At 54.8% G+C, this 69,939-nt stretch overlaps 2 protein-coding genes across 2 annotated transcripts; both read right to left on the reverse strand.

Moving 5' to 3' along the window:
- Window positions 1-2,038: 2,038 nt before the first annotated feature.
- KLHDC7A (kelch domain containing 7A) lies at window positions 2,039-4,582 on the reverse strand. The gene has a single exon (XM_053963190.1). It carries the CDS (start codon window positions 4,580-4,582, stop codon window positions 2,039-2,041), a length of 2,544 nt encoding a protein of 847 aa, XP_053819165.1.
- Window positions 4,583-9,407: 4,825 nt separating this feature from the next.
- Window positions 9,408-48,959, reverse strand: IGSF21 (immunoglobin superfamily member 21). Its single transcript, XM_053962866.1, has 10 exons — window positions 48,654-48,959; window positions 27,941-28,053; window positions 21,577-21,698; window positions 15,563-15,681; window positions 14,948-15,063; window positions 13,794-14,241; window positions 11,122-11,207; window positions 10,303-10,495; window positions 10,170-10,208; window positions 9,408-9,659 (listed from the first exon to the last, which is right to left on the reverse strand). Exons 1-10 carry the CDS (start codon window positions 48,715-48,717, stop codon window positions 9,586-9,588), a joined length of 1,374 nt encoding a protein of 457 aa, XP_053818841.1. The 5' UTR covers window positions 48,718-48,959; the 3' UTR covers window positions 9,408-9,585.
- Window positions 48,960-69,939: the final 20,980 nt, after the last annotated feature.

Raw genomic sequence — 69,939 nt, forward strand, 5'->3', positions numbered from 1 at the left:
GGGAGAGAATGAACCAAACCTTCGGGATGTGGGAGCAGGGAAAGGACCAAACCTTCAGGATTTGGGAGCAGGGAGCAAAACCTCCAGGTCTGAGCGTGGGTTTGGATTTGTCCTTTTCCCTTTATTTTCCCTCTCCCTCATCCCAGTCCTTCCTTCACCACCCCGGGGCCATTCCAGAGGGATCATCCCGCTGCTGCCGGGCTGGAATTGCCGCCTGGCACATCCCAGAGCCTCTTTTTTGGGATGTTTCAGCTGGGCAATTCGTGAATCCCAAAAAATCCTCGTGCTCCAACATATTCCTGCTTTTCCCATGACAGGGAGGGGGTCCCTTACCTACCCCCCGCACCCCCGCCGGCAGAGGCAGCCTGGGGAGGTTTGTTAATTAACGCAGCCCCGGGTTAATTAATTACCGCGGCCCCAGGTTCATTAATTAACGCAGCCTCCCAAGGTTCCCTGCCCTCCATCCCGAGGCTCCAGGCAGTGCCAGGAATCCTTCCGGGAGCGTTTTGGGAGAAAACGTTAACCCAGGCTCTCCTAAACCGCCCCGAGCAGCACCAAAATTCCCCCAAAAACTGGGAATTCCCATCCCTGGAAGTGTCCAAAGCCAGGCTGCAGCAGCCTGGGGTAGCGGGAGGTGGAACTGGGGGGGATTTAAGCTCCTTTCCCCCAGCCCGTCTGGAATTGTGGGATAAACAGCATCTTCCCGGAAAAGCTGGGAAAAGGGGATGAGGTAGTATCTGAGTTAGGAAAAACCTAGGAAAAGGGGATGAGGGGATGTCTGAGCTGGGAAAAACTGGGAGAAGGGGATGAGGGAATGTCTGAGCTGGGAAAAACTGGAAGAAGGGGATGAGGGGATGTCTGAGCTGGGAAAAACTGGAAGAAGGGGATGAGGGGATGTCTGAGCTGGGAAAAACTGGGAGAAGGGGATGAGGGAATGTCTGAGCTGGGAAAAGGGGATGAGGGAGCGCTGCTCCCGTGCTCGCCTCCCCGGAGCGCCGGCCGTGCCTAATTAGCGATGTCGAACATGCAGCGCGCTCTTGCCTCCAATTAGGCTCGGCTTAAAACGAGGCACGGGGTTCATTTCACCGAATGTTCGCTTTAATTTAGGCCCAGCTGTGCCTAAACCCCCGGCGCCGCTTTACACAGAGATTAAATACAGACAAGTGCGCTCTGAGGAGGAGGAGCAGGTGTGAAATAACGAGATAAGAGATAACGAGGCCAGCCCCGAACTCTGTCCCTGAAAGGGGGTGAAGTGTCCGAGCGATGCTGGTGGAGCTTTGGCGACCTCCACCCTAAACCACTCCCCATCCGTGTCCGGGTCAATGTTCCCCGCCTGGAGCCTAAATCAGGTCTAAATCAGGTCCTAAGTCAGGTCCCGAAGGGCGCCCGGACAGCTGGAGCCCGCGGAGATCCGGGATTTGCTGCTGCCCGAGCAAACACGGCCCTGTTTAAACTCCCCCGAGCAAACGAGTCCGCCCAGCTCCTCCCGGCTCTTCCGGGAGCCTCCGGGCTGCGATCCCGGCAGCGTCCGAGGGTTTGATCCCTTCCTGATCCAGGGAGTGGGAAGGGGTCGAATCCAAGGGTTTGATCCCTTCCTGATCCAGGGAGTGGGAAGAGGCCGGATCCAAGGGTTTGATCCCTTCCTGATCCTGGGGAGTGGGAAGAGGCCGGATCCAAGGGTTTGATCCCTTCCTGATCCAGGGAGTGGGAAGAGGTCGAATCCAAGGGTTTGATCCCTTCCTGATCCTGGGGAGTGGGAAGGGGTCGAATCCAAGGGTTTGATCCCTTCCTGATCCTGGGGAGTGGGAAGAGGCCGGATCCAAGGGTTTGATCCCTTCCTGATCCAGGGAGTGGGAAGAGGCCGGATCCAAGGGTTTGATCCCTTCCTGATCCAGGGAGTGGGAAGAGGCCGGATCCAAGGGTTTGATCCCTTCCTGCATCCCGGGCAGTGGGAAGAAGCCGGGTCCATGGAGGGCTTGGATTGCACAGCTCGGGCTGAGGGCTCCTTCTCCGGCTGCCACCACTCCCTGGGGACCCCTCAGGGCCGCGGTGGCTCCGTGCCCCCCTCGGGCAGCGCCAGGACCGCGGGCAGGAGGCTCCCGTGGGGCGCCGGGAAGGGCCGCAGCTCCTTGGCCCCAAAGCGCGGCGAGACGGGGTCGGCCAGGAAGCGGAGATGGAACCCGCGGCCGAGGCAGTGGACGAGGCCGCCCAGGGCGGCGCAGCGCAGCCCGGCCGGCTCGGGCAGGGGGTGGCTGCCGCAGCGGTACCACAGCCTGGCGCTGGCGCTGCACCGCGACACGGCGACCTCGGTGCCGCCGGCGCCGCGCCGCAGCTGGAAGCGGTACAGGAACCCGTGGGCGCTCACCAGCTCGGCCGTCCTGTCCTTGTCGCCGACGGCCGGGCTGGTGGCCCAGCTGTCCCCGCGGGCGTCGTAGCGCAGCAGCAGCGAGCGCAGGGTGCCCCCGGTGACGTAAATGTCCCCGTGGCACGCGGCGGCCGCGTGGGCCACGGCGAAGGTGTCCCCGGGCAGGGCGGCGGCGAAGGCCCAGCGGTCCCGCCGGGGGTCGTAGCGCTCCACGGTGGCCAAGCACTCGCCCCCGATGGCGTAGAGGTGGCCGTCCAGGGCCAGCAGCTGGCAGTGCGGCCGCGCCTGGCGCAGGGGACAGATGTCGCGCCAGCTGTCGCCCAGGGGGTCGTAGCAGAGCACGCGGCGGGAGGGGCTCCGCGCCCGGCCCGCGCCCTCCCAGCCGGGGACCACGAACAGGTAATTGAACATGGAGCACACGGCACAGCCCCGCCCGGCCACCTCGGCCGGCAGCTGGCACAGCTGGCACCAGCGGTCCCCGTCCTCGTCGTAGTAGCAGAGGCGGCCGCGGCGGTGGCCGGGCTCGGCCGGGGGGACATCGGCCACCACGAGGCGCGGCCGCCCGCGGCTCCGGAGCGCCGGGAGCAGCTCCCGCTCGCCGGCGTTGAGGCGGCCGTAGATGGCCGGGGAGCGCAGCACCTGCAGGAGGTGGGCGCTCATCACCTGGAGCGCCGCGTCCCGCAGGGCCCGCAGCTGCCGCGCCTTGGCCTCGCGCAGAACCTCGGCGCAGTTCCCCAGGTGCACCTGGCCGGGAGGTGACACCTGGCGCGGCTCAGGAGCCGTAGATGGAACTCCACCGGGCGGCGGGAGCCGGGGGGCGATCCCCGGGGTGCTGCCTTTCCAGCCGGGAGAAGGTGGCTCTGGAGGGCTCTCCGTGCCCTCCTGTGGAGCTGAGGAGGTGTCGGGATCAGGAATTTCCAAAGCTGGATTGTCCCGCCGGGTTCCGGAGCTCTGCGGCTCGAACTGGCCCCGCTCCCCGCAGTGCTGGGATGTCCCCGCAGGGACGAAGGGCAGGGACGTCCGCCTGGACACCGACTCGGAGGTGGACTGCACGAAGTAGTCGTAGACTTTGCCCCGCAGGCCAGGCCTGGGCGGGCTGTGCTTGTCCCGGCGCTCTGGGATGAAGTTCTCCTCCACCTGGATCTTGGCCACCGAGGAGAAGCAGTGGGAGGTGTCCGAGCCCGCCTCGCTCGCCGTCAGCAGCAGCCCCAGGCTGGAGGTGACGCTGAGGGTCCGGACTGTCCCCGCGCTGCTCCTCCCGGCTCCAGCCGGATCCTGCTCCGTGCTCTGGGCACATCCATCCCCCTCTGTCCGGGCATCGCCAATCCCTGGGGAACGCCCGGAGCTCGGGGCAGCTGCGTCCGTCCCCGCGGGGCTGCTCCGGGCTCCGGCCACGGCCCCGGGGTCGTGAGAGCCCAGCTCGCTTCCCAGCAAAATTCCCGGCTCACTTCCCACCTCGACTCCTGCCTTGCTTCCAAGATCACTTCCCAGCAGAATTCCCAGCTCACTTCCCACTTCAATTCCTGCCTTGTTTCCCAGCTTGCTTTCTGGTTCGCTCCCCTGCTCACTTCCCAGCTCGATTCCTGACTTAATTCCCAATTTATTTCCCAGCTCGTTTGCCTGCTCACTTCCCGACTCATTTCCTGGCTTCGTTATCAATTTACTTCTTGGTTCGCTTCCTGGATTATTTCCCAGCTTGATTCCCAGCCTGTTTCCCGACTTGCTTCCAGGCTGACTTCCCGGCTCTTTTCCCAGCTCACTTCCCAGCTCTCCCGTCCTGCTCCCAGGATCACTCCCAGCTTCGCTTTCTGATTTAATTCCCAACTTCCTTCCCAGTTTCCTTCCCAACTCCCTTTCCATCCTGGCCGGACCGAGCGGGGCTTCCCTGGGAATCAGCCCCAGCTCCAAACCCACCTCCTCTCCTTCCTCCTCCTCCTCCTCATTTCTTGGAAAGCTCTGCTCCCCCCGGAGAGCCGCGTGCCGCATCCCGGGGCCGTTCCCAGATTTGTCCCCCCCATCCCTCCTCCTCCTCCTCAGAGCCCCATCCCCATCCCGGTTTTCCCGCTGCTCTCCCGGCGGGATTTTTCCCGGGGGAGGCGAGCGGTTCCTATAAAACCTGAAGGCCAGGGACAGGAGCAGCAGCGCGGCCGCCGACAGGAGCAGCTTCCCGGGCAGCTGCATGTCCGAGTGCCAGGCCGAGGGCACCCGCTGGGGCATTTTTCCATGCGGGAATGCCGAGGAGCCGATTAATGATTTGCCGGGAGAGGCCGGAGCGCGGCGGGCTGGGACAAGGTGACTTTGAGCGGGCAGAGCTGGCTGGAGGCTTCCGGAGGAGCCGCGAATGTTTGGGATGGGCTGGGCTCCAGGGAAAGGTGCAGCCCAGGGCCGGCTCTGTTGGCCCGGGAAACGGAGCGAGAGGCTCGGGGAAGGGCACAAAGGCAGGAAAAATATCCCCGGGGAGCGGCTTCTCCGCTGTGGTGCTTTAAAAAGGGCCATGCAACGAAAAAAGGGGGAAAAGAAAAAAGTTCTTGTGCCCAGCGAAGGCTCCTCATCCCTCGGTGCTCCCGGAAAAGGGAGGGAGCAGCAGCCGGGAGCCCTTTGGGCTGATGCCGAGCGGCTGCTCCGCGGCACGGCCGGGCGACGAATTCAGCGGCTGATTCACTGATTAATTAATTCAGTGATTAATTAATTCAGCGGCCCTCGTTTGCCGCGCGCTGCCTAACGAGGGCTGACGGGAAAGAGCCCCGGAGCTTGCGGGGTCTCTCGGAGGCCCCCGTGGAAGGAGGAGCTGGTGGAAAAGGAGCTGGGGGTGTCGGGAAGGGGGAAAATCCCGGAGGTGGGCAGGAAATCGAGGCTCGAGTTCAGCTGCGGGCACGAGGAGAGGAGTGAAGGAAGGAATAAAAGCAGGGAGAAATTCGGGATGGGAAGAGTTGGGAGTTGTCATTCCTGAGGGACGCCGCACGGATCGGAGTCACCGTGAGGAAACTGAGGCACGGCAGGGCTGCGTTCTCCCCCTGGGAAGGTGCTGGCGGTGGATCTGCTCCTGGCCTGAATTCCAAAGATTTCGGGGAATTCTTGTCCCCGCGACAACAAAGCTGGGACCACGGTGGGGGGGAAGGCGGGAGCCTGGGGAATGGCGCCGCTTCCACCGCGGCCACGGGAGCGGAACTCGAAGGGATCCGACCCGCGGGAACACCCGAGAGAGGCGGAAAAAAGCGAGGGAAGAAAGAACCAAACCGGGGGTGGGTGGAAGCTCCTGTTTTCACTCAGGGATTCGCTCCCTGCTGGCTCCATCCCAGTCCGCTGGGATTTTCCCCAGGGATGGACCCAGGGGATGTGGGGGCGTGCGGGTGACGTGTCCCAGCCCGTGGGTGGCTGCGGTGGGAGGGGGCCTTGCCAGGGGTCTCCAGTGGGAGGTGGGAGCTCAGGAATTCATTCCCGGTGTCCTCAACTTCCCAAAGCTCATCCCAACGGAGCGGCCGATCCCCACCAGCCGCTTCCCGAGATTTTGGGATGGGGAGGAGCCTCGGAACCCCCTCGGGGCAGGTTCTCCACCATCCCTGAGTGCTGAGGTGTCCCCCTGCCCAGGCTGGGATGCTGAAATTCCCGGGAAAGCTGAAATTCCTGTGGTGGGGAGGATGGGGCTGGGTCCCCAGACCTTCCAGGGCTGCTCTCAGCTGGAGGATCCCATCCTAAACACCGAAAATGTTTTTGTATCCCTGAAAAGGATGGAAAGGGAGCACAGGAATGACCTCCCCAGGCTGGTTCGGCACTCAGGGATCCCTGTGCTCATCCCTGCTGGGAACACGGATCCACCAGTGGAGGATATTTTATTTAGGATTAATTTAGGATATTTAGGAATTTAGGATATTTAGGGGAATATTTGGGATGCTGCCCCCTCGTGTGGGGAAACACAGCATAGAAGAGCTTGGGGGAATTAAGATATTTCGCTTCAAAGCTGGGTTTTGGAGCACGGGCAGTGTCGTGCGTCCAAACCAGCGCCAGCCAAGCCCACCCAGCCTCTCTCCTCCGTCCTGCCGGGGTCAGAGCCCCAAAATCCATCCCTGAGGGGCTCGGTTTGGCCAAAACCTTGGGAAAAGGAGAACTTCTCCTGCCTGGAAAGCCGGGCGGTGCCGGAGCTGAGGGAGGACGGCCGCGTGTGGAGTCTGGGCACGCGTTCCAGGGCTCGGCTAATTGGGAAGGGGTCTGGCAGCCGCGACCTCCCGGGCCCTTCACCGCTGCTGCCGGGGCTTTCATCCCGCGGCTGGATCGACAAAGATCCCGGCGCTTGAGAGCCGGGGAGGAGGAGGATGAATTATTCATGGGCTCGGCAGCCCCGTGAACCCAGCCGGCAATGAGGGGGGAGGCGGGGGAGGCGCCGAGCGGAGCTCCCGCTGACTTTCCTGCAGGGCCGGAGCACCCCCGGTTCCTGCTATCCCAAAGAATCCATGGATTCCGCTGGATAAATCCCCGTTTATCCCTGCCTGCGGTGTGAGGGGAGCGGGAGAAGCAGCGCTGACGTCTCGGCGCTTGTGACTCTAATTGAGCGTAATTACCTCTTCCAAATCCGCTAGAACCTTTTTCAAAGTCCCCTGGAATTCGGGAAGGTCGATCACGCCGCTCCTTTGGGGCTTTCAGCTGCCGTCAGCCCCTCGCGAAGGCGCTGCGGTTTCGGTGGTTTTTTTTTTTCCGAGCTAATCAGATCTCCTCGGAAGGTTGTCAGGAGCGGATCTGTCAGCTCTCATCAATAATGGAACAACCTGCGCCGCTCCTTTCCCCTCCAGCCTCCTCCTGCATTATTCACTGCCGGCGCCTCCAACAGCGGGATCGGGAAAGGGGGATAAACTGGGGTCCTCTGCGATCACCTGGAGGGAGAGGATGGGGAGGGGGCGGGAGGTGAAGGTGGGTCCAGCACAGCGTGGATGGTTCCCTTTGGTGGGGCTGTGGGATGGAATCCCTTTGTTTTGGCAGGAATTCAGGAAAACAGGCAGCAGCTCTGCCCCAAAATGGGGAGAAATTCCCAAATCCCCTCGCTCCTCTGTCTGTGCTGGTACTCGGAAGGTCCCAGCCTCTGGTCGATCCATCCACGCCAGGAGATCCATCCCTTTTCCCGGGGATTTTTTCCCAGAGCATCCCAAATCGGGGTGGGTTTGGGATGCAGGCCCACCGAGCCCGGCGTTCCCGTCCCAGCCGCTGGCTGGGGACATCCCGGCGCTCCTGGGGTGGCACCGAGCGGAGCCGGTGGTGACCCCGCCACTGGAATTGCTCCTCGTTTCCACGGGAATGCTCCTCATTTCCACGGTCCTGGGCTAAACCCGCCACATTTGCATTTAAATGGAGCTTCGGGCGGCTGGAAATGCTCGTTTTTCCAAGCGGGGAGGCCTAATGGCTGTTTTATGCTGGCGGTTGTTTAATTAGGGCGGGATGAGGCCCCTGGAGCAGCTCCGATCCATGAGGAAGGCCAGAAAGATCCATGGGAGGGGCTCTCCAGAGCATGGGGGGAAACTGAGGCAGGGAGAATTCCTGAAGAAACGACACTTCTTTTGAAAAAATGAAGATTTTCTTCTCATCCGTGGAGTGGAAGCACAGATGTGATGGGATTGGGATGCTTGGGTGCCATTCCTTCGGGATGGAATCGGAGCTGCTGATCCTCCCACACATCCCAGCCAGTCCCGATCCAACGGCTCCCAGTCCAAAGGGTAAAACTCTGGGATTTTGTATGGGAAGGAGCTCCAGAGCTGCTGTGGGTTCGTTCAACTCCTCCGAGGCTGGGAAAGCAGCGAAGCTGCCAAAGGAGCGGGGAAGGGCTGGAATCTGCTTAATAATAATTAATCATCGCGGTGATAATGATGTTCAGCGCTCGTGCGGGGCTTTGGGAAGATGAGGCACCACACGGCTGCTGAATAATCCTCCAGGATTACCGGTTCCCAGAGGAAAAGGCTTGGGAGCACCCCCTCCTTGGGATCCTTTCCCCACGGGACATCCCGACCCACAGCCGGGTGCTCCACAAGGAGGAAAAGCAGCCTGGAAAACCTCCAGGACCGGGGCAAAGCCACCTGGATTTTGCCAGGAGCCGTCGTGCTGCGGGATTGCCGCCGTCCCGGGATGGGGCACCGCGGGAATGGCCGGATCCGGCCCGTTTCCATGGGGACAGCTGGCACGAGGGGCCGGGCGCCGACGGGACACGCTGCCCGCTCAAGTGTGAGCGCTGACATTTGGGGTCGGGAGCCGCCTGTCACTTGTCATTCCTCAGCCAGCCCGGGACGAGTGGCACGCACGGGCCCTGGCTCCCAGCGCTGCCGAAATCCCACCGGATGAACCCAGTGATCCACGACTTTCGGGCTCCCGGTGCCGCCTCCGCAGCCTCGGGAGGGCTGGGGACGTGTGCGGGTCCTCACCCTGGGGAGACGAAGCCTGGAGCATCACGGGGCCCTGGGAATGCTGCACTTGGGTTTTTCCAGGGAAAATTTGGTCCTTGAATCCTCAAATCCTCCTGCTCCCCCTTCCAAGACCTTGCAAAGCCCCCGAGACGGAGCTGGGAACCCCGAGACGGAGCTGGGAACCCCGAGATGGAGCTGGGAACCTCAACACGGAGCTGGGAACCTCAACACGGAGCTGGGAACCCCAAGATGGATTTGGGAACCTCAAAATGAAGCTGGGAACCCTGAGATGGGGCTGGGAACCTCAACATGGAGCTGGGAATCCCGGGATGGGGCTGGGAACCTCAACACGGAGCTGGGAACCCAAGATGGATTTGGGAACCTCAAAATGAAGCTGGGAACCCTGAGATGGGGCTGGGAACCTCAACATGGAGCTGGGAATCCCGGGATGGGGCTGGGAACCTCAACACGGAGCTGGGAACCCAAGATGGATTTGGGAACCTCAAAATGAAGCTGGGAACCCTGAGATGGGGCTGGGAACCTCAACATGGAGCTGGGAATCCCGAGATGGGGCTGGGAACCTCAAGATGGAGCTGAGAACCCTGAGATGGAGCTGGGAATCCCATCACAGGTAAAACATGAATTACGACCTTCTCCCAGAAGAGGTTTTCCTTTTTCCCTTTAATTCAATCGTCTGAGGAAGCCAAGACACGGAAAGAGACCGAGACTGTCAAGAGTATAGAAAAAAAAAAGAGCGGGAGACCCGATGGCTGGAGGCAGGAATGCCGGGAGGAGCCGGACGGAGGCGGAGAAGGAGGAGGAGGAAGAGGAGATGAAGCTTCACGTGAGCTCCAGGATCACTGTCAGGGTGAGCGCCAAAACGAATCTGAAGCCGCGGTGGCCGGGAAGTGAACCTGGAGAGGAGGAAAAAGGGACCAGGAGTTCACGGAGCCACATCCCGACACTGGGGTTCAGAGCAGGACGGGGGCACCACTGGTTAGGAGGGGTTCCCCCCCACAAAACTTGGCCTGGGCGTTGGGTGGGGTCAGGTGGAGATGGGGAATGCGGTGGGAGCGTCTTTGGTGTGAGGATGTTCCTGAGGACACGGGAGAGGGCTGGGAATGAGGCCAGGAGATGGGAAAGGGCCTGGAATAAGGTAAGGAGAGATGGGAAAGGGCCTGGGATGAGGTGAGGAGAGATGGGAAAGGGCCTAAAATGAAACAAGGAGATGGGAAAGGGCCTGGGATGAGGCGAGGAGAGATGGGAAAAGGCCTGGGATGAGGAGAGGAGATGGGAAAGGGCTTGAAGTGAGACAAGGAGAGGTGGCCCAGGGTCGGGGCCAAGGCAAGGCCAGGCCCTCTCCTCACAGCCCTTCCCTCCCCAGGCATCTCCATGGAAATCCCGGCGCCACCAGCACCACTCACCGTTGGAGTCTTCTGGTCCTCTGGGAATATTCGGATTTTCTAACGGGAAACAAAGAGCAGAGAGACAGTTTTAGGGGGGAGGAGCCACACGAGGACCCGCAGAGGGCACGGCGGGGCCGCGGTGCGGCCGTACCGAAGACGATGAGGCGCGTGTGGGTGTCGGTGGAGCCCAGCGGGTTCTGGGCGGTGCAGCGGTACATGGAGCCGTTGAGCTCGGCCGGGACCCGCTCCAGCACCAGCTCCTTCCCGTCGTGCTCCGCGCTGCCGTCCAGGAGCCGGCTGCCCACCCGCGTCCACGTGAACAGCGGCTCTGGGAACACCTCGTTCTGCAGGGACAGGGGAGAGGCAACGAGCAAAGCTGGAGATGAAATCATCATATCTGGCTTGAGTTAGGCTTGGGGTTGAGGTTGGGGTTGGGGTTGAATCTGAGCTTGAGTCTGGGTCTGGGTCTGGATTTGGGTTTGAGTGTGGGTTTGAGCTTGAGTTTAGGTCTGAGTTTGGGTCTGGGTTTGAGTCTGGGAATGAGTCTGAGTTTGGGTCTGGGTTTGACTTGGGGTTTGAGTTTGGGTTTGAGTCTGAGTTTGGGTCTGAGCTTGAGTTTAGGTCTGTGTTTGGGCTTGGGTCTGAGTCTAAGTCTGGGTCTGAGTTTGGGTTAGGATTTGGGTTTGGGTTTGAATATGGTCTGGGTTTAGGTTTGAGTTTGGGTTAGAAAGGACCTTTAAGCTCCTCCTATCCCACCCTGTGCCATGGGCAGGGACACCTTCCACTATCCCAGATTGCTCCAAGCCCCACCCAACCTGTCCTTAGCACTTCCAGGGTGGAACAGCCACAACTTTGGCCAACCCATCCCAACGTAGGGACCGTGATGCCACCAAGGCCACCGAGCCAAGCCCATATCCACATCCTTGGATCAAGGCTGTCCGCCGGCCTCTGCAGCCGTGGGAATGCTGACCTGGAAGCCCTGCACCAGGATCCGCACGGTGTCCCCCACGCGCGCCCTCGTCGGGGTCATCGTGATCTTCGGACCCTTGGGAGCAACTGCACGGGAAGGGGACAGGAGGAGCCGTCAGCGCCGCGCGACATTCCCGGTGCCGGGGCCGCCCTTGGAGGGGTTAACGAGGCTCTGATGGATGATCCCAGTGAGGGGTGGCAGCCCGGGGGGTGACAGCTCCGTGATTGATGGCCGGGCTGAGTGACACCGGAATGACGGATGGACGGGCAGGGAAGGACCCCCCGGGGCGGGAAAATGGGAAAACTGTGAGGCTGATGGATGGCTGGGATGGGATGGATTGATGGGAAGGAGTTATTTCCCAACACAGCCTTTCTCCGCTCGGAAAAATGGCCAAGAAGGATCAGGTTGGTTTGAAGCCACAGAGATGGACACCTCAGAGGAACATTCCCAAAAATGTGGCCTTGGTGGGTCTCACCCAGGTGCCGTTAGCACAGGAGACAACCCCAAAGCCTGGCTGGCACAAAATCCCAAGGACAGCGCGGAAAAAAACGGGAATGCCTTTTCCCATGCCAGGCTAGGGATGCTCCTCTGCTGGGATGGAGGGACACCACACAGGATCTGCCCCTGCTTCCGCCTGGGGCTGTGTGGATGTCCCTGCTGGGCCAGAAGTGGGATGGCACATGCCAGGAGCTTCCTGGACTTTCATGGAGGGAGAAGGGGAAACGGGCAGCAGCGAGGCTGTGCTTCGGGTGTGCCACCATTGTCCATCCAAGCTGTGTCATGGATGGGACAAAATGGACCTGGACACGACCCCGGTGGGACACAGAGGGACAAAGAGGCACCAGAGAGCTGTGGTGGAGGACACTGGAAGCCCTTGGAATGGCCATCCCTGCCCCAGGATGCTCTGCCTGGACACCCTGAGGCCATGGACTGCTCCTTCCATGCGGGATGTGGCCCTCTGGAGCAGGAGCAGGCAGGATGTGCTGAAGGTGATCCCACCACGCCCTGATTGGGACCAAAAGGCAGCTTTGGGGCTGGGGTTGGGTTCAATGCAGCTTTTATTGGGAATATCTTCTCTTTTATTGGGAATATCTTCTCTTTTATGGGGAATCTATATTTTAGATATATCCATAGTGTGTATTTATACTGTGGATGTAGGGAAAGAGTTAACGGGATCTGCTGGGATGGTGCCCAAAAATCGGGAGTGGATGGGCAGCCAAGGAGCTTCAGGGACACCTCCAGGGACGAGGACAGCCCTGGATTTGGGGGCTGGGGACAAAGTGGGCTGAGATTTGCTGATCCAGGTCTTGGACCTCCTGGGCAAGAGCAGCAAAGCCATGAGGTGTTGACCTTGGATGTAAATCTGAAGAGCTCTGTGAAGTGGGGAAATGCAGGATTTCTGTACATTTGGGATGCTGGGGAAAAGATTTAATGCGAAGACATCGGAAAGCCAAGGAGAAGCTCTCCAGGAGATGATGAGGAGCCAAGTGCTCCACTTGGCCTGGAGCAAAGCCCAGGCTGCTCCACCTGGCTCGAGGCTGGGAGAGCCTTTCCAGAGGAGTGTCCTGAGGCTGGAAAACCCCGTGGAGAGCTCAGCTTCTTCCAGCAGGAGCCAGGAGAGGGGAGGGGTAGAGATGGTGAAGGACCTGTGGATCCCACGGTCACCTGGGAGAGCTTCTGCTCTTCCAGGGGCCTGGGAGTGTGGGGAGCCAAATTCCCTGGCTTCAATCCCATCAGCCTGTCACAGCTCCATGGGCAGGAGCCAACTCGGGAATTCCCTCCCCGGCAATTCCCACTGGGATGAGCTTTGTGGCAGCCAATAAGGGTGATGGGATGTCCTTGGATCTCCTGGGATTGGGATGGAGGGGACAGCTCCATCCCCAGCTCCAACACCCTCTTCCTGCTCATCCCAACACAGATTCCCCAAAAATCCTTTTTATCCCAGCAAACCTCACCCTCAACCCTGCCCATGGCTGGGGGGCCAGAAAAACTTGGAAAATCCCTTCTCCTGCCTGATGGACATGCCAGATTCTCTCCTCTCATCCCAGCTTTGTGGAGCCTTGGCACCACCACCGCTATCCCAATGCAGCCCCATGGGATCCCTGAAAACCCCCAAAAGAAAAGGAAAAGGGGAAAAGAAGAGAGAAAACCGGTGAAAGGAAAGCAAAGCATGTGGAATTAAAACAAACAGAACCAAAAAATCCTGAGGAAAAGCTCAGAAAAATGGGGGGGGAAGGGCCAAAAAAATAAAAAAATAAGAAAAAATGGAAAAAAAAAGTAAAAAAGAAGTCAAAAATAGGGGAGAAAATGGGAAGAAAAACCTAAAATTGAGAAAAAAAGTAAAAAAATGAAAAGGAAAAACAAGAAAAGAACAGGCCAAAGATGGCGAAAAAGGCAAAAAAAAAAAAAAAAAAAAAAAAACCAGGCCAGAAATGGGTGGAAAAGGCAACAAATGGGAGGAAGAGGCCAAAAAATGGAGAGAAAATCAAGCAAACAAAAAAAAAGCAGAGAAAAGTGAAAACATTGAGAGAAAAGCCAAAAGCTGGAGAGCAAGTCCAAAAAACGAAAAGAGAAAAGCCAAAAAAAAAAAAAAAAAAAAAAGGAAAAAAAAATCCCCCAAAATGGACAAAAGTGCCTAAAACCCAGGAGAAGCCCCAAATCCGTTGGCTTACCTAGCGTGACCTCGGACTGCATGGGCATGGAGAGCGCCGGGTGCTTGACCTCGCAGCTGAACAGGGCCTCGTTGTCGATTTGGGGGTTCAGGGTCCACGTGAGCGTGGCCCGGGCCTCGACGGTGCCGTCGCTGACGGGCGCGTGCGTGTGCCGGAAGTAATAGATGGGCTCGGCCATGTGCACCCAGCGCGGGAATTCCCGGCTCACCACCGTCTCGGGAATGCTTTCCGTCACCGAATCCCGCTCGGCCGCCAGCCCCCGCGGCGGATCCGCCGTGGGAAAGGGGTTTCCCATTCCCAGCTCGCCCTCGGCCGCCAGGGATTTCGGCACCTTGGTGTCGTCCAGGTCGCGGTGCAGGAGGTTCCGGGGGGCCCAGCTGCTGGCGCCGGCCGGCGGCTCCGGCAGCGGGGTGGCCTCGATGGGCTCCCCGTCCCGCTTGAAGTACACCTGGAGGGGACAAAGGGGACAGCGACTGCGGCGGGGGTGTCCCCAGCATCCCTCTGGATGAACCACGCGGTCCTTTCCTCAATCCCAAATCCCGAAGGTTTGGTTCATTCTCTCCCAAATCCCGAAGGTTTGGTTCATTCTCTCCCAAATCCTGAAGGTTTGGTCCTTTCCCCACTTCCATATCCCGAAGGTTTGGTTCATTCTCTCTCCCAAATCCTGAAAGTTTGGTCTTTTCTCTGCTCCCAAATCCTAAAAGTTTGGTTCATTCTCTCCCAAATCCCGGAAGTTTGGTTCATTCTCTCCCCAGTCCCAAAGGTTTGGTTCATTCTCTCCCAAATCCCAAAGGTTTGGTCCTTTCCCCACTTCCATATCCCAAAGGTTTGGTTCATTCTCTCCCAAATCCTGAAAGTTTGGTCCTTTCTCTGCTCCCAAATCCCAAAGATTTGGTTCATTCCGTGCTCCCAAATACCAAAGATTTGGTTTGTTCCCTGCTCCCAAATCCCAAAGGTCTGGTTGGTTCCCTGCTCCTGAATCCTGAAGGTTTGGTCCTTTCCCCCCTCCCAAATCCCATGGTCTCCATGGAAAGATGGGATTTGGGGAGCGGGTTTGGCCTGACGGAAGAGCAGGAGGATCTGGTGGATTTTATAGAGGAGGTGTTGGGTTATTCCATGTGCCAGTGGGAGGGATGATCCCGCCGGAATCTCACCAGTGGCGCGGGCTTCCCGCCGGACACCACGCACACCAGGGTGAAGTTCTGCGCCTGGTAGCGGCTGAAGGGTGCTGGGGTGTCCGCGGCCAGCACCGAGATGGACGTGGGGGGAGCTGCAGGGGCAGAGCCGGGAGCTCAGCACAGAGTCCTCAACAACCCCATCCCATCCTCGTCCTTCATCTTCATGTCCATCCTCATCCTTGTTCCCATTCCCATCTTTGTTCCCATCCCATCCATTCCCTGTCCTAATCCCTGTCCCTATCCATGCCCCATCCCCATCTTCATATCCGTTCCCATCCCCATGGGCATCCTCATCCCTCTCCCCACACCATCCTCACCCTCATTCCCATCCCTGTCCTTGTCCTCATCCTATCCTTATCCTATCCCCATCCCCATCTCCATTCCCATCCCTATTCCTGTCCTTGTCCATGTCCCTGTCCTTGCCCCCATCCCATCTCCATCCCCATTCCCATCCTCATCCCTGTCCTCATCCCATCCCTATCCGTGTCCCCATCCCCACCCCTGAGGATGGCAGAACGATCCCAGTCCCTGCTGTTCCCTCACCCTGAGACCCCGCAGTGGTTTTCCCTCGATCCCGATCCCAGCGCTCACCCATCACATTCAGGAACACATTCCCGGAGGCCAGGACCACCTTCTCCCGCGTGGCTCGGTCGTAGATCCCCACGTGGCACTCGTAGGGACCGTTGTCCGAAATCCGGACCTCGGGAAGGCTGCGGAGGAGGGACAGAGCTCACCACTCCATCCCTATCCCGTTTTCCCGTGAGATTCATGGGTCAGCACCCGGATAGCGCGGCGTTGGACAGGGATCAATAAACTCTTAATAACTCCAAAGGCTGAGGGAGGAGCTTGGGAATGCTTTAGCAGCCGGAGTTCCCCGGCACTGACAGCTCCTCCGAGGGGAAGGAATTGTTATTGGAAGGAGACGTGGATGGAGCACAAATCCATGACCACAGACATCGCCTTCCCCCCGGAGTGCCAATGGAAAACCTTGACTCCAGCCCTGCCAAGCCACCCCAGCACAGCAAATCCCATATTCCGAGTGAATCCGGAGCCCTCATCCATCCAGCTTTTGTCCGGAGGCTTTAGATAGACTTGGGAAAAACAGGAGAGGAGGAGTCATGCCAAAGGATCCGTGCTGCAGCGGCTGGGAATGCTTGGGAGGGTGCACAGCAGTCACTTGGCTGATGGGCAGCAGCCCGGCTCCCTGGCCAGCAGCATCCCACCTTTCTGCTCCTCACCATCCCACCTTTCTGCTCCCCAGAATCCCGCCTTTCTGCTCCTCAACATCCCACCTTTCTGCTCCTCAACATCCCACCTTTCTGCTCCCCAGAATCCCGCCTTTCTGCTCCTCAACATCCCACCTTTCTGCTCCTCACCATCCCACCTTTCTGCTCCCCAGAATCCCGCCTTTCTGCTCCTCAACATCCCACCTTTCTGCTCCTCAGCATCCCACCTTTCTGCTCCCCAGAATCCCGCCTTTCTGCTCCTCACCATCCCACCTTTCTGCTCCCCAGAATCCCGCCTTTCTGCTCCTCAACATCCCACCTTCCTGCTCCTCAGCATCCCACCTGCCCGCTCCTCACCATCCCACCTTTCTGCTCCTCACCATCCCGCCTTTCTGCTCCCCAGAATCCCGCCTTTCTGCTCCTCACTATCCCACCTTCCTGCTCCTCAACATCCCACCTTCCTGGTCCTCACCATCCCACCTTCCTGCTCCTCACCATCCCACCTTCCTGCTCCTCACCATCCCACCTTCCTGGTCCTCACTATCCCACCTTTCTGCTCCCCAGAATCCCACCTTTCTGCTCCTCAGTATCCCACAGTTCTGATCCCCAGAATCCCACTTTTCCAGTCCTCACTGTCCCACCTTTCTAATCCTCACAATCCCACCTTTCTGCTCCTTTGTATCCCACTTTTCTGATCCTTAGCATCCCACAATTCTGCTCCCCAGAATCCCACCTTTCTGCTCCTCAGTATCCCACCTTTCTGCTCCCCAGCATCCCACAGTTCTGATCCCCAGAATCCCACTTTTCCAGTCCTCACTGTCCCACCTTTCTTATCCTCACCATCCCACCTTTCTGCTCCTCAGAATCCCACTTTCTTGGTCCATGGCATCCCACCTTGTTGATCCTCAGCATCCCACTTTTCTGGTCCTCAGAATTCCACTTTTCTGGCCGGCAGGCAGCATCCCACTTTTCCATTCAGGAGCACCATCCCGCCTCACCAGCCGGCACCATCCCATCCCATCCCATCCCATCCCATCCCATCCCATCCCATCCCACAATGCCGGTTGGCATCACCCCACCTTCCCAGCTGGCAGCACCATCCCACATCTCCAGCTGGGAGCGTCCTGCCTTTCCAGCCAATATCCCATCCCACCTCTCTAGCTGGGAGCATCCCACATTTCCAGCCAATATCCCATCCCACCTCTCCAGCTGGGAGCATCCCACATTTCCAGCCAATATCCCATCCCACCTCTCCAGCTGGGAGCATCCCACATTTCCAGGCAGCATCATCCTACCTCTCCAGCTGGTCCCATCCCTCCTTGCTGGTCTGTGACTTCCTACCTCCCTGGCTGGAAGCATCATCCCAACTTCTCCAGCCGGAAACATCCCACATTTCCAGCTGGCAGCATTATCCCTATCCCTGGATGGTGGCATCCTGCCTCTCCAGCTGGAAGCATCCAACCTTTCCAGTTGGCATCATCCCACCTCACCACCTGGAACCATCCAGCCTTCCCGGTTGGAAGCATTATCCCACCTCTCCAGTTGGCATCATCCCAGTGAGCTGCCTGGAAGCATCCCGCCTTTCCAGTCAGCAGCGTTATCCCACCTCACTGGCCGGAAGTATCATCCCATTTTTTCCAGCTGGAAACATCCCACCTTTCCAGTCAGAAGTGCTATCCCACCCCTCCAGCTGGAAGCATCCCACCTTTCCAGTCAGGACCATTATCCCACCCCACCATCCAGAAGCCTCATCCCACTTTTCCAGCAACGTTCCACCTTTCCAGCTGGCACAGCCATCCCGCCGTTGTGGAGAAGAACATCCCAGCACCATCCCTCCTCTCCGGCTGGCAGCATTCCCTCTTCCAGGAGATCCATCCCTCCTCTCCAGCAGCCTCATCCCACCTCACCCATCCCATGTGGATGGGAGCGATTCCCTCATGGAACACCCTGGTTAAAAATCCCACTCAGGGGAATTTTCTCTTCTGGGGGAATTCCAGCTCTGCTTTTCCCTTCTCCCAGCCCCTGGCTGCCTTCCTACTCCAAGGATCCCCCTGGAAGTGAACATTCCCTCCTTTCCATGGATACAACGCTTCCAGCCGAGCCTCCGCCATCTGTTCCAGCTCTGATTATCCACACACGGATCAGGAATCTCCCGTTAGCTGCACTTTGGAGCGGCTCCGATCCCGCTCCAGCCCTTTTGGAAGGATTCCTTTGGATTTGTGTGCGGATTTTGAGGCCTGACTGGCTCCATTCGGTGTTCCCAAGGATGGGAGACAGGGAACAACCGGCCCTGGAAAGGCAAACGTTCTCTGGCACGTCCTTGAGTCGGGAATACAGGAAAAAAGGGATTTGGGAATTCCTAAAGTGGCGCCGTAGGACGAGGGTGGGATTTTAATCAAGGGAAAGGAAAAAAAAAACCGGGATTGGAGGGATTGGACTCTCCCAGCTTTGATCTTCACAGCACAGAGCCGGAATGGAAAGAAGCAGCGCCGGAGCCCCTGGGCCGTGCTGATAAAGCCGGGAAAACGCTGATAAGGAGCGGGAAAAGGCTGATAAGGAACCAGGAAAACGCAGATGTGGCCAGCTTCTCCCGGGATAACTTTCTCCGGGACGGTTCCACCTGGGATAACCCTGATCATGAGCGGGAAAACGCTGATAAAGCTGGCTCCACCCGGGGAACAGCTGATAAGAATGGTTCTGCCTGGGAAAACGCTGATAAGAAACCGGGAAAACGCTGATGTGGCCGGCTTCTCCCGGGATAATGCCCCCGGGACGGTTCCGCCCGGGAAAACACTGATAAGGACCGGGATAATGCTGATAAGGACCGGGATAACGCTGATGAGGACCGGGATAATGCTGATGAGGACCGGGATAACGCTGATAGGGCCGGCTCCACTCAGGATAACACTGATAAGGACCAAGAACTAGGATAATGCTGATAAGGACCAAGGACTGGAATAATGCTGATAAAGACTGAGATAACGCTGATAAGGACGGCTCCTCCTGGGATAAAGCTCCTTGGGATGGCTCCAGCTGTACCCGAACCACGGCAAAGATTCCCAAAAAAAAGAGAGAAAAAATAGATGCAAAAAGAAAGGGAGAATGAACAGGAGCAAACACCTCGATTGGGAAATGCTTCCTCCATCCCCAAACCCTTCCCCAATTCTTCGGGAGAGCCCAAAATCAGGCAAGACCTTCCCAAAAAAAGCCAATGACTGGGAAAAGCAACTCTGGGAATGATCTCCTCAGGCAGGTTCCTGTTTTCCTTGGAAAAAAAAGGCCATGCCATGAAAACCCTTTTCCTGCCCACATCTCCCGGCTCCACGCCCGATTTCCCGGCCGTTCCCGAGGCTTTCAAGTGCCTGGTGCTGGGGCGGGGGAATTTTCTGCTCCCAAATTCCATTCCTTCTACAACATGTGGAGAAAGGGAGGAAACCAGAGCCCTGGAACCAGGAAAGTGAGAGCTTTTCCTCGCCAGGTCCAGGAAATATTCCGTGAGCAGGGAATGGGTGATTCCCTGTTCTCCTTCTCCAGGGATGCTTGTGAACCCTGTTCTGTCCACAGGGAATGTTTGATCCTTGTTCCTGCTCCAGGGATTCTCCTGATCCCCCATTCCATGAGCAGGGAATGTTTGATCCTTGTTCCTCATCTTGGGATTCTCCTGATCCCCCATTCCATGAGCAGAGAATGTTTGATCCTTGTTCCTGCTCCAGGGATTCTCCTGATCCCCCATTCCATGAGCAGGGAATGTTTGATCCTTGTTCCTGATCTTGGGACTCTCCTGATCCCTCAATCCCTCCACAGGGAATGTTTGATCCTTGTTCCCGCTTCTCCCAGTCCCTCATTCCATGCACAGGGAATGTTTGATCCTTGTTCCTGCTCCAGGGATGCTCCCAGTCCCTCATTCCATGCACAGGGAATGTTTGATTCCTCATCCCATGAATTCCTTCCGTGGGCACGGGGAATGTTTTAATCCAGTTTAATTCCCTGATTTTCCCAGCTGGAGGCAAGTGACGGCCAAACCCCGAGGGAAGTGCTGGATTTGCAGCTGGATTTACAGCCCCGAGTCAGGGATGTGAAATTCCTGCCTGGAGCTGCCAAAACCTTCTCCACACAAGAATCAGGAATTTGTTCAACGTCCGAGGAGCAGCTCCGTGGATCCAGGGAGACCAAACGCAGGGATGGAGCAACTCCGGAGCATCCCCAGAGTCCCTAGAGTATCCCTGGAGAATCCCTGGAGCATCCCCAGAGCATCCCCGGATTGTCCCTGGAGCATCCCTCGAGCATTCCTGGAATATCTCCAGGACGCCCTCTGAGCATCCTATGAGTAACCCTCGAGTATCCCGAGCATCCTCTGACATTCCTGAGTAACCTTGGAGTATCTCCCGACCTACCTGAACATCCCAAACTTCTCCTGAATATCCCTGGAATATCCTCTGAGTAACCCCTGAGTATCCTGTGAGTAACCCCTGGGCACCCTGAACATTCCCAGAGCAATCCCTGAGTAATCCCTGAGCATCTCCTGACCCCCCCGATCATCCCAAACTTCTCCCAAGCCGCTCCTGAGCAGGGCCTGAGGAGCCTCCTGATCCATCCCATAATATTCCCTCCCCAGCCCTGTTTTCCCACCCTTTTCCCACCCTAAATCCACAATCATTCCCACACAGCCGCGCTTTTCCTTAAGGACAAAAACCAACTCCAAACACAGCGGGGAAAAACAGCAAAAAACACCGCGAGAATTCCGGAATTCCACAGGGCTGGGAAGGATTTCCCACTTCCCACCAGCCCATCCCAGGGGATGCGCCAGGCCCGGCCCTTCCCAGGCCATTCCGGATATTTCCAGGTGGAAAACCTCCCGTGACTGGAGGAAATCCCAGTTTTTCTTACCCCCACACCAGGCAAAACGAGCTGGGAAAATCCGATCAGGAAATTCTCATTTCCTGAGGAAACGAGGCCGGAAAGAAACCGGGAGGAAGGGAAATCTCATCCCAGTTTTTTCCCCTTGGATGAAGCCTCTCCTGACCTTTTTTCCAAGCTCCAGTGTCGGTTTTAGAGCAGCGGGAATGGAGCAGGTGTGGAATCAGGAATAAACCTGGAATTCTGGAAGTGATTCCCACTTGGAATAAAAGCAAGGAGACGCTCTGGGCCTGTTTTATAAATAAATATGGATCTGTTTTCCCAATTTTCCCAAGCTTTGGATTCCTCTGCCCATTCCCACCTCTAAAAATCCCCATTTTCCCCACCTTTTCCTTGAGGATCATCAGGAAAATGGGAACACCCCTTGGATGGGGGTGGGTTCTGCTGGAATTCTTTCAATGGGGTCAAAAATAGGGAAAAAAAATTCCTAAAAATTTGCATTAATAGGGAAAAAGGACTCACCGCACGGTGGATTGGTAAACGAGGTCTTCCCGCTTCCGGTAGTTTTCCATCTGGGAAAAGTTGGTGGAAAACATGGCATCGAAGGTGAAGATCTTCTGCTTGATGGTGCCGCCGTCAGTGACCTGCGGGAAACAACCCCAGGGTCCCAAATTTGGGCATTTTGGGCCCTTCTTGGAATATTTCAAAGGGTTTTCATTCCGAGAATTTGAATAAGTCGGTTTCGATTCGGATCGATTTGTTTAAATTTGAATGTATTTCTTTAGATTTTAATAGGTTTATTTGCGTTTTAATATAATTTTTTTTTGTATTTCGGTATTTATTTAGATTTGAATAAATTGATTTGAATTTTAATCTCCATGAAATGCTGTAAATATATTAATTTTAATATTTTATGTGGTGCATTTAAATACTTACATTAGAATTTTATTTTTATTTTTATTTTTATTTTTATTTTTATTTGATCACGATTTCCATATTTGCCCGTAGAATGCCAGAATCTTTCAGCTTGGAATTTATGGATTTATGATGCCCCTGCTGAGATGAAATCAAAATCCACGTTTTCCATCCCGTTATTCCATTTTCCAGCTAGGAATTGTCATTTTTGAATGGAAAATGGCTTTTTTAGGACTCTATTCCCTGTGCTTCTGGATTTATCTTCCCTGCTTTTCAGGAGTTTCAGTGGAAAAATATGGAGGAAAATGGGAATTTTGGGGCTAAACCAGCTCCCAGCAGAGAGTGAAAATTCCCATTTTTTAAAATAAGCCAGGAACAGCAGAAGGAGATCTTGGGATTCAATCCTCAAATCCAACATTTCCCGAGGACAAAACCCCAAATCCTCACCCAGCACTTGGCCAAAATTCCGCTGTTATTCCCCATTTCCTCTTTTCCCACTTTTTTTTTTATGGCAAAAAGAGGTGGGAAAGGGGGAAAAAGAATCCATCACTAAAAAACCTCTTCCAATTTATTATCCCAGGCTGAGGCTTTTATGGGAAAGAAATTCCACCCTGGCACGGATGGGGGATAAAGAAAAGCGGGAAAAATGACGGGAGTTGTAAATCTCCGGCCTTGGGAAGTTTCCAGGGAAGTTTCCAAGGATTTTTCTGGACTTTTCTTTAGACTTGAGGAGCAACCTGGGAGCTGCACCAGGATGGAGAAGGGATCCCAATCCAGAGGGATTTTAGGGATTCTTTTAGGGTGGGAAGCGCTGGGAATGTTGGAGGCCGCACCCATGGATTGGGAATTTGCAGCCTCGGGATTTTCGGGGAGCTGGAATCATCCTCTGGGAATCCCCACATTCCCTGAGCATTGGGAGTGCTGGGAAGAGCTGCTTCCAATCCTGAGGGACTTCCAGAGAATTCCAGGAAAAGGCCCATCAGGAATTCTCTCTCTCCAGGGATCAGCCCTAATTCCAGCCTTTTATCCATGCCCAGGGGAATTTTTTGGGAAGAGAAGCCCCATTGGAATTTGCAGCCCAACTGGGAATCAAAAAAGGAGGATAATTGGGCAGCATCCCCTGGTTTCTGTCCCAGTGGATGTCTCCACATCCAGGAATTTTGGGAAAAGGGGCACAGGAACACATTTCCGGGCGCTGCTCCCTGCATTATTCATAAATCCCAGGAAATATCCCATTCCCGACAAAACTCAGCTGTTCCAGCGGCAGCTCCCGCTGGAGCTCCCAAAATCCATTAAAATGAACATTTGCTGTTCCCAAAATCCATTAAAATCTCCAGAGCCTCCCGTCTGGATGCCCAAAGGACCCAAATCATGGGGAAGTGATGGATGCAGGATGAAGGGAGCGGTTGGAAAGGGCCGGAATTGGGATCTGATCCAGGTTCCGTGTCCCGAGGATGGATCGATGGATTCCCTTTCTCCAAGCAAATGGAAATTGCTCTGGAAAGAGGGAAAATTCCCTGGAGCAGCTGCAGCGCTCCCAGTGTTTGGGGGTGGAGGAGGGGGAACGCAGTGTCCACGTCAGAGCCACAGGGAAGAGCTCCTTATCCTGGAAAACTCCAGGTTTAGGATTTTCCTGGCCATTTCCTGGAGAATCACAGCAATGGGAAGAACTTGTTATCCTGGAAAACTCCTAGTTTAAGGTTTTTTTGCCCATTCCCTGGAGAATCAACCAGGAAAACTCTTTATCCTGGAAAACTCCAGATTCAGAATTTTCCTGGCCATTTCCTGGAGCATCACAACAATGGGAAGAACTCATTATCCTGGAAAAGTCCTGGTTCAGGATTTTCCTGCCCATTCCCTGCAGAACTGCAAACAATGGGAAGAACTCGTTATCCTAGAAAACTCTGGATTTAGGTTTTTTCCATACTCCATGGATATTACACGGAGCAATTCCCATACTCCAGGGATACTGCCAGGAGCAATGCCAGGGCCCTGCTCCCGGCAATCCCAGCTCCAGTTCATTCCCTTCCTGCTAATTACCCTGAGCACCAAACTCTAATTAGTGGAGACAGAGCTCCGTGGGCTCCCCTCCGTTCCAGCCCTTCATTCCCGGCCATCCCAGAAATCCCACTCAGCCCTGGGGAATGGGGCCTGGCCCTGGTCTGACAGCCCAGATCCACCAAACCCCATTTGCAATTCCCAAATTCCCATGCTCCGAGCCCAGCCCAACCCAGCTCTGCTGTGCGGAGCCAGATTGGAGCCTCCAAGGATTTTCCCTCCCTCTCCTACTTCCCTGTTGTTTTCCCTGGGAAAAGAAGTTGTTTTCCCAGTTCCCATCCTGGCACCGATCACACAAATCCGGGATCCGGCGCAACCCCGGAGACGCCGGCACCGGGAGCCAAGGGTCAGCTCTGGGTGTTCCCAGCCTCATTCCGCGCGGATTCTGCCACCCCCGTCTCCTGCCAAGGCTTTTTCGGGAGCTCTCCAGGTGCAGATCCGTGTTCACACCTGTTCCCGGGAACATCACACCTTGCGGAGGTGTTGGGATTGCTGGATGTTAATTAACGCCTCCGCCTGTGGCATGCGCTCCTGCTTATTCTGGGAAAATTCCCTTTGCTCGTCCCGGGAACGCTGAAATCGGCAGCATTCCAGCAGCTGAGGGGTTTCCCAGCGGGAGGAAAGGGAATGTCCCTCATCCCTGGGGAATCCCGCGGAATTGCTGGAATTCTGGGTGCTGGTTGCAGTGTGGGGCTTCTCTGTGGGGTTTCACCCGTGGGATGAGGCTCCTCAGGCTCAGAGTGCACAGATCCCGAGGGGATCACCCGCCCGGGCGATACGGATCCATCCCAGGGTTATGGATCCATCCTGGGGTTATGGATCCATCCCAGGGTTATGGATCCATCCCAGGGTTATGGATCCATCCCGGGGTTATGGATCCATCCCAGGGTTATGGATCCATCCCAGGGTTATGGATCCATCCCAGGGTTAGGGATCCATCCCAGGGTTATGGATCCATCCCGGGGTTATGGATCCATCCTGGGGTTAGGGATCCATCCCAGGGTTATGGATCCATCCCAGGGTTAGGGATCCATCCCGGGGTTATGGATCCATCCCAGGGTTAGGGATCCATCCCAGGGTTATGGATCCATCCTGGGGTTAGGGATCCATCCCAGGGTTATGGATCCATCCCAGGGTTAGGGATCCATCCCGGGGTTATGGATCCATCCCAGGGTTATGGATCCATCCCAGGGTTATGGATCCATCCCAGGGGTTAAGGATCCATCCCAGGGTTATGGATCCATCCCAGGGTTATGGATCCATCCCGGGGTTATGGATCCATCCCAGGGTTATGGATCCATCCTGGGGTTATGGATCCATCCCAGGGTTATGGATCCATCCCGGGGTTATGGATCCATCCCAGGGTTATGGATCCATCCCAGGGTTATGGATCCATCCTGGGGTTATGGATCCATCCCAGGGTTATGGATCCATCCCAGGGTTATGGATCCATCCCAGGGGTTATGGATCCATCCCAGGGGTTAAGGATCCATCCCGGGGTTATGGATCCATCCCAGGGTTATGGATCCATCCCAGGGTTATGGATACATCCCAAGGGTTACAGATCCATCCCAGGGTTATGGATCCATCCCAGGGTTATGGATCCATCCCAGGGTTATGGATACATCCCAAGGGTTACAGATCCATCCCAGGGTTATGGATCCATCCCAGGGTTATGGATCCATCCTGGGGGTTAAGGATCCATCCCAGGGTTATGGATCCATCCCAGGGTGATGGATCCATCCCACAGGTTATTCCCAACTCCATTCCCCACTGCCTTTTTCATCTCTCTCCCCCGTTTCCCTGCCCCTTCCCGCCCCTGGAGCAGCTCAGATCCCTCAGACTCCAGGAGCTCCCTCTGCTCCCTGTCCAATAAATCACGGGAACGAGGAGCCGGGCGTGACCCCAATCCTGCGCTCCGGAGCCACATTCCCATGATTTACGGGCGGAATAAACGGAACCCCACAGCTCCCCCCGGCTCTCCCGGATCCATCCATCACCTCCAACACCCCGGAGCTGCCACTGGAGCTTTGGGAAGCTGCAAAAGTCCAGGAGTGAGGCAAGGCAGGAAGAAAAACATGAGAAAAATCTTAAAATCAGGATGGAATTGGGCAAATCCTAAGATGCTCCATGAAAAACCCAACTTCCCAAACCCGGGAAGCTCCCTGGGAAAGGAGCAAGAGGGAAGGAGGGGTAAAAACCCCTGGAAGAAAAGGGGGATTTGTGGGGATAAAAATCAAAGCTGGGATATTTCTGCCCTTCCCTTTCCCTCCGAGGTTTCTCGGAGCATCGTTTGCTCCGGAGCAGCAGCCGCTCCCACATCCCCCTGGCTGGGGGGATTATGCAAATCCAGCTCCCGGGAAAGTGGGTTAATCCAATATTACCGAGTGGAAAAGGGAAGGAAAAACCTGGTGGAGACGGTGGAGCCAGCAGGAAAAAAAAATCCTCCCTGAAAAAGGGGGGAGGTGGAGCCAATTCCAAGGTGGAATTTTGGACTCGAGGCAGGTTTGGGGTTCTGTTCCCCGCCTGTCCAACATTTAGGGGTCCAGCCATAAATAATTATAGGAAAATCCAGCTGGGATTCCGTGGAGATGCTCCTGTGCACACACCACATTCCAACAGCCGGATTTGCACCCGTCCTTTCCCCGTTTATAAACCTGGGAATGGAGGAGAGCATTAGGGAAGGGCAGCGCCTTCTTCAGGAGCAGGAACAGGATGGGAAATCCAAGGAAAAATATTCCCAGCTGCTCCATCTGATGCCACCAGCACCACTCACCCTCTTTGCCTCCTGCAGGAGTTTTCCCTGGAAAACTTCAGGTTTTCTTGGATAAAACCATTTGTGGTTGGCAGCTTATCCCAAATTTCCCTGGAGAAAGCTGAGGATTGGTGAACCTGAGGCTGGATCAAGGCTTGGGAATGATGATCCAGGGGCAGCTCTGGCCTCCAAATCCCCCTTTCCCAAATAAAACCGGGCTCCACATCCTTCCTTTCCCAATCAAAACCAACATCCAAATCCTCCATTTCCCAAATAAGATCAGTCTCAAAATTCCTCTTTCCCAAATAAAATCCAAATTCTCCTTTCCCAAATAAAACTGGCCCCCAAATTCACCTTTCTGAAATAAATCCAATATCCAAATCCTTCCTTTCCCAAAAAAAAAAACCTGCCTCCAAATCCTTCTTTTCCCAAAACAATCCTGCCTCCAAATCCTTCCTTTCCCAAATAAACCCAACATCCAAATTCTTCCTTTCTCAAAAAAACCCTGCCTCCAAATCCTTCCTTCCCAAAACAATCCTGCCTCCAAATCCTTCCTTCCCAAAACAATCCTGCCTCCAAATCCTTCCTTTCCCAAAAAAAAACCAAACACCAAGCTCCAACTTCCCCTTTCCCAAATAAAACCAGGATCTTCCCTCCTGTTCAACATCTCAAATGCCCAAACATTTTGGGAACAGGAAAAGTTTTTTTTCCTAAAAGCTCTACATGAAGAGCCCCAAACTTCTCCCCAAACCCAAATATCCCAAATTTTCCCGATACCTCCCTTTCCCCCATAATTTTCCACCCGCCAATCTCTTGGCAGAGCGGTGCCAACCTCAGCTCCGACCTCCAAATCCCAACCCAATCCCGAGCCATCCCTAAACCCACCTGGCAGCCACTCCAAAAAAAAAACAAAGAAGGGGGGCTCCACACGGAGCCCAAATCCAACGATGATCCCAAATCCTGATGATCCCAAATCCTGATGATCCCAAATCCATCCCGGCCACATTTTCCCAGGCTGTCTCCCTCCTCCTCCTCCTCCCTGGAATTGATATTCCCATCAGCTGGAGAGCTCCTGGCTTTATTTCCTGCCTCATCCAGCCCTGACCTTCTGTTCCCGAGCTGGCTCCGCATTCCCATTCCCGAGGCGTCGGAGCTCACCCGGTACCAGACGATCTCCCGCATTTTCCCGTCGGTTTTGAAGTTGCATTTCAGGGTCACGGCGTCTCCCACCACCACCGGAGGCAGGGGCTCGATGCTGACGGTCAGATAAGCTGGAAAAGTGGGGGGAAAAGAGCAGGGAAAGAGAGCTGAGCTCCAGGGAAGTTTGAAATGGCTGTTTTCCAGGAATCGTGTGGATTAATGGCACTGGTGGATGCCAGGGAAAGCCCTGACCCCTCTCAGGGATGGGTTTGGGTCACCCCCAACGATCCCTAAAAAGTCAAAATTGAAGGAAATCCTTCCTGAATTTGGGAAAATCCCAGCGGCCGCCATTCCCACTGCAAATTCCCGTCCTTCCTGCGGCTTTGCCCTGGGCTCCATCGTCTCTCCCCATTCCCTGCCCTGTGCTTCCACAAAACTTCCCAAATTCCTCATTCCCAATGGGAATTCCCCAGCAGCTTTGGCCGAGGATGCACAACCCCCACCCGGAGGTTTTCCAGCTCCTTCCCCATCTCCCCACAGCCGGATTCCGGATCCATCCTTGCTCCAGAGGGAAAGTCGGAGCCTGGGCAGCTCCATCCATCCCTTTTCTCCCTCTTTCCCCTCGATTTGTGGGGAAATCGGGAGCAGGGAGCAGCCGGAGGGGCAGCAGGGACGGGAATTGCATTCCCGATTTATTTTCCTGCCTTTCCTGTGGCTGTTGGGAATCTATGGATTGGCAGCCTGGCAAATCCCAGCATCCTTCCCTGTTTAACACCGGGATGTCCCAAAAAAAAGCCCCTCACCCACTCCAAATTCCCTCTTTTTTAATCCCTCCTCGCACCAGGTGGGAAAAGAGCCGAGCAAAATTCCAGGAAACAGGAGCAGGTTTGGAAACGGGGCTGGAAACCAGAGATTCCTTTGTGGAAGATGCCCTGGGAGGGGAGAAGGTGAATTCCCAGGATTTTTTTGTGCCTCCCAGGCGGTGATCCTGAGGCTCAGCATTCCTTGTAAAACAACGTGGAGGTGTTTGTGCCATAAATCCCAGGCACGACCTGCGGGAGAACACGCTCCGGGAACACGTGCCGGCTGCGGCAGCAGGGCAGCGTGGCCTGGAATATTGAACACCGGGAAAAAGCCGGAAAATCCCGTTTGGTGCTGCTTTCGGGGGGCTGCGGGAACAACTCTGCGCAAGGAAATGTGGGGGGAAAAGGGGGGTTTTGGGAATGTTTGGGGGTAGGGCTGAGGGTTAAATCCCTTTTTAGCCCCAAATGATGCTTGGAATGAGGGGATTTTGATGTTGCATCCCGGAATCCTGGCTTTCCTGGCTGGGAGCGAGCCACATCCTGGCCAACATTCCCTGCCCGCCTGGGGCCGGCGTCTTTCCAGCCTCTCCCTGCCTGCCCAGGGTTTATTTTTGTTCCTAAAGCGGGGATTAAATCCCTGCGATTGCCAAGGCTGCACGAGGGGCCCTTGGATTCGGGGCTGTGCGGATGGAAAAGGCAGGAATGGGAGGAGGAGGAGGGAGGGAGGAAGAGCAGCCGAGGTCTCTCCGGCTGCCCCGATTCCCCTCGCTCGCCTTTTGACATTTCCGAACGCCGCGATGAGCAACAGGCATGGAAAAGCGGCGGGGAGGGGGGGGATGAGCAAATCCTTGGCAGCGCGGCAGGATCCGCCCCAAGGAATTCGGGATGGAGCCTCCATGCGTGCGGAAGAGCTCTGCCTTTCCATGGAGCCCCCGGGTGGGATCGCGGCTCCCGCCTGCCCCCGGATCAGCCGGAGATTAAAGAGAGCCGGGGACGAGCTGGCAAAGCTGGAGCAAAGATTGGATTTCCCCTCCTGTCCATGGGATGTGGAGATCCAGGAGCTCCCAGCTCAATATTTCCAGATGTTTTCCTTCCCTGTTTCCATGTTATTCCCTTCCAGATCCATGCACTGCCACGGGAAGAGAAACCATCCCCATCCCAGTCCAGAGCAAAGATTGGATTTTCCCCCCTGTCCCTGGGATATGGAGATCCAGGAGCTCCCAGCTCGGCATTTCCGGATGTTTTCCATCCCTCTTCCCAAACTATTCCCTTCCAGACCCGTGGAATTCCATAGGAAAAGGATCCACCCCCATCCCCGTCCAGCCAAGGCTTTTGGTGGTGTTTGGACCATTCCCTGATTTTTGGTGGATTATTAAAGTCAAAAAGAACCATGTTTGGGATGGCCCCAGCCACTCCCATGCAGCAAATCCACCCACCCAAGCATTTTTCCAAGGAAATCCCCCTCCAAACCCATCCCTGACCTGCAACTTCTGGGTGGCCAGAAAAAAAGAAAACAAAATGGGAATTTTTGCCTTCTCTGCTCCCTCCACGTGCTGGAAAACCACTCGGAGCTGGCACTGGGAGCAGCTTCCACCCCTATTCCTGGGAATTCTGGCTTGGCTGGGCCTTAAATCCAGACATTTCATCCCTAAAAACACCAGGGTGGGACCACAGGATGCTCCCAAGCTTTTCCTGCATGGAAAAGACGAAGCTCTGGAGCTCCGGGATTTATCAGGATCCCACTGAGAGCTGATTCCAGAGCCCCAGCTGGGCCTGGAAAGGGCAGGAAGGGGAAAATTCAAATGCTCCAAGAGCATCCCTGCCCAAATCCAGAGCAAAGCCAGCACAGAAGTTGTGGAAAAGAAGGAGAGAAGAGGGAGAGGGAAACAGATGCCGAGTCCCCACAGGAGCCGGCCAAGGATGCGTGGAGGGGAGGGGGGAAAGCGGGAAAACAAAGGAAAATAAAGCAGGAATCCAGATGGAGCCGTCCAGACCCCGCTGCTTGGCTGCGGCTGACGCGCGGATCCCATCCCTCATCCTCCCCTTCCCTTCGCCTCCCGACAGGGAACAACTGCCAGGTGTCAGCGCTGCTCCGAAGCCTCCCTCGGCTCCCTCTTTTTTTGGGATTTACTGAGGAGAACAAAGCGGCGGTGACGGGAATGGCTGGGTGGGAAGAGCTCTTCCAAAAGGAAGAGCCCATCCCAAATTTCTGTCATCCCTCGCGTTATCGGCATCCCTTTATCAGCGTCCCCTTCTCAGCCTCACTCCGCTTCCCCTTTGCTCTTTTCAATCCGAGATTTTCCAGAGAATGCCGAGCCGGGCCTCCCCCGGATCGGATTCAGCCCTCTGGAAATTCATCCCTCTGATTAGATGGCAGCCCTGGGGAGGAGAGGATATTTTTGCTGGCAATCGCTGGGAATTCTGGCACCGTCCAGTTTAAGGGGGATTAAAAAAAAAAGGGAAAAGGGAAGGGGGGGGAGGAGAGGGGGAAGGGAGGGATAAAGGAAATGTCCTTTGAAATCGGGAGTGACGCGTTCATAAAGGAGAACATCGGAACAAGCTCGGTGCTTCCAATTACAAAAGAGCTCCCAGGGATGAGGCAGGAATTGCTCCAGCCCTGGAAGTGCGGGATGCTGGATACAAACCCCGTTTCCAGCTCTTTTCAGCATTCCCTGGGGATTTCTGCCCACAAATGCAGCAGGACACTCCATGGGAATGGCCAGGGATGAAGCACAAGCAGCTGGAATCCCTCCGAGGCTCCTGGGGACGGGGGGAGGGAGGGGATGGAAGGGGTGGGAATGTCCCAAGGAAGGGCCTTGGAGCAATGGAGCCTTCCAAGGAATCCCAGCACCACAGGGAGCCCCTTCCACATCTTCCCCAGGCGCCTGATTCCTTCCATCCCACATGGGAATCCAAGATTGATTTATGGAGATCACCCAGTGCTCCCATTCCCAGATTTCTTGTCCCCCAGTGCTTCCCAAAAATCCGGCCTAAAACCAATGGAATTCTGGAACTGGATTGGAAGGGACCTTAAAGCTCATCCCGTTCCATGGGCAGGGATTTCTCCCACTATCCCAGGTTGCTCTAAGTCCCGCCCAAGCTTGGACAAATCCTGGGATGGGGCAGCTCCAGCTGAGGACGGATTTTCCCCCGTTCTGTGTCCCCAAAGTCCAACCCATCCCCATCCTTTGAGGAATGGTCCTGGGAAGCAGCAGCGGATCGGAGGGAGTGGGAGCTCGGGATGGAGCCAGAGGAGAGGATTCCAGCGGCTCCATCCCCCTCTGGAACACCCCCAGCATCCTCGAGGAGCCCGTGACAACACAAACACCTCATAATTTTAATTAGCCAGTGATTAACGGGGCTTATCCATAATTCCCTCCCATTCCTCCACCTCCCTTTTCCAAGCTGGGGCCAGCATGGGATGGGAAAACGAGGAGGGAACAGGAAAATGGACCCCAGCACTCCCTTAACCAGCGGATATCCCGCAATTCCCGGGATTTAAGGAGAGCAGGAGACATTTTGACCCTTTTGGAGGGATCTAAAGGGGAGCAAACCCCCCTGGAAAAAGCTGGGAGTGCCCCTGCAAATTCCCGACCCTGGAATGTCCGCAGCCACGGCGGATGCGGGGACGGAACCCCCGGATCCGCAAGAACCGAATGTGCCCCGACCGGCGGCGCTTCGCAACATCTTGTCCATGAAAAATTCAGCAGCTCCAGTTGTTCCTGGGAATGCAGCAAATTCCTTCCCGTTCCCTTCCCGGCTCCGGCCATGCCTTATTTATGACATTCCAGGACAATTTGCAGTCGGAATATGATGCTGCCTCTCATTGTTAACCCGGGAGGGCTCCAAGGGCGAAGAATTCCCAGCTGGCCCCATCTGGAGAGGAGGAATTTTGCTGAATCCGGAGCTTTTCCTCCTGGAAAGCTGCACCGGGGTTTTATTTCTCATTTAAACGGGAATAAGTGTCTGGCACGGGTTTAACACCAGCCAGGGAATGGGATGTGACAGCCAGAGTCGGCGCCGCGCTTCCAAGGAAAATGGGCCTTTGGGAAGTGGGAAAAATGGACTGGGGGAGCCTTGTGCTGAGTTTTCCTTGGATCTTCAGCTTTGCTTCCCAAAAATCCACCAGCTCAGTGCCGGCGGGGTTAAAGCTCCCCAAGCCCTCCACTGCCTTCCCAAAAGTCATCCTGGCTTTTGGAAAACGGGCATATTCCCTAAAATAAACCCGGGAAAGTTGGCGTCACCCCCAGGCGAGGAGGAGCCCGGCTGGCAGGGAGCGAATGGCATTAATCCCGGGAAAATGGGATATTAACAGGCCGAGCAGACAATTAAGAGCCGGTAATTAAAATTCCTCTTCCCTCACAAACATCTCATTAGGCGCCGCTTCCCTCCCTCATTTCCATAAGTGGGTGGGAACGATTCCGCAGCTGGATCTGGAATTATTCCTTAGGCGGGGCTGCTGGACCAAACCAGCTCCTACATTTTTAGGGATCGGGAGAAAATGTATGGGGTGAGCAGGGGGATGTCCAACCCATGCTTTGGGTCCATTTTTCTCCAGTTAATGGGATGCAGAACCTGACGGATCCCATGGATGTGTCCCGAGCCTCTTTGTGATGGGAATCAATGGTTTGGATCAATCCTTTGGATCGATCCATGGATTGAGCGTGGCCTCTTTGGCCTCTCAGCCCCTTTCAAATGAAGATGAAGTGAAGGAATCACTTCAAGCCAGGTCCCAGCAGCAGTTTCCGGTCACATTCCGTGAGCAAACCTTGTCGGAATTGCAAAATGATGGAATTTTATGGATCAACTCGGCCCGGAGAAGCCGAGGCTGCTCCATCCCTGGAAGTGTCTGAGGCCTGGCTGGGCTTGGAGCATCCTGGGATAAGGGAAGGTGTCCTTGCCCTGGGATCCCTGGGATGGGATTTAAGGTCCCTCCAATCCAACCCATTCCATGATTCCCCATATTGATAAAATATGGATGAAACCAACCCCCAAACCCAGCTTCCAAGGATTTCAACACCTAAATCCCATCGAGATGGAATTTTTAACCACTGCCCAGCTTCCCTTTTTCCTTAAATCTCAGATTCCTCCTAAGCAAAATATCCCAAAGAAAAGACATCCCAAAATATCCCAGCCCAAAGAAAAAGGATGAATTCCTGATTTGCTCTGTGCCGTGATTCCCAGTATCCTTGTGTCCATGGGAAGCATCTCCACCACCACCTGAGGGCTTCCCAAGCATCGATGTTGATGGATCTTCTGGGAAAATCCATTTTTGGGCTGTTTTTCTCCTCACGATGAGCTCCGGTGTCACTTTTATGTTCTGGAGGGGTGGGATTGGCTCCGAGATTCCAGCGGCTCCAGAGGCAGAAGAAAAATGAGGAATGAGATCCAAATGGATCCTGCTGGGCTAGAAACATTCCAAACATTCCGGCTCCATGGGATTTTCATCCCCATCGGCACAACCTCAGCACAATAAAGGATTTCGGATGGAAAGGGAGAGTTCGGGCAATTGGGAGTGGAAAGGCCATGGGAAATTTGGGATTTGGGAACCTCCCGGTGCTGCCGTGTCCCATCTCTCCAATTCCAATATCCATCCTCTTTCCATCTCCTCCTTCCCACATTTCCACCTTTCCCTGTCCAGTTTCCTTCCAACAATGACTCAAGTCCAGCTCTCTCCATGCCCAATAAATCCCAGGAAAACCCCAGCATTCTCCACCTTTGCCGCACGCCTCCTGACAAACAAATCCGGGTGGGATTGACCCGTCGGAATCAGCTTCATGGCTTGGGCACGGGCTGGAATAAATCTTCGAACGTCTTCATCCGGCTTTTCCCAAGCTCCTCGGAGCTGTTCCGGCTCATTGGAGCACAGGATGAGGGAGCCCATTCCCGGCCTGGCTTCGGCTCGCGGCGTCGATTTTGTGCTTGTTCGACATCTCCGGCACAAATCCACAGGGAATGCGGCGTTCCAGGAAGAAGATGGATGTTTGGAGGGAAAACCGTGACGGCTTTGGCTGGAGGAAGACCAGGCCCTGCTACAAACCCTGGAATGGCTTTGGGATCATCGTTTGGATGTTCAGGGGGTCCCTCATCCCAAAAATCCGGGGATTTCCTGGATGCTCAGAGATGTAATTCCATGGTGGATATAAGGGCTGCATCTCACCCATCCTGGGAGATAAATCCAGTGGCTACAAAATCAGGGATGCTGGAAAAGTGAGGATTTCAGGATGAACGCAGGAAAAGCAGGGTTGGAGGGAAGGAACCGCCACCAGAAAATCAGGGTCAGTTGGATTTGGGAAGTATGTCCTCGGGATAGATGGAACAAAACCAGGGATGCTGGAAAAGCGAGGATTTGGGGGTGAACACAAGAAAAACAGGATTGGAGGGAAGCAACATCCATCGGAAAACCAGGACCAGTCAGATTTGGGAAGTATTTCCCTGGGATGGATGGGAATTATCTTCTGTTCGGGACAAAATTCCAACACCCCTAAAACTGAACCCCTACCCGGAAGCGAATCCCTCTCCGTGAAACACACAAAGAAGGATCCAAGACCCTTCCCAAGGCTTGGGAAACCCCTCCCAATCCCAAAACTCCTTAAATCAACTCCGTCAAGGCGCAGCCAGCACAGAAAAGATGGATTTTCCCGGCCCACGTCGCTTATCAGCAGGAATGCGGTGGCTGCATTGATATTCCCGGTGATTTATGGGATTTTATCCCCCCACCCGCACAGCCTGGGAATGCAGGGCCGTAAATCACACATGGAATATTTATCTCCGGATGGGAAGGATGTTTAGGAGCATTTACCGAAGCGCTGGGAAGTTTTATTTATAACTTTTCCCCCTCTTTCCACTTCCAATGTTTCCATAAAATCCCTTGGCCTCCTGGCAGTGCTGGAGGGGGGAACATTTTATCTCCACATCTTCATCCCACTGATATTCCCATAAAATAAAATAAAATAAAACGTTGGACATCCCTCTGGAGCTCCCACAGCTGCTCAAAGAGGCAGCTTGGGATGGGCCGAGGGGATTTTGGGATGAGCTTGGAAGGGGTTGTGGGGTTGGAATTTCAGGAAGAGCTCAGGATGGGTCATTGGTTTGGGATTTTGGGAAGATCTTGGGATGGGTCATTGGATTGGGATTTTGGGAAGAGCTCCTGGTGGGTAGTTGGATCAGGATTTTGGCAAGAGCCGGATGTTTGTCATCATTCCGCTGTCATTTCTCCTGTTCCTTTAGCCCCATTTCCTCATCATCTAAGGATTTTTCCAGATTTTTCATTTTGTTTGGATCATTTGGGGCGCTTTCAGAATCCAAAATGATGCCTCATCTCGGGAAAGGTGGGAAGGTGAAGCCAGCAGAGCCAAATTCCCTCAAAAACCTGGCACCATCCCTAATTTGGAGCGATGGCTCCGCCGGCACCTCGTGGTCTCTTCCCAGATGTTGGAACAGCTGCAGGAGCCAAAATGGAGCCAAAAATTCCGCAGGGCCAGGCTGGGTCTGAGACGCCTCGTTTGATAAATGGAGATCGTGGCCCTCATTTGCATCTATGCAAATATGCAAATCAGGGCTGATTCCTGTCTGCCAATCAACCCCCAAAGCTAATTAAGGCAGAAGCCCCCGAATTGGTCGCTCCCTGATTTCATTCCCATTCCATAGGGTGAAACCAACAGATTTTGGCCAAACGAGGCCCAGCAGGTGGGAGGTGCCACCTCTCATCCCAAATTTTCCTTTTTCCCTATGAACAAACCCCATTCCTGCAGGATTTCCTGCTCGCCCGTGGGTTTCCTCCACATCAGCTGGATTTTCCTCAGAGTTCTCCACCGGAAGTGCTTCCACCCCCAGTCTGGGCTGCAGGGCAGGAATTCCCTCCTGCTGGTAAATCCCAGGAGGGAGTTCCTCCCTCCTTTTTCTGGCAGATCCCAATGAAACCTGAGAACTGTAAAAAAATCCCAACTTTTCCTTCTTTTCCCCCATTTTTTCCAGCTCACCCCAGCTGCCCCATGGATCACTCTCCAAACCATTTCCATGGATTTTTGTCTTTCCCCAGCAAACCCCAAGCTCCCCAGATGGGGAATTTTCCTACAATCCCAATTTTGCCAAGCGGGAGCGACCGCCGACCACCAAATCCAATGGAATGCCTCCGGAATGCTTTAACATTCCCTAAAATCCTTCCAGCAGAGCATGGTGCCTCCTCAGCACCTGGATTAACCTGGATTAACACTCCAAGCCGGAATGTCCAGGTGTCCCAGGGCTAAAAATTCCCCCCGCTTTGCTTTTCCCTGGTTTTTAATCAAGCAGCTCCACGGAAAACACAGCGGGATCTGATCTCCATGTGCAGATGCGGAATTAATCCCGAATTAAGTGTGGCAGGAGAAGGAGAGGCTGTATCCTAATCCCGCACTGAAAAAGATTGGAAATGGGATTTTTCCCCACACCAGCAAATTCCCAGCCCTCCTTTTCCAGCGGCTCAGCTCTGCATCCCAACAAGGAAGAGATTCCCTCCAGCTGAATGCTCCTGGACTTTCCCAGGAAGCTGCATCCTCTGAATGCCGCCCCTGGGCAATGGGATTATGGAAAACCTCACCTGGAATAAAGGATTTTATCCCCAGATGGTGTTGCCATACAAAATCCATCCCAGGAATGCAATTCCAGAGTAAAAAATGGAATTATTGTACCTGGCGCTCCGTTTTAGAGCCCCAATCTGGAGCTGAGGGATTGGAAAATTGGGGAAAAAATCCCAAAACCCTGGCAGAGCTCAGTCAGTGGCTTGGGGTGGATTTGCCAACAGCTGCTGAGGGTTTTCCCGCTGTTCCAGCTCCGTTGGGATGGGGATTATGGCACCGGCAGCCAATTCCGGGAAGCCACGGCTCGGGGTGTTAATCCCGGCTGGAGTTAATCCCAGCCAGAATAATTAACAGAGCAGGAAGGAGCTGGGAGCTGCTCCCTGTCCCTGGAAGTGCTCAAGTCTGGGTTGGAACAACGACCTATGGGAAATGTCCCTGTCCATCTGAAAGCACTCCATGGTTTCAGGCCTTTCCCTGCCTCAGTTTCCCCAGCTGGGAAGGGGAAAACAAGATCCTTTCCAGCTCATCCGAGATCCAGGAAAATCCCATCCCAGAGTAACTGCAAGGTGTTATTAGAGATCCCAAAAAAATCCCATCCTGGAATAACAGCAAGGGGTTTTTAGAGATCCCAAAAAAAATCCTGAAGTAACAGCAAGGGGTTTTTGGAGATCCTAGAAAATCCTGGAATAACAGCAAGGGGATATTGGAGATCCCAAAAAATCCCATCCTGGAAGAACAGCAGGGGATTATCAGAGGTGCTCCTGCTCCCAAAAACAACCCCGGGAAGGAATTTTCCCACCCAAAACACCCCAATCCTCCCTAAAACTCCTCTTTTTCCAGCTTTAGCGGGAGACCCACAGATTTGGGATGGGAAAAAGAGGGAAAATCATTCATTCCATCCAGGAAAGTTGGAGGGTTTTGTTTTGGAAGACCCCACTGGGTTTCCCATCAATTCCAAGCAGGTTTTCCCAAGCCCCAGTGGCCCTGGAGCAGGGGTGACCCTGACCCAGGTGACGAATTCCCTGATTTATTTCTCCACTTGCAGGAAATCCAATTATCCCAGACTTTTGATTGGTGACAAATGAGGAGCCATCGATCCCCCCTCCCTCCCAGCTGTCGGCTCCGGGTGATCTCCGCTCCTTCCATCGATTCCTGCACGGAGGAACCGGGAAGGGTTCATCAGTACTGATTTTGTGGGATTTTTACTTCTGAACTCCTTCTGCAGAGGCACGACCTCAGGCACAGGAAGAGGGAGAACCAACCCAGTCCATGCAGGAATCCCGGGAGCTCCAAAATCCACTTTGTTTTTGGATTTCTGGGTGTGATGCGCATCTTTTTCCCAAAAAAAAAATGACCTGGGGGATGCCTGGGGCACCTGGATCAGCCCCAAAGGGTCCTGGGGGGAATCCTTGGATGGATGGAAGGGCGGGAGGGAAGGGCGGGAGGAAGGGCGGAAGGAAGGAAGGGAGGGCGGAAGGAAGGAAGGAAGGGCGGAAGGAAGGAAGGGCGGAAGGAAGGGCGGAAGGAAGGGCGGAAGGAAGGAAGGGCGGAAGGAAGGAAGGGCGGAAGGAAGGAAGGGCGGAAGGAAGGGCGGAAGGGCGGAAGGGCGGAAGGGCGGAAGGGCGGAAGGAAGGAAGGAAGGAAGGAAGGAAGGGAGGGAGGGAGGGAGGGAGGGAGGGAGGGAGGGAGGGAGGGAGGGTTGGTTAGATTTTTTGGACAGAGTCCTCCAGACCCTTCATGGCAACAGCCAAAATTCCCACCAGGATTCCCAGTTCCAGGATTTGACCCTGGCCTGGAGATGCTTCCCAAACTCTCCCTCATCCATTGGGACAGCTGTGATCCCATCCCTCGGGAACGCCGTGATCCCATCCCTCAAGATCTCCCTGGCCCAACCTCATCCAGCTCCGTCTTTCCCGTCTTCTCCAGCCCCATTCCCTGGACAAAGCAGGATTGTGATCACCGCTCCCTCTCCTCCGGATTCACACTCCGTGATTGATAATCCCTCTGCTTTCCGGGTAATTCTACATCCCTAATGGGATTAACGGATATCTCCCTGTTCCAGCCCCAATTCCAGGTGCTGATTCCCGACACTTCCCCACTCCCACGGAGACGATGTGCGGCGCTCTTCCCTTAATCCCGATCCACCTCCCTGGGGCTGTTCCCTTAATCCCGATCCACCCCCACTCCGCTGGGAAATCACTGCTAATTAACACCTTTCCCTCTCCCAGCACTTCCAGAGCTGTCCCATTATCCATGTTTGACTTTTCCTGCTGATCCCAAAGGCCGACAGAGCAAAATCCCAGCCCCGATTCCTCCTGTAGCTCTGCTTCTGGAATGTTGGTGTTTTTTGGGATCTTTTCCCTCAAATCCGGCATTCTGGGGGTTCTCCCATCCCTGAGATGGAGCAAAGCTGGAAAATCAGGAGGAGATTTTTCCATGGCTCCACATGGTGTCCATAGGATTCGGATTTTCCGAAATCCGTCCCTATTCCCACATCCATCCCTATTCCTGATGCAGAACTCCCATCCCAAAGCCCGCCAGGACACAGAGAATCCTCAGACAAACCACACATTCCCATTTTTCATCCCAAATTTCCCTCCTCTTCCTGAAGACCCCAGCCTGACCTCCCAGCCAAGCCAAGGAGTGGGATTGGGAATAACAGCAGCAGCCAGACCTCGGAAGAGAGGGGAAAACGCCCGGCAGAGCCTCAGATCCTCGGGATGTGCCAGGAGGCCGAGGCTCCGCATTAATAAAACATAACCAAGCGTGGGATCATCCAATATTCCTTTAATTCAGTGCTCCCGGGAGGGCGGGAAGAGAGGTCGGGAATGCGGGAGGTTTTCCTGCTCAGCAGGGCGGAGAGGAGTGCCCGGGATGTTAAACAGCTGGAAAAGCCCTCCCTTCCCATTCCCATTCCCTTTCTCCACGCTGGAAGTGCTCTCCATTCCCATTCCCATTCCCATTCCCAACCTATTTTCCAGGCTCGAAGTGTTCCCTATTCCCATTCCCATTCCCATTCTCTCTCTCTCCAAGCTGGAAGTGCTCTCCCTTCTCATTCTCATTTTCCAAGCTGGAAATGCTCCCCATTCCCATTCCCATTCCCATTCCCAACCTATTTTCCAGGCTGGAAGTGCTCCCTATTCTCATTCTCATTCTCCAGGCTGGAAGTGCTCCCCAGTCCCATTCCCATTCCCATTCCCATTCCCATTTCCTCCCTCCCCCTGAGATAGAATCATTCCAATCAAATCCTTTCAGTCCAGAAACTCTGGGATTTTTTTCTCCCACTTTTTTTCCTCCCGGCGGGAAGCGTGGAGCAGATCCAGAGCGTGATCCATGCAAACCAAGAGTGGCGGGATCATCCCGACCATCCCATTGCCCGCAGCCTCCCTCTCCCTCCATGGAATCTCCCAGATTTTCCTGCCCTAAATAAAAACAACCCCACAAATTCCAAGGAATGGGAAGGTTTAATTTGGGAAATGCTTCCTGGAGCTCCTACCGCCTCCCACTCCCCAGGCTACGGCAGAAATTCGGGAGGAATCCCAACAATCTCCACTCCTCACAAAGCGCTTCCCTATGGAAAAAAAGCCGGAATAACGCAGGAAGATGCAAACAGAACTTCAAAAGAGTCACCAGGAGCTGGCGTTCATGGAAAACATCTGATTATCCAATTCCAAAGGGAAGGACTCCGAGCGGAGCCCGAGCACTGGAGGAGTTTCCATGCAGGATGGGCTCTCTGGGACCCTTGTTCCTGGGAATTGCATCCTTTGGATCTTTTCTGCAACGGGATCTGCCCAATTGCCTGGTGCTTTTCCAGCAGCAGATCCAGCCTTGTATCCTGCATGGAAAATCCTGTTCCCCAGCAGATCCAGCGTTTCTGTCCTCCATGGAAAATCGCATTCCCCAATGGATCCAACCTGTTGTCCCACATGGAAAATCCCACACAGTGGATCTATTTTTATCCATCCATCCATCCATCCATCCATCCATCCATCCATCCATCCATCCATCCATCCATCATCCATCTATCCATCCCCCATGGAAAATCCCATTCCCCAGCAGCTCGCTGGGAATATTTTGGGCTCGTTGGCCTTTCCCAGCCCCCCAAACTCTCCCACCCCTCTCCGAGTCACGGGGTTCTCCCGCAATCCAACATTCCCTGGTATATTTTTAGGAGGAAAGCCAGGAAAGCAGCCAAATTCCACCCCCGGTTTTTGGGATGCTCCCGGAGCTGCGGAGGGTGGAATGGCAGAGCCCAGGCACGTGGATCCCGTGTTCCCACGCGGATCCCGTGTTCCCACGTGGATCCCATGTTCCCACGCGGATCCCGTGTTCCCACACTTTGTGCGGCTCCATCCGCAGGGAATGGGGGCAGCTGGGTCTAAAAAAAGGAGGAAGATTTTCCATGGAGCAGCGGGAGGATACCAAATCCCGGTCCAGGAATCCACGCTTGGAATCTTCCAAACCCTTGGAGCCAGAGCTTTGGAATGCTCTCTCCAGAGGGGCAAAGCTGGGCTGGGAATTTCCATCCCATCAAAATCCCTTCCCAGGCAATTCCCATCCAGTCCATGGGGTTTTTCCATAGGAAAGACACAGCCACAGAGAACTCGGGATGAGGAAGGGGAACATCTCCACAAGAGGCTCACAGGGAGCTCATCCGTGTCCCCCTTATCCCAAAATTGGGATGATCCCAAGGATTTTGCTGGAATTTGCTGAGCTGGATTCTTTGTGCCCCTCTCCTGCTGTCCCAGTCCTGCCGGGAAGAGCCAGAGATTCCCAAATCCATGCCAGGACATCCCATGGTGACAATCACTGGCCAAAAATGTCCCTTCCGTCACTTCCCTCTATTCCAGGTCCCAGCTCCAGGAGCAATTCCCACCTTGGGACCAGCCTGGCACGAGCGGCCTCCAAAGCAACGTTCTACCCATAAATCCAGGCTTATCCATGGAATTCATCCCAAAAAAAAAAAGCATTTCCATGGACAGGAGACCACAAGGAAGCAGATCCCTCATCACCCTTCATCCCACCCATCCCTCCAATCCCAAACTCCTCTCATGAACCCTCTCCCTGGATCCAGCCCTTCCCGGGGGCTGCAGATCCTTGGAAAAGGAACAAAGAGGTGGAAAAGCAGGAGGTGCATCCCAAAGGAAGATTCCCACTCCTGCTTTCCCTGTCCTGGCTGGATGGGAAGTGGCTCCAGGATTTATCCTTGAGGACAGGGAGGTGGAGAGAGGCTCTTAATCCCCTCTGCCTGGAGAATATTGACCAAAGAATTATAGGAATGGAAAATTATTCTGGAAGTTTGGGCAGGAGACAAAAAAATTCCCTGCCTCCCCTGTTCCAGGCGGGATTTTCCAGATGGAGAAGCACTCCCGGCACCGGAGGAGCCAAAATGCGAGGCCTGGAGGCCGGGAAGGGCCCGGCAGAGCCACATTCCCACCTCCATTCCCTCCACTGGGAATTGTGGGGCTTCCTGGCGTTTCCCCAACCTCCTTGGAGCTGAATCCCAGCTGGGAGTGGGAACGAGACACTTTCCCTGATCCAAAGGCTTTGGAGAGCCCCCAGTCCCTAATTTGATACGACCAACAATTCCAAAGAGGGAGCAACAGCCGCGGGTTGTTATCCCTGCCTTTGGAATCCGCCTGCCCTTGGCGCTCCCGCCGGATCCGGGCCCCAGCGCACTGAAAACAAGCCTGTGATTGACAGGTTATTTTGGGAAAAAAAAAGGGGGAAAAGTGGGAAGCAGAGAATGGAACGGGAGCGCCAGCCACGAGCTCGGAACGAGCCCGGCAGCGCCGCGCAAGCAAACAAAAGGGCACAGAGAGCAGCTGGATCGGGAAGGATTCCAGCCCCATCCATCAGCTGCATCCCTCCCGCCGGGATTCGCCAGCCGGGAATTCAGCACAGCTGGGGCTGCCTCCCAAAATTAAGGATTTGGAGCCCCTTCCCTCGTTTTACCTCTCTGTGGGGTCTGAGCGCAGAGCTGGACATGGTGTGGCTGAAGTCAAGGATTTGTCTTGGAAAATTGGGAAAAATCCCAAAAAATCCCCCAAAAAATCCCATCACTGGGAGTTGTGAGGGGGTGATGCTGCTTCATCTGCCCCACACCTGCTCCAGGTAGGAATTTGTGCCCATTCCCACCCATCCAGGGTGAGCTCCCAGCTCCATTCCCAGCTCCCTGCGGAGCTTTTCCGTCAGCAAGCGCTGCTGGAGCCTCGGGAAGACCCTGGGCTCTGCCTCAGCTGGATTCCCACTAAAACCCCACTCTTATCCCAAGAGCTTTTCCTCGGCAGATCCCGGAGCACAAGGTGAGGGCTGGTCAAGCATTCCCAAGCCAAGGAATTCCCAGCAGGAAAGAGCATTTCTGTGGGAAAAAACCATCCCAGGAAACATCTCCATGGGAAGGGGCGACTGGCGGGATCATCTGGGTGCTCCAGGAGCATCCATGGATTTGGGATGCGAGGTCCAGGCAAGGCCTGGAAGTGTTTGGAGACACCTGAGGAGCATCCAGGCTTCCAGACCTGGAAAAGTCCCAGTGTTGCCCATGGGAATCTCCTGAAGTTTAACAAGAGCAGGAGCGAGGATGGATCCCAGGATGGATCCAGGCTGGGATGAGCACAAGGAGCAGCCCTGGGAGAAGGACCTGGAATGGGCCAATCCCAGGATGGATCCAGGCTGGGAGAAGGAACTGGAGCAGGACAATCCCCAGGATGGATCCAGGCTGGGATGAGCACAAGGAGCAGCCCTGGGAGAAGGACCTGGAATGGGCCAATCCCAGGATGGATCCAGGCTGGGAGAAGGAACTGGAGCAGGACAATCCCCAGGATGGATCCAGGCTGGGATGAGCACAAGGAGCAGCCCTTGGAGAAGGACCTGGGGGTGCTGGTGGGAGAGAGCTGGGCATGGAAACCTCCCGAGTCTAGGGCTGATCCCAGAGCAGGAAAATGGGGAATTCTGCCCTCTGGAGATGCTGGAGCGAGTCCAGAGAAAGCTCCAGGATGATCCAAGGAAAGGCTGGGAGAGTTGGGAATGTCCAGCCTGGAGAAAAGAGAAGCTTTGGGTTGACCCAATTTTGGCCTTCCAGGACCTGAAGGAGCCGACAGAAAAGATGGGAAAAATCTCTTCAGAAGGGCCTGGAGTGACAGGACATGGAATGGCTCTGCAGTTCCAGAGGGGAAATTGAAGTGAGCTATTGGGAAGGAATTCCTGGCTGTGAGGGAGGTGAGGCCCTGGCACAGCTTTCCCAGAGAAGCTGGGAATGTCCAAGGCCAGGCTGGAGCGGGCTTGGAGCCACCTGGGATAGAGGGATCTGTCCCTGCCCATGGAATTCTCTCCCAAAGCATCCCAGGATTCCAAGGCTGAACCCATGGATGGAGCTGGGAATATCTGACAGCCTGCACAGGGCAGGGGCCGCTCAGCTCCAGGCTCCCAGCACCTGGATCAGAATTCCTTATCCCAGGCCAAAGAGCACCGACATGCCCAAGCCGAACCCTACAACATTCCCGGGATTCGGTTTTGGGGGATGCCAATAATCTCAAGGGAATTTTGGGGTCCCCCAAACTGAGCTTGGGGGACTTTGGAAATGCTCTGGGAGCAGCCACAGGAGCTTTTCCAGGAAGAAATAAAGCTGGGAATATCTCCCTGTCCTGAAGATTATCCTGATTATCCTGGAGAGGCACAAGGAGAGGGAAGATCCTCGCCGGAGCCGCGGCTTTTTCCAGAGCTCTTGGTTGGAAGTGGCAGCTCCAAAACGCAGCTGGTGGGAGGAGGGAAATTGGGCTAATTGGGAAAGGGCAATTAGCACAGCGAGGGGGATTTTCCGAAGGGGCTGCGCAGCCTGGATTTACCTGGAGAGGCTCCGTGGGAACACGGGATTCATGGAAACGGGAGGGAAAACTTCCAGAAAAGAGCTGAGCACGGGATTTGATGGGAAAAGCATGAACAGGAAAGGACGGCAGGAATGTGGGGTGGATTTTTGGCACCTGCAGGTGAATTACAGCAGGATCTCATCCCTGCTGCTCCCTCATTCCCCCAGGACACAATTCCCACCAAATTCCTCCTTCCATTAGAAAGAAACACGAGCAGGTGTCTCCCACCACCCTGGGAAAATCCCAGCTGCAAAGGGCTTTTCCCAAGCTGGGTTTTTCAGGAATATCCCTAGGGACAGCTCTCTGCAAAGCCCAGGAACTTCAAACACTCAAATTTTCCTTTTTTTTTTTTTTTTTTTTTCCCCCCGGCTGGGGTTGGGAAGCAGAAGCCGAAGCGAATCCCAGCGGGATAAAGCCGCTGGAAATCTCCAGGAATGCGACACTTTCACCCCTCCCACGGCGCTCGAACAGCCCTGGACGAGCCCTTTATGGGGCCGTATTTCAGGCGGGGGCTCAACGAGCCAGCCCTGACCCCAGAATCCACGGATCAGGGAAAAAGAGGGGCTTTTCCAGCTTTTCCAGTCCCTTTCCCAGGCGCTCCGCTCCTTTTCCATGGTCCAGCGCTGCCTCCTCCGCGTGGCCTCGTTTTTCCCTCCTGACGGCTCCTTAACCCACTTAGCCCCGGCCCCGGCGGCTTTTTTTGGCAAAAGGCAGAGGTTGAGCCGGGGACAAAGGGGGAAAAAGGCTGGAATGCCAGGGGTGGTGCTCCCGGAGGGCTGGAAAACACCTCGGGAATGATCCCGGCTGTGCTCGGGGTCACAAAAGGGCTTTTCCTGAGCGGGGGAGGGATGCAGAGCAGGGCTGGACCCCCCCCCCCCCCCCCAAAAAAAAAAAGCTTCCCACGGATGATTTGTGGGGTGGGAAGTGATTCCAGCGGATTCCTGAGGGATCCGCCGGGATGAGGGGACAATAAAAGCAGGCAAAATTCCCCCCAAAAAAGGGTTCTGGGGACACACGGCAGATGTAGGGATGAACAGCGGGAAGCAGGGATGTGCCCACCTGGATCTCCCCGGGGTCTGGATCCCCTGGATTCCTCTCCAGCCGGGATGGGGAGGGCACGGAGGGGAGGGCACGGCGGCGGCTCCAGCCAAGGATGCCGTCAGCCAGGAAAAAGCCATCTGCCCTCGGAAATTCGGGAATGGCGAGCGCTCTGCCCCCGAAATTCGGGAACAACGCTCTGCTCCCCTCCCCCCCTCGCCCCCGAAATTCGGGAGGAGCTCAGCCCCCGCTGCCCCGAGCAAAGGGAGGCGCCCCAAAACCGGGATTTGGCCGGGATTTGTGGCTGGCTGATGGAAAAACGGAGCTCGGGCTGGGTTTTTTGGGACAGCCGAGGTGGGGGGGGGGGGGGGGGCACAGAATTCCGGGGTGGTTTGGGTTGGGAACCCCAAAATGACCACAGGGACAGCTTCCATAGGGAAGGAGATGCCAAACACGGCGGATCCTCGGGATGCAGCCAAGTTCCAGTGGGGTTTAGGAGCCCAAATCCAGCTCGTGGATGCCCAAACCCAAACAATTCCCCACGCCGGATCCGTCACTTCCTAACCCCCAGCCCCTCCGGGCTCCCCGAGCTCCCCCAACCCCCTCACAAACCAACTTTGATCCCATTCCCCCCCCCTCAAAAAAAACCCCTCACGAACAGAGATTCCCCCGCAGCCGCTCTCAGGAAATCAACAGCACGAGAGCAACCGCCCGATCTGCGGCGAGAAAAAGCAGGAGGGAGGCAGGAAAAATGATCCCTGCGCCAGTGACAGACAGCTGGAGCTCCGGGAAAGCCGGGGGGATGCGTTGTTCCTTGGAAATTGTCTATCCATGACCTTAAAACGGCGGCGGAGGAGAGCGGGGAGGGGAGGGGAGGCAGCCGGGGCTGGCTTTGGCACAAGTTCCCCCCTTTTTCCCGAGCGGGTTTTATTCCCGATGCTGGGATGGCGGGATGCTCGGGATGCTCGGGAAGGGGGCTCGCAGCAGCAGCCGCAGCCCGGCAGGACCCGAACCCCGCCGCGAAAGGAAAAGAGGGGCCGGGGAATTCTTTTCCCGAGCCCAAAGCCCGGCTGGGCTCGGGCTGCGCCGTGCCCGAGGGATGGATCGGGAGCAGGCGGGGAAGAATCGGCTCCTTTGTGTGGAGCTGGCCCCGCGCAGCCCCGCAGAGCCGCGGCTCCCCCGCCCCGCGCCCTGCAGCGCCCGCCGGCGCTTCCCGGAGAGCAGAAAGTCCATTAAAAATCAAAAAATAACCCAAAAAAACGGGGAGATGCGGAGCAGGCTGCGCTCGCGCCTCCATCTCCCGGCGCCTGGAAAAGCTCCCGTTCCCGGGGGCTCGGCAAGGAGCGGCCACCTGAGACCCCCCGAGCGGGAACTGGGGGGGAAAAGGAGGGAATTGGCCTCAAGTGGACACGGAATGAAATCCCACGGGTGGCTCTGTGGGGTGCGAGGAGGGGAAAGTTTCCCTGCCCGGGCGTTTTTCCCTGCCCGGAGCCCCGGGTTTGGGGCTGGCGTGGGGAGTCCCGGGGTTTTTGGGAGCTCGGGAGCTGCAATCCCCCAGGACAGCGGGAATTTGGGGGATGCTGCTCCTTACTTGGGATTTGGGCATCCAAAAGGGGCAGGAGGGGCTGCGAGCCCCCAAAAATTGAGCTCGTGGGGGTCCCCAAAGCACAGCCCCCCCTCCGTAGCTGGAGCAGGGCTGGGATGCGCAGCCGGAGCTCGGGAGCGGCGGGGAAAGGGGACACGGGGGTGGCCCCATGGAGGAGACCCCCGGCCCCCCGCACCCCATAAACGGCCCCACCCCAGCGCCCTGCTCAGGGCTTAACAGCAGTGCCCAGTTAGGGGGTGCCCCATTAAAATCCCCCTCTTTAGGGGGTGCCCCATTAACGGCTCCCACACCAGTACTGGGTTATGGGGTGCCCCAATAACAGATCCCAAACCAGCACCGGGTTATGGGGTGCCCCATTAACGGCTCTCACACCAGTTCCCGGTTATGGGGTGCCCTATTAACAGATCCCACACCAGTTCCCGGTTATGGGGTGCCCCATTAACAGATCCCACACCAATTCCCGGTTATGGGGCGCCCCATTAACGGCTCCCAAACCAATTCCCGGTTATGGGGTGCCCCATTAACGGCTCCCACACCAGTTCCCGGTTATGGGGTGCCCCATTAACGGCTCCCAAACCAATTCCCGGTTATGGGGTGCCCCATTAACGGCTCCCACACCAGTTCCCGGTTATGGGGTGCCCCAGTAACACCTCCAGACCCCGTCCCCCATTACCAAACCCCAGTGCCCCACTCCAAACCCGTTCTCCTCTCCATGGGTGCTCCCCCCCCCACCCCAGCACCCCAAACCCCAGGGCAGGGGCGCCGAGCCCCGAGCCCGCCCCGTGACCGGAGGGGTGCGGGGGTCACCCCATCCCTCCCGCGGCCCCGGGGGTCCCTGTCCCCTCGGGGGGTGGCACTCACCCAGCGCCGGGTGCCGCAGGTGCCAGAGCAGGAGCCACAGGGGCAGGGGGCTCATGGCGCGCATGGTGCCCGCGGGGGCGGCTCAGCGGGGCCCCCGCGCCGGGCGGCGGGCGGGCATCGCGCCGGGCACCGGGAGCGGCTCGGCCCGGTTCGGGGGGTCCGGGAGGGGGCTCGGCCCGGCTCGGCGCTGCCCCCCCGCTGCAGCAGCTCCTCCGCCGCCGCCGCTGCCGCCCTTAAGCCGATTTGGAGCAGCCGGAGCCGAGCGGGGCTGGAGCGGCCGCCCCCGGCCCCCCCCGGGCTGAGCCCGCCCCCGGCCCGGCCCCCGGGAGGGGCTGAGCGGGGCGGGGGGCGGGGAGGGAGAGGGAGGGAGCGGGGGGGACTCACGGAGGGATGCGGGGGGATGGATCCAGGAGGGAATGCGGGGGGGGATACGAGGGATGGATGGGGGAGGGATCGGGGGGGTCGTGCCGGGATGCGGGGGGGGATTCACGGGGGGGATGGATTGAGTGGGGGTGCAGGGGGGGGATGGATTGAGGGGGGATGGATTGAGGGGGGATGGATTGAGGGGGGATACTGGGGGGGATTCACGGAGCCATCGGGGGGGTGGATCCGGGGTGGTGCAGGGGGGGGAGGGATTCAGAGGGGAATTCACGGGGGGGATGGATTGAGGGGGGATTCACGGAGGGATCAGGGGATGGATCCAGGGGGGAATTCAGGGCGGGATGGACTGAGGGGGGTGCAGGGGGGGGGAGGAATTGAGGGGGGATGGATCCAGGGGGGATGGATTGAGGGGGGATTCACGGAGGGATGGCGGGGATGGATTGGGGGAGTGGGGGGATGCAGGGATGGATTGGGGGGCCGGGGGACGCTGGGGGCTGTGGGGGATGCAGGGGGGGAGGGGTCACGGGGGTGCCGGGGCGGGCGGGGGGGCACGGGACGGGCTGGGGAAGGGGCGGTGACAGGAGGGGGGACACGGATGCAGGAGGGGTTGGGATGCAGGCAGGGATGTGGGATGCAGGATGGGGTTGGGATGGGGGGTTGGGATTTGGGAAGCAGGATTGGGATACAGGTTTGGGATGCAGGGTTGGGATGCAGGGTTGGGATGCAGGGTTGGGATACAGGTTTGGGATGCAGGGTTGGGATGCAGGGTTGGGATACAGGTTTGGGATGCAGGCAGGGATGTAGGATGCAGGGTTGGGATATGATCAGGGATGTGGGATACGGAATAGGGAGCAGGATCCAGACAGGGCTGTGGGATACACGATAGGTTGGGATGCAGGAGGGGGTTGGGATCCAGGATAAGGAGCAGGATGCAGGCAGGGATGTGGAGTCCAGGATGGGGTTGGGATGCAGGCAGGGATGTGGGATGCAGGATCCAGGAGCAGGGATCCACAGGGATCCACAGGGACCCACAGGAACCTGCGCTTTCCCCCACCCCCTCTTCCCTCAGCAATTCCCATCTCCCTGAACCTCTGGATCCAGCCTGGAGTGATCCCAGACTCCCCAAAATCCCACCCTGGCTGGGATCCCAACACCTCCAGGACCCCACCCCACAGCTTTTCCTGGTTTTCCTGCAGCTCTCAGACTTCGGGAAGATGCCAAGATTCCTTGGGAAGAGGGATTGGGATGCCTGGGGCTTCCTGAGGGCAGAAGAGCTGGAGATCCACACCCCTTTTCTTACAGAACCCCACATTTTTATCCCTTATTCCCACTCCCAGGTGGTCTCCCTGCCTTCCCAAATCCTTTCCTTCCAGCCCTCCACCCCCACCCATTCCCAAAATCCCAGGGGAACGAACACTCCCTGATTTCCAGCTGGACAAAGCCAATTCCATGGAAAAACTCCCCAAACCCACTCAGAATCCTCTTTTGGGGCTCAAAAACACTGGGACAAAAGTTTTCCCTGGGGTGGGGATGGGAAACAGCCGGAATTCCAGCCCAGTAACACTGAGGGGAAAAGTCCTGGATTGGGTCAGCCCATGGTGATGGATTTGGGCATTTTTGACTCCTGGTGCTTCCTGTCAGGGAGGTTTTTTGGGAATCAAGTCCCACCAGTTTGGATCAGACTGGTGTTACCGGTTGGGCTGGAATTCCAGCTGTTCCCAATCCCCCTGAAAGCCAATTCCATGGAAAATCCCTCAGTTTTCCCTCCCGGGATCCTCTTTTGGGGCTCTGCTTGGGAAAAAACACCGGGACAAAATTTTGGAGTCACCCATCCCTCAATGCCTGGAAATCTGGGATAAAACCAAATCCAATCCCAGATTCCCAAGTTCAGATCCTTCATTTTCCCCCTCACAAGGAATTTTCCATGAAAAGCGGAACCACCAGGAGTCAAAAATTCCCAAATCTATCACCACAGGATGTCCCAATCCAGGACTTTTTCCCTCGGCTGCCGGAGCCCAAAGTCAGGCTCTTCCCATCTGTTTTTCCATGGAAAACACAGCATTCCCAACATTCTGCTCTCCCAGCATTCCCACTTTCCTCAGCCAGGGCTGTTTCCATGGCTGGAACATTCCTTTGGATGGGAGTCACCCCTGGATGAGGCGGGTGGAGATTTTCAGGAAAATTGCTTCCCAAAGACTCAACAGCTCCTTGGAAAACAAAAATAAACCGGGGTTTTAAAAATCCCCACAATTCCACAGCTTCCCAATGGGAATTTCAGCCCCTTTCAGCACAACCTCGCTCCGGAGCCAAACCCATGATCAGGTGGGAGAAGGATAAAGGGGAATAACCCGGAATGTTGGGAGTGGGATTCGTTTTCCGAAGGCAAAGCTTCCTCGGCAGCCTCCAGGTTCCGCGGGGAATTCAGGGAGCGGCTCCCAGGACATCGGAGCGGGCAGGGAGCCCCGGGAATGGCGGGACACCAACCCCGCCGTGTCCGCATCGCTCCCGTTGAATTCCCCGCGAATCCATCGGCTGGTGGGAGCTCCCTTGGAATGCCCCGGGGAATTCCCGGCCTCGGGAAGGGAGGGAATCCGTGGGGAACGCTGCTCCTGCCTCATCCAAACGCGTCCAGCAGGGCCATTATTCCCAGTTTTTTCCATAAATATGGATTTTCCCGTGCTCCCTTCCAAAGCTGGATCCTGTCACTCCCTAAAAAAAAACCAATCCCTGTTTTCGGACGGAGCTGGTGCCCTCCCGTCCTTCCCAGATTCCCAAGGATGGATCCAGCCTGGCAAACCAGGCCCGAGCGTCCCTTGGGAACAGCTGGAATCCAGGGCAGCGCATTCCAGGTGAGGCTCCTCCATCCGCCCTCGGAGGTGGGAATTTGGGCCAAAAAAAATTCCCAAGGGGAAAATTTTCCAGTTTCTCTTTTTTACCCCTGACCTTTCCAGAACAAATCCAGGGCCTAAGTCCCAAATTAGAGAAGAAAATCCCAAATTTAGCAAGAAAGTCACACATTTTTGGGAGAAAGTCCCAAATTTTGGGGAGAAACTCCCAAACTGGAAGAGAAAACCCCAAATTTAGGGAGAAAGTCCCAAATTTTGGGGAGAAAGTCACAAATTTAGGGAGAAAATCCCAGTTTGGAAGACAAAGCCCCAAATTCCAGGGTAAAACCCCAAATTTAGAGAGAAAATCCCAGACTGGAAGAGAAAACCCCAAATTTAGGGAGAAAATTTCCGATTTTGGGAAGAAAGCCCCCCAGACTGGGGAATAACGGAATGATCAGGAATTTATTCCGGAGAATCATCCTGGGGAACAAATCCCAGGGAGGAAATTTTGATGGAACTTTGCCTTGGACAAATTCTGGGAATTTTGGCGCAGGAAATCCCTCCTGGAATGGGGTCTGGAAAGGAGGAGCAAATGAAAAATGGGAGGATTGGGACGAAAAATTCCCTGGTGACCAAAAACGGGGAAGGGCAACTGGAAATTCCAAGAGTGGGAACGAGGAAAAGGCGGGAATATCCGGCGGTCCCAAAGCTGAGCTGGTCACCGGCTCAACCACTGGGAAAAATCCAAGGAGATGGAAAAAATTGGGGAAAATGGAGAGGAAAGAAGGGAAAACTTGAGGCTCTCAATGAATTTGGAATTTTAACTGGAATTTCCTTGGAACTGAGGGGATGAAGGATGGGGTTGGGTTCCCTGTGAGTCCCACGGGATTTTTTGGGATTGATCCTGTTCTCTAGTGGAGAAGCCAGGAAAAAAAGCGGGAAAAGGGGGAATATTCCCCATTCCAAACAAAGCCCGGTGAAGGGTGAGGAGTTGGAGCTGAGCCCCAAAATTCCTGCCTGGCTGAGGGAGGGGGATTTGGGATTTCAGTGGGATTTGGGGTTTGATCCCACAGCTTGGGGAGTGAGGAATAATTGGAATTTATCCTGGAGGGATCCAGGAAGACAAATGGGAACAGGGGGTTGGTTTTTTGGGAAGAAGGACTGGAAGTGCTGGTTTGGGGATATTTAGGGATAAAACAGGATCAGTGCTTGGATGTGGAATTTTTGGGATAAATGGGAAGGATGGGGGATCCTAAGCCTGGTTCTGCAGCGCTGGCACTTGGCAGCTCCTAAAAGTTCCCAAAATTCCCCAAAAAATCCTTAGTCTCCTCATTCCATGCTCCCCCACTTCCAAGGGGGAATTTTCCACTGCAAATCCCAAAAAAACTTGGCTGCAGTTCCAGCCAACAGGAAAAATCCCTCGGAGCATTTTCCAGCCCCAAATCCCACCCATGGAATGCTCTCCCATCCTGACAGACACAGGGACAGAGGGAAAACCCCTTGGAAAAGCGGGAACAGTTCCACACCAGCCCGAGGCTGCTCCCCAAAAAAGTTGGGATTTTAGGAAATTCTAGGGTATTTCGGCCATTTTTTGGGAGCATCCCTGGCTTTTCACAGGTGCTTCCTTCCTTCCGCTTGTTTTTCCCAGTTTTTCATGGAATTTTTTCCCTGCAGGTGACACGAGGTCCCAGAGCCCAGCCCCACTGCCGTCTCATCCCAGAGATTTCCGGGATTTTTTTCCAGATGTCCATCCTGATCCTTCCCTTCCTGAGGCCTCTCGGGTCCTCTTTGTTTCCAGGAACTTCCAGGAGCTGATCCTGGGTTTATCCCAGATATTCCCAAAGCTAACAGGACAATGCATTCATTTTTCCTGGAAAATGGCCCATTAAGGGAATTTTAGGAATTCGGCGATTCTTTCCTTGGGAATTTGGAGTGCTGGGACATCCCCAAACTGGGAATGCCGCTGGAGCTTTTCCAGCTCCGCCTCCGCCCCCAAACTTTGGGAAGAGCCAAGGCCGGGAAGGCTCGGCGGGATCAGCAGGATGGGACAGGTCCCCGGAGCCTCCGGGAACGCGGCAGGAGCGGATCCAGCGGGATTCCCACACCCGGCACCGGGATGAGCAGCTTTTCCAAACACTTCCCACCCCAAAGGCTCGGGAGCAAACAGAGCCAGGGCTGTGCGAGCAGAGATGCCACGGGATGGATCCTGGGATATTGACACTCCTGGAAAACCAATCCCACATTCCCAGCTGGTGCCTCCGGCATGGCTCATCCCTGATTCCCAAATTCTGCCCCATCCCGCATTCCCGACTTGGCTTCCCATTGGGGAATTCCTGCTGCATCCATAGCCCGGAGGGATCGCTCCACTTCCTTTGGGAATTCCATTTCCTGGAAGGATTTCTCCACTTCCTATGGGAATTCCATTTCCTGGAGGGATTGCTTCACTTCCAATGGGAATTCCATTTCCTGGAGGGATATGGAATTGGGATATGGAATTCCATATCCTGGAATGGATATGGATATTCCATATCCTGGAGGGATATGGAATCCTTTGGGAATATGGAATACTTCCTTTGGGAATTCCACAGCCTGGAGGAATTGCTCCGCTTCCTATGGGAATTCCATTTCCTGGAGGGATCGCTCTGCTTCCTTTGGGAATTCCTCCTGGGAGGAGGTGTGGTGCCACTGTGGCTGCTCTGGAATTTGGGAATCACTGTCAAATCCTGCCCTGATCCTCCCATCCTGGGGCCTTCCCATCTTCCCATCTCCCATCTTCCCATCACTGCGGGAGCAGCCGGAGCAGGAGTTGGGATAGGAACCATCCACATGGAAGTGTCAAAATTCCAGCAGGATGAATCCCGCTCCCGTCTCCAGGAGAATCCTGGCACCTCCTTCTTCATGAACTCCATGGAAAGCAGCGTTTGGATCCCAGCATGGGACCCTTGGAGCTGCAAAATCCCACCTGGATTTTCCCATTCCACCTGGGAATGGTTTGGCTGCTCCAGGCTGAGGAGGAAGCAGGAATAAGGCAGGAAAACCAGGATCCTGAATCCCGCCGCTTTTCCTTTCCGTCTCTTCCCGCTCCTCCCATCCCTGCTCTGCCTGCTCCCGGGAGCGGGATTGAGGATCCCGGGTAAGGAATTTAGTAAATGTGGAAATGGCTGCTCCTCGGGTGGGAGAGGGACACGGGAAGAGGCCGGAATGAGGGAATGAATCCATCCAAACACCTGGAAAAGAGGAGGAGGAAGAAGGGCTGGGAAAAACAGGGAAAAATGGATCTGAGGGCAACAAGGAAGATTTTCTTGGAAGATGAATCCAAACCGTTGCACACAGGAAGGGAAAGTACCTTAATCCACAAAATAGATCCCAAATCCACAAAATATTTCAAATCTAGAAAACAGACCCAAAATGCACTAAATACATCCCAAATCTGGAAAATATATCCCAAATCCACCAAATATATCCCCAATCCACAAAATACATCCCAAATCCATAAAATACATCCCAAATCCACAAAATATGTCCCCAGTTCACAAAATTGATCCTAAATCCACAAAATTGATCCAAAATCCAGAAAATAGATCCCAAGTCCGCAAAATATATCCCAAATCTGGAAAATAGATCCCAAATCCACAAAATAGAGATCCTAAATCCGCAAAATACGGTCACATTCCAGCTTTTTACCAAGTAAAGTTTCCCCCAGGGATTTTTCCAGCATTTCTGACTCTTCCTCCAGCATCTCCTGATTCTTCAGCTTTCCCCCATCCCACATTTCCCAGGTTCCGAATTCTCGAGCCCCAGGCTCTGCTCCTGGATCAATAAATCCAGTCTTGGCCGCGGCCCTTTGGAGAGGAGATTTTGCAGGACAAGGAGCTTTGGGATTGTTTCCCCCATGGAATAAATCCCAATTTTCCCTTCAGGGCAGCCAGGAAAATTCCTTGGGAATTTCCCTGCAGCCAACATTCCAAAGAATTCCTGGAATGCGCCACCACCACCACCAAGTGGCATTGGCAAATTCCATGGGTGACTCCCGGATCCAGCCACTCCACATCCCATGGGATCATCTTTTCCACAAGATGGGAAGGAGCCGAGGAGATCCTGGATTTCCCAGGATCCAACCCTGGGAAAAATCCCAGGATCCAATCCTGGGAAATGCCCGGGAGCTCCAAAAGGATGGAAAAGAGGGGAGGAAGAGGAGGAAGGAGCCATTTTTAGGTGGAAAATCAGCTGGAATTTCCAACTTTGGAGCTTCACCGGAGGACAGGACTCGCCTTGGATGGGTTTTAGGAGGAATTTCTCCATCCTGGGAATGTTTGGCTGTTGGGAAGCTCCGGAGTCGTTATCTCCACACAATTTAATTAAAGTCTGGCGTTAATGACACAATGGCCACTAATTAATTTAATTAATTTAATTAATTTTTAATTAATTTAATTAATTCCCGCTCCTGCACAGGAGATTTTGGCAGGGGGTGGGGATTTTTTTGGTTGGGAAGTAAAATTGAATTCCAGCCCTGGAAGTGTGGGGGGGCCTCGGGAAACAAAGGGATTTGGGAATGCATGGGGGCATCCAGGCCTGGGAACTGGGAATGTTTCTGGGAATATTGACTGGGAACCAGGAAAATCAACTGGGAACTGGGAATAATGGCTGGGAACTGGGAATATTGACTGGGAACTGGAAATGTTGACTGGGAACCAGGAATACTGACTAGAACTGGGAATATTGGCTGGGAACTGAAAATATTGACTGGGAATATTGGCTGGGAACTGGGAATGTTGACTGGGAACTGGAAATATTGACTGGGAATACTGGCTGGGAACTGGGAATATTGGCTGGGAACTGGGAATGTTGACTGGGAACTGTGAATGCTGACTGGGAATTGGGAATATTGACTGGAAGCTGGGAATACTGGCTGGGAACTGGGAATACTGGCTGGGAATGGGAATGTTGGTGGGACAAAGCAGCACCAGGCAGGGACAAGAAACGGGGACATCTCCAGCTGGTTCCATTCCCACTGGATCATGGAAAGATGGGAACAGGCTGTGACAAATCCGGAATTTTTAGGATGCCTTGGGAGGGACCTGGAAGGTGATCCCGTTCCAATCCACTTCCCACGATCCCAGGCTGCTCCAGGGCCCATCCAGCCTGGCCTTGGGCACTTCCAGGGATCCAGGGGCAGCCACAGCTGCTCTGGAATTCCATCCCAGGGCCTCACCACCCTCCCAGGGAAGGATTTATCCCAGTTATCCCGTCTAACCCAGCACACGGAATCCTGGAATGCTTCGGGTGCATGCAGGGTGCTCCAAGCCCTGTCCTGGGACACTCCAGGGATGGAGCAGTCCCAGATTCCCTGGATAAGCTGTGCCAGGACCTCCCCATCCCAGTTATTCCTACGGCATCACGCAGGAATTTTGGGATGAAGCAGAACTTCGGGATACAAACAATTCTGGCCGCTCCAATCGCGGCACAAAATCCAGGGACGGAGTTTGCCGACGGGAGATGAAACTCCTTGGAATGACACCGAAATCCGCCTTTCCTCCCAAAATAACTTCCCGCACCGCAGCCCAGCTCGGAGCTGTCACTTCTTTGGGAAAAATCCTTCTCCGCCTCAATCCGGCTCTTTCAAGAGGAATTATTCCCGCTTGGAGCCGCCGTGGCTCCGAACATTCCGTGGCGACTTCAGCTCCGCGCTTTCACCTCGTCAGCAGAGCAGGGATTTGGGAATTCTGCTTTCCCTCCCTCCCTCCTGCCCAGCTTTTGGCTGCTGGGAGATTTCCCGGCTTTCAGCCTCAGCTTCCCTGGAATTTGGAGATAACGAAGCCCAAATTCCTTTGATCTTTGAATTCTGGCACCCCCGGCTCTGCTGCTCCTCCTAAATCCATGGGGGTGGGAATTAAACATGGAATTTTCTCATCCCAGGGCAGAGTCTGGAAGTTCTCCAGGGGTCCGGGGAAGGTCTGCAGCTTTGAGAAAATCCCTGGAATTTTTGGGTCCATTTTTAACAGATTCCCCGCCTTGATATCCAAATAAATCTCCACATTCCAAAGGGTTTCTTGTAGGGAATCTCCATTTTCCCACAAGGAAACCAGACTTGGGAAATCTGGGAATGGTTATTTCAAGGAGATGTCGGAAACACCCGGCAATTCCAGCTGCTCCAAACATGGAATTGCCATCCCAGGATCCCAGACATCCCTAAAAATCCAGGTTTGTCCCAGCTGATGGATGAGGAATCCTCGCTTGAAGGTTTCAAATACCCATGAAATATCCCAAAGTTTGGGGGACTGGGGGAAAATCCCGCAGGATGCTTTTCCCAGTGGCACGACCTTGACTGGGAATGTTGCAAAGACATCCCGGAGAATTTGCATCCATGATTTTCCTCCTCCTCCTCCTCCTCCTCCTCAGCCATCTGCTCCCCTGGAATGGCTCCTGCTCCTCGGGGAGAAGTTTTCCGAGGTTGGAAGGAGCTGGAAAAGCTGGGATGGGAGCGGGAAGAGCCCTGGGAGGGGTTGGGAAGGGAGGGATGGAGCCACCCCAATGGCGTTTTCCACAGGGATTGTCTCGAGCTTTGAGACAGAGAAAAGACTTAAAAAATGAGGGGAAAAATTGGGAAAAAAGGAGGGAAAAAAGGAGGGGAAATTGAGTGGGAAAAAAGGAGGGAAAAAAGGAATGGGAAAAAAGGAGTTGGAAAAAGGAGGAAAAAAGGAGGAAAAAGGAGGGAAGAAAGGACAAAAAAAAGAAAAAAAAAGAGGAAAAAGCAGGGAAGAAAGATGAAAAATTGAGGGAAAAGGGGGGAAGAAAAGGAGGGAAAAGGGGGAGGAACAAGGAGGAGGGAAAAGGAGGAAAATGAAAAAAAAGGAGGGAGAAAATGAGGAATGTGCTCATGGCACATTCCAGGTTTTTTTCCCCAGCTATGGGAAGCTCCATAAAAAGTTGAAATCCTCAGGAATAAATCAAAATAACAAGGAAAAAATCCCAATGGAAGTGGCCAAGCCGGAGCATCCTGAGGGTTGGAAGCGGAGCCATCCCAAATCCATCCCTTTGGAAACCTCCAGAGTTTTCCTTCTCCTCCGGAGCTCTGGGAATTCAGGAGAAGGGACCTCGGGGGTGGCTGAGCCGATCCCTCGTGCTCTGAGTCATTCCCAGCCGGATTTAGGCGCTCTCCCACGCGCGTTCCGGGTGTCCCAGCCCACCTGGAATTGCTGAGTCAGGATGACTCCCAGTCCCACACGGCCAATTCCAGGGCATCGGGAGCAGCCCGGATTCCCTGGAAAAGTGGGGGTCCAAGGATGCTCCCTGTCCCCTCTGGCTGCATCCCAGGCAAAGGAATCCTGTGGGATTTTCCCACCCCTTCCCACCAGCCCAACCCCCAAATTCCCAGGAACACGAATCCCATTGTCCTCCCAGCACAACTTTTGCTGCTCTGCTCCTGCAAATCCCCAAAAAAAACCCAGATTCCCAGGAACACAAATCCCATCACCCCCCAGCACAACTGCTGATGATTTGCTCCTGAAAAATCCCCAAAAAAACCCCCAAATTCCCACCAAAATCTCTCCTGGCTGCTCCCAAAGCCGCATCCCGGGCAGAGGAATCACATGGGATTTTCCCAGTGCTTCCCACCAGCCCAAACCCCAAATTCCCAGGAATGTGAATCCCATTGTCATATCAGCACAACTCTGCTGCTTTGCTCCTGTAAATCCCAAAAAAAACCCAAATTCCCAGGAATGTGAATCCCATTGCCCCCCAAGCACAACTTCACTTCTTTCCTCCTGCAAACCCCCAAAATCCCCGAATTCCCACCAAAACCTCTTCTCTTCTGCTTTCCCAGCAGCTCCTTCCTTTGGCTTGGCCGGGAACGGATCCAGCGGGATCATCCCACACTGGGAAAACCAACCCGACCCCACAACAGGCCCGGAATCAGCAGAAATTCCCCCAAATCCCGCTCGCCGCATTCCAGCTGCTCCCTGCATTCCCAGCAGCTTCCCACTCCCACCGCGACTCCCCGGCACCGGTGGGTGCAGCTGTTCCCACCTTCCCAAAAAACCCTGGAATTACGTAATCCCACAAAACAGAGCTTTTTTCCAGCCCCTGTAGGATCCCTAGAAAAAAAAATTAAAAAAAAATAAAGGTGTAAAATATTCCCAGTGTGAGGTGGTGATGGAAAAATCCACCCCCGGCTCCCATTCCTGGGGGAAGAGCAGGAGGCTCCTCCTTCAGCTGGAAGAATTCCTGCCGGGAATTCTCACCCCTGGATTGGGAAAGGAGCAGCTCCCAAAATTCCAGGGGGATGGGGGGGAGCAGCTGCTCTGCTTCCCAAGGTGAGGAACTCTTCCCGATCCCAAAAATCCATGGGGAGAGGTCGGGGGAGGTTTCCCTAAAAATCCAATTTTTTCAGTGCTGGCGCATCTGAGGCTGCGTTTTTTCCTGGGAAAAGAGAGCTCAAGAAAAAGGGGGAAAAGGAAAATGGAAAAAAGAGGATGTGCTGGTTCTGCATTAGAGCTACCAACAAAAGTAATTTTTTCTGAGAAGCAAAAAAAAAAAAGGGGGGGGAAAGGGGAAAAAAGGGGGGGAAAAGGAATAAAAACATGATAAAAAGGGGAAAAAAGGGGGAAAAGGGGGAAAAGGGGACAAGGGGGAAAAGGGGAAAAAGGGGGAAAAGGGGAAAAGAGAAAAAGGGGGGGAAGGGGAAAAGGGGGAGAAGGGGAAAAAGGGGAAAAAGCTCAGAGGAAAAAGAGAAAAATCTCCCTCAACAGGCAATGGAAAATTCCTGTGGAAGGTGGATAAATCCAGGCTGGAAAACCAAAGGAAAGGGCAAAAAATGCTTCAGTTTTCCCCAAAATGCCACAGAAGTGGATAAAATCCAGGAAGAAAAACCCCTGGAAATATTCCAACCCTCATTCCCGAAGGACATCCAGTTAAAGTGGGATGGGGAAGGGCTGGGAGATCAAAGCTGGATCCAAGTTGGAAGCCCAGGCAGGGCCTGAGCAGGCAGCAAAGCCCCAATTCCAGGGATTTCTCTTTGCCCGAGCTCATTCCAGAGGAGAAAATGGGATTTCCACAGAATTGAACCAAAAACTGGCTCGGATGTGACACAACTCGAATTCCTGGGAATTTCTCCCTCTCCGGGATGAGCAGATGAACTCCCATAAGAAATTCCTCAAATCCAGGAATTTATTCCAGCTCTTTCCCACCTTCTCCATCCTCAAAACCAGCTGGAATACAGGAACCAGGACTTGGGAATAGCTGGAAAAATCCTGGATTTAATTCCGCCTTCAGGATGATCTGGATCCCGGAGCCCGGGGTGGGATCCAGCGGGACCACACACCTTTGCCATCCTCCAGAATTCCAGAAATCATTCATGATTCCCTCAAATCCCGGGATGGGATCCAATGGGAGCACGAGCCTCGACTGGCGTCATCGTAACCCATCCATAATTCCCTGAAATCTTGGGAATCCCGCGTCACTTCCAGGCACCTGTCCCTCACTCCGACAGGGATAACGGAATGTACGGGATCCATCCGTAATGTGGGAATGGAACGGGAAGAGAAAGGGTTTGAGCCCCAAAAACCTGGAAATGGCTCCCTCTGGGCATTCCCTTCCCAAAAAAACACTGGATTTTGGCCATGGATTGAGGGATTTTCTCCTTGGGAATGGAAAATCCTCAGAGCTGGGTTTGTTTCCAAATAAAAACCAGGAAACATCCCAAAAGTGTGGCAGAGGATGACATTTGGGATTTGAGGCCATGGCCAATCCCCATCCTTGGCTGTTGGATCGTGGAAATATCCAGGTGGGAAAAGGCCATCGAGGTCATGGATTCCAACCATTCCCATAGGAATTCCAAGCCCCAAGGGCCACATCCAGGGGTTTTTGAACAATTCCAGGGATGGGAAGCTCATTCCAGGGCTTCCCCACCTTTTCCACAAAGGAATTTTCCCGATATCCAACCTAAACCCCTCCTGCTGCACCTTGAGGCCATTCCCTCTTTTCCCACCCTTTATTCCCTGGGAAAAGGGATGGATCCCTGGAAATGCAGCCAGTAACCACGGAGAGGCTCCAAGAGGGGAGGAAAAGTCTCATTCCAACATCTCCTTGGTCCTTCAATCCCTGGTTTTCATCCCTAGAAACCTCCATCAGGAGGAAAGCCATCCCAAAAACTCATGGTTATCCACAAAAAAGCTGGAAAATCCCATCCAGGCAACAACTGGGAATAATTTTGACGATCCCGATGGAGCAGCTTTGGGATTCAGCCTCTCCAGCCTGTCCAAACTTGGGAATTCTGACATTTTTATCCCATATATGGATAATTCCCACATCTGGATCTCCATGCTCCTCTCCCAGCCGGATGATGTTCCCATGGATTGGCCTTTCCTTAAATCCCAAGAAAAGCCAAACCTGAAGAAAACCAAGCTTCCAAATCCTGGATTTTATCCCGTCCCATCCCCCAAGCTCGGCCTCAGAGGTCCCAAAGGCCCTTCCCCCACCTGGAAGCTCGCAGCCGACATTTCCATCATGGAAAAGCTGGAAAATTCCGGATCCCTCCCAGGAAAACCACAAAACCCCTGGAATTAGGGGCTGCCCTGTGGATCCTTTTTTCGGGGTTTTGTGTCTGGATAAACCAGGAATTCTGGCTCCCTGCCAAGCTTAGGAAAGTTTTCCTCTCCCCCAAAAAAATCCAGGATCCTTCCCACCCCTTCCTGCCTTCTCCCTCCTCCAGCCGGGGCTCCTTGCTTCGGAGCAAGCTCAGCACTGGAAAATCTCATTTTTCCAGCTTTTTTTCCCTCCCCTCCTCCTTTCTCCCCCCAATTCCTGATGCAAATTTATGGAAATCAGGCGGTGCCTGCTCCCAGCCAGGGATAATAAAGGAGAGGGATGAAAAGAGGGAGGAATCCCAGCACGGGAAGGCTGGAAAAATCCATTGTTCCATGGAAAAGGGCGGATTTATTTTCCTGGTAAATGCAAGGTTGGCTTTAATTAAATTTGTGTTTTCCACGCTTTTAATGAGCCCCGTTGTTGGGTGGTTCCTTCCTGAGGGATCGTTTGGGAATGGGAAAAGGGGGACCCAGCAGCCGGATCCGGCTCATCCCGATCCCAGCAGTGCTTGGCTGAGGATGGGAAAGGGCCAAACTGGGGGAAAATCCATTGGAAACTCATTTTTTCCAGGGAAATTTGACCATGATCCCATTTAAACCTCATATTCCCAAAACCGCCGCATTGGGAGGATTCCAGCATTCCCATATCCCTCATATTCCCAAAAAACACCACTTTGGGAAGATGGAAACGTTCCCATTTCCCTCATATTCCCAAAACTGCCACATTGGGAGGATTCCAGCATTCCCATTTCCCTCCTATTCCCAAAAACACCGCTTTGGGAGGATTCCAGCATTCCCATTTCCCTCATATTCCCAAATTTGTCATCCAAAGAGTTCTTGGAAAGGACCACGGAGCCAAACCCAGCTGGGAATTGTGGCTGGAAGGGAAAAGGGGGACCCGGCAGCCAGATCCGGCTCATCCCATTCCCAGCAGTGCTTGGCTGAGGATGGGGAGGGGCCAAACTGGGGAAAAATCCATTGGAAATGTGTTTTTTTCCTGAGAGATTTGACCATGATCCCAACTTGAGCCTCATATTCCCAAACATTCCATGTTTGGAGGATGCAACCATTCCTGTATCTCTCATATTCCCAAAAATGCTGCATTTGGAGGATGCAAACATTCCCATATCCCTAAAAACGCCACATTTGGAGGATGCAAGCATTCCCATATCTCTCATATTCCCAAAAAGCCCATGTTTGTAGGACTGCAACATTCCCATATCTCTCATATTCCCAAGAACGCCACTTTTGGAGGATGCAAACATTCCTATATCCCACAAATCCCCAAAAAACCCGCATCTGGAGGATTCCAACATTCCCATATCCCCCACATTCCCAAATGTGCCACCTTTGGAGGATGCACACGTCCAAATCCAGCTGGGAATCGGAGGAAAATCTCCTTTGCAAAGGAGCCAGATCCAGCCAGGAATGGGATCAGAAGCAAATCTGGGGAGATGCAGCCCATGGAAAGCTGGGGATGCTCCGGAGAATCCCATTCCCACATCCCATTCCCGCTCCAGTCGGCATCGCCACCGGAGAGGCCGATCCCTTCCCTCCCCTCCTGCCTGATCCAGGTTTTGGGAGGGGTTTCCATCCTTCCTCCCCTTCCAGCCCTTCCCGCCCGCTCCGATACCATCTCGGGTCCTTCCATTCTCACTGCTCCAATAATCCCGATCTAATTTGCTGGGAGCCGGCGCCGACTTCCTTCGGCACTTCATTAGGGAGCGTGAGCAGCATCTCATTATCCCAACCCCGCCACCATTCCCGGCAAATTCCCTGCTGGAAAAAGCCAAAGTCCAAGCCGGATTTGCCGTCTCCGCCACCCCCTGGGATGGGGGATCCCAAATCCATCCTTGGTCGCACGCGGAGCGGTTTCCGCTCTCCAGACCCAGATTCATCCTCTGGGATCCCCCGGGTTGAGCTCAGTTTTAGCTTTTCCCAAAAATTCAGGCACTTTCATTGGGATAATTTTGACTTTTTGGAGCTTTTGCTCATACCAACCCTGGAATTTCTGGAATTCCACATTCCCATGGGCCAAGGGACCCTGGTCCTAATCCACATGCATCCATTCCCTCCCAATCCATTCCAAACCCATCGTGCCCAAAACAGGCTGGGAAGCATCACCACCAACATTTTCCTTCGGGAAACGCGCAGATTTAGGGATATTTTTGGGGTGGAAACCCAATGGCATCCTTGGGGGGAATTTTTAGGGAGCAGCTGCCTGGATTTGGGACCATCGGGAAGGATAAAAGGAAATCCAGGAATTAATTATGGGGAGACTGGGGAGGAAATCAGTGGGGGGTGGGGGAGGTTTGCATAAATCCAATTAAAAATTCCCCCACGTGCTTTGGATGCAGCCGATTCCAGGGATGAGGGGGCCATGGATGAGCTCAACCCCCACTCCTGGATTTTCCGGCGGCTCCTCCCGGCAGGAGAAGGGATAGACAAGGAGAAAGGAAGACGGATCCGAGGGAAGGAGGGAGGGGGAGCGAGCACGAGCCGCGGTTATTTATAGGAGCTGCGTTTGTGCCGGAGGAGGGAGCGCTGCCAAAAAGGGATGGGAAAAATAATCCCGGAGCCAGGTGCCGCCGCCTCGGGAAGAGCCGGGGGGGAGCTCAAGGTGAGACAGAAAATGAGGGAAGGAAGGGAGAGAAGGAAATCATAAAAATTGGGATTTGTCCGGGTTTCTCTGTCAGCTCTCACCTGGCTGAGAGCAGCTCCGACCTCTGTGACCCCCACGTGCCACAGGATTGGAGGCTGGACATGAAGGATTTTCCTTCTGGCTGGGAATTTGGGATGCGGCCACGCCTCCAGATCGGGGTTTGGGGAGAGGAGATCCCCAAAATCCAAAGGAAGGGCCTGGGATGGGATTAGAGCCAGGGCACTGCTGACAACCAATTCCCAAGGGAACCATAAGGAAAACAACTCCTGGATCCCAGTGTGAATCCCAGCCCGCTTTGCCCCCATGGATGGAAACCCTCATCCCAAAAATCTGCATCCCAAAAAATCCTTCTCTACAGCCGGCTTCTGGCCCAAACTGCACATGAATTAAAAATTAATTAACTCAGCCTGCAAGGTCTTACCCCCACCTTGAGGAAAAAAAAGAGGAAAACTCCACATTATTTTAGGGAAAAGACCCATTTTGTCTTAATTTCAGGGCCACTCTGGAGTTCTTTGTGCTCCAGGTGGAATGTGGGAAGGGACAATCCCGGATCCACGTGAACCCTTCCACGTCCTCACACATGCAGTGCTGGGATGGCTCCTGATTTATTTATGGAAAAGTATAAATATAAAAGATACAAAATCTATAAAAATAACCCCGGGAAAAGCCAGGCGAAGCGGGGGAGGACACGAGTCCCATCTCCCAGGGAAGGGGGAGGCAGATCCAGCTCCGAGGAGCCGGGATGGGATAATCACAGCGAGTGTGAGCAGCGAAGTGGCATCTCCACATCTCCTCGCTCCCTCCCGACCTCCCTCCCTGCCTCCCTCCCTCCTCTTCCCTGTTTCTCCCCCCCTGCACAAATCCATCGCCTCCCCCTCTTTTCGGAGCCGCTGTCATCACGTTGTCACCCGGCGATGCCGAGCGGGGCTCTGAGTGAGATGGAAAAAAATCCGGAGGAAAAAGAAGGGGAAAAAAAAAACATCAGAATGTTCCAACCCCGCCCCAAACTCCATTTGCCATCCCGATAACACAAAACCTGGGAATTTATTCCTGAACCGGAGGCGTTTTCGGCAGGAGGAGCTGACAGCAGCACCCGAGCCAGCAAAGGGGAGAGGGATCGTGGAACTGGGGATGTTGGGAAGGATCTCCAAGGTCATGGGGTCCAACCGTGAGCCCAGCGCTGAACACGGCCCCGAGGGCCGCGTCCACAGGGTGTGAATGTTGCCAGGGATGGGAACTCCATCGTCTCCTTGGGAAAAGAAGGAGAAGGAAGCAAGGAGATGGGCCAAGCCTTGCTGGGGCCTTTGGGAAGGAAAGGCCAAGTTGGGTTTTGGGAAGGAGAAGGCCAAGTCCGGCTCTGGAAAGAAAGAGCCGAGTTGGGTTTGGGAAAGAAAGACCCAAGTGGGGCTTTAGAAAGACATGGCCAAGTGGGGCTTTAGGAAGGAAAAGTCAAGTCAGGCTCTGGAAAGAAAAGGCCAAGTCGGGCTTTAGGAGGAAAAGGCCAAGTCGGGCTTTAGGAGGAAAAGGCCAAGTCGGGCTTTGGAAAGGAAGAAACAAGTGGGAATTTAGAAAGGAAGGAGTCAAGACAAGCTTTAGGAAGAAAGGGCCAGGTCAGGCTCTGGAAAGGAAGAGGCAAATTGGGATTTAGAAAGGAAGAAAGAGCCAAGTTGGGCTTTAGGAAAGAAAGGTCAAATTGGGCTCTGGGAAAAAAGGCCAAGTCGGGCTTTAGGAAGGAAGAGCCAAGCAGGGCTCAGGAAAAAAAAAAAAAGGCCAAGTCAGGCTCTAGGAATGAAGGGCCAAATGAAGGGCCAAGCCAGGCTTTAGCCCGTGCTGGCCTGGGGTTAAATCTCTTTGCGAAGCAGAAACGCAAAGCCCCTCGCGTTTATGGCTTTTCTCGCCTTCCCTGCGCTCCAGCCTGTGGAATGCGGAGGAGGAGGCCGAGCGGGATCTCCCCGGGCCGGGCTGACAAGGGCAGGACAAATGAGAGCGTTTAGGCGCTAATTAGGCACTAATGACCTGCTCGGAGGTCTCGGGAAAGCAGCGCAGCCGGGCGGCAGCTCAGCAATTTGTCAGGTTCTTGCCAAGCCCGGGGGAAGCGCGGCCGAGTCATTGACCCCATTACGGACTCGGCCTCTTCCAGACACCGGCTGGGAATAAAACCCCGCTTTATTCCCGAGTGTTTTCCAAACCGAGCTCCTTGAGGCTCTCGGAGCAGAGCCAAGAGGCTTTTCTGGGGTGCTCGAGGGTGCGGCGCTGCCTTTGCTGAGCCAACGTGGGGAAAAAAAAGGAGTTTAGCCCCAATTTCCCCTCTTTTCTTCCCCCAGAAGAGCCTTTGGAAATATTAAAACCTCTTCCCGTCGCTATTTATAGAGGATATTTATAGACGAAAGGAATTGATTGTACTTTGGGGGGAGAAAACCGCGGTTTTGTCCAAGCTTCAGATTTAAACTCTGCCAAGCTCCTTCAATTTTAACGAGAGCTTTGGCGCTCGGCTCGGCTGGAGCGAAACCTCATCGGCCCTCTCCGCTCCGAGAGACCCCAGCTCCGACCGGCAGGGCCTGGATGGGATCCCAGCCTCCCAGGAAGGAGCTGGATCCAAGCGGAGCCGCCCCGGGGTGGTTTTGGCAGGGAAAGCCGCGAAGACGAACCCCCACCGTGACGGGAGCAGACAGCTCCAGGCCTGGCACCAGCAGGGCTTGGTTTCTGCTTCGGATCCAAGTCCAAGCTTTTCCTCCCTTCCGGCTGACTTCCTCCCTGCAGACGCCAGCGGGATCCAGGCATTTAGCAGGAAAAGGATGGAAAAAAAGGCAGGAATTGGCTTTTTGGGCGGCCCTGGCGCCCAACCAAAGGAGAAACCCAAGGTGGGTTCACCTTCACCTTCAGCATCCAAGGCGGGGTTTGGATAATCCCAACTCATCCGTGACCGTCAGGCTCCGGAGGAGGAAAGGGGGAGGTTTCAGCAGGAAGGGGAGGAAAAGGACGTTGATTTGAGATAACAGCGCCCCAAAGGCTCCGATCTCGCAGTGGGAACGCGCACAACGCTCCAGCACCAGGATCATCCCCACCGACACCAAACCCTGGGAAAACTCATCCCTCTCCTGCCTTATCCCGCCCCAAGAGCTCCACGGATAGCCTGGATTCGGCCATCAGGGCTGAAATCCTCATTAAATCCTCATTAATTATCCCTTGGCTCTGCGGGCCAGGATCATCTCCCAGCCAGCATCATTTCCCAGCTGGGATCTTCTGTGGGCCGGGATCATCTCCCAGCTGGGATCATCTGCACGCCAGGATCATCTCTGGGCCGGGATCATCTCCCAGGTGGGATCATCTGCAGACCGGGATCATCTCCTGGCTGGAATCATCTGCAGGCTGGGATCATCTCCCAGCTGGGATCATCTCCAGCCCAGGATCATCTCCAGGCCAGGATCATCTCCCGGTTGGGATCATCTGTGGGCCGGGATCATCTCCCAGCCGGGATCATCTCCTGGTGCCACCACGGGGCCTCCTCACGCCCTTAACGCGCTGTGACTTCCGCAGCTCCAGCGCCGGCTCCGCGGCAATCCCGGGATCGACGCCACCGATCCAGTCCCCGACCTGTCACGGAGCCTTAAAATCACCAGGGACGGCTCTCGGGGACACGGCGGCACCCGCGAAGCGCGGGAAGAATTCACGGAAGCGACAGCGCGGGAGCGGATCCCGGGGGAATGAACTGAGCAGGGTGGGGAGCGCTCAGCAGATCCGTTGGAAAAGGGGAAAGGTGGGAAAGGCTCAATGCTGATCAATTAAATAATTAAGAGAAGAACGAGGGGCTCGGTGTTGCTGTGGTTCAGCGTGACCTTGTCTTCAGCCTTTGCTTCCCATAAGGAAAATTCCCATGTTTTTTGTAGGATTATGAGCATTATGTGCAACAAAATCCCCCCAACAAATCCCAAATAAAGGGAGGAGAGACCCAGCACACAACGGGGTGGGACCAGCCCTTATCCAGGGATTATTCCCAAAAAACACAACATTTCATCCCAAATCTTCCCTTTCCCCAAAGCCCTCTAAATCTAGGAAAAGCCATGAAAGTCCCACTTGGAACAGGAGGAAAACGACCTCAAACGAAGCTTTACTTCTACTCGAGAGCTTCCCAAGCTCACTGGAATTTATTTTTCCCATTTTCCCAGCAAATACAACGAGGAGTGGCACAAAACCCATCCCAATCCCAGTATGGGACACGGGGAAGGAACAAAACCCATTCCAGCCAGGAAAATTCCCAGGATGTTGTCCAGGAAGTGCCATTGATGATCTCAGGTTGGGATGGGGCCTGCATCACATTCCAGGAGCATCCCATGGGATAACTGGCTCCTCCTGATGCTTCAATCCCATCGTTTGGTTTATTTCCAAATTATTTTTCCCTTCCCAGAAACAAAATCCAAGGCTGAGCAGGAGAGGGAGACACCCAAGATCATCCCGGAGCTTTTCCAAGGGCTGGACACGGAATTGAAGCTCCGGAGCTTTTTTGGGATAAACACAAGCTGGGGGATGAACTCATCATTTCTGGGACCTGGAGCATCCCAAACAAGGTCATTCCAAGGTCATTCCCAGTGGGAATCCACCAGGAGCCGCTGGTCCACGCTCAGGGATGTGGATTTCCAGCTCTGGAAAGGGATTTTTAAGGTTAAACCCAAAATATTCCTCTTCACTCCAAGCATTGAATCCAAAAGTTTTGTGGCTCATTCCATGGGGTCAAATCCCACTCCCAGAGCTCCAGATCCCAATTTTTTCATCCACATGGACAGAGGGCCAAGGAGTGGTATCCAGCCCTGGGGGCCAGCCCCTCCATCCCATGA

The sequence above is a fragment of the Vidua chalybeata genome, chromosome 22, assembly GCF_026979565.1.
Source record: "Vidua chalybeata isolate OUT-0048 chromosome 22, bVidCha1 merged haplotype, whole genome shotgun sequence".
In the NCBI taxonomy this organism is placed as follows: domain Eukaryota; kingdom Metazoa; phylum Chordata; class Aves; order Passeriformes; family Viduidae; genus Vidua; species Vidua chalybeata.

What these genes read in the sequence shown, in the direction of transcription:
- KLHDC7A (XM_053963190.1), bottom strand. Translation starts at nt 4,582, where the DNA reads ATGCCCCAGCGGGTGCCCTCGGCCTGGCACTCGGACATGCAGCTGCCC.
- IGSF21 (XM_053962866.1), bottom strand. Translation starts at nt 48,717, where the DNA reads ATGCGCGCCATGAGCCCCCTGCCCCTGTGGCTCCTGCTCTGGCACCTG. An exon ending in GTTTACCAATCCACCGTGCG is followed by an intron (nt 15,682 to 21,576) that starts GTGAGTCCTTTT and finishes CCTCCTCCGCAG; the next exon opens with CCTTCCCGAGGTCCGGATTT. An exon ending in CACGCGCCTCATCGTCTTCG is followed by an intron (nt 10,209 to 10,302) that starts GTACGGCCGCAC and finishes GTTTCCCGTTAG; the next exon opens with AAAATCCGAATATTCCCAGA.